Source organism: Triticum urartu, chromosome 3A (assembly GCF_056163025.1).
Source record: "Triticum urartu cultivar PI428250 chromosome 3A, HENAU_Tu73, whole genome shotgun sequence".
Taxonomy (NCBI): Eukaryota; Viridiplantae; Streptophyta; class Magnoliopsida; order Poales; family Poaceae; genus Triticum; species Triticum urartu.
In genome coordinates this window covers 8305676-8377764 of record NC_141875.1, presented here as the reverse complement: position 1 = coordinate 8377764, position 72089 = coordinate 8305676, and the positions used below count along the sequence as shown (strand labels likewise).

The 72089-nt window shown below is 47.3% G+C and overlaps 1 protein-coding gene, 1 long non-coding RNA gene, 1 other non-coding gene and 2 pseudogenes across 3 annotated transcripts; 2 read left to right on the top strand and 3 right to left on the bottom strand.

The window, feature by feature from the left end:
- Window positions 1–13901: 13901 nt before the first annotated feature.
- On the bottom strand, window positions 13902–22206 carry LOC147977694 (uncharacterized). Its single transcript, XR_015617928.1, has 3 exons — window positions 21839–22206; window positions 17837–17971; window positions 13902–14178 (listed from the first exon to the last, which is right to left on the bottom strand). It is a non-coding gene; the product is annotated as an uncharacterized LOC147977694 (long non-coding RNA).
- LOC147977695 (protein FAR1-RELATED SEQUENCE 5-like) lies at window positions 14981–17830 on the top strand (annotated as a pseudogene).
- A 3170-nt stretch (window positions 22207–25376) lies between the features above and the next one.
- On the bottom strand, window positions 25377–27512 carry LOC147977693 (uncharacterized; annotated as a pseudogene).
- A 30079-nt stretch (window positions 27513–57591) lies between these two features.
- LOC147977692 (uncharacterized) lies at window positions 57592–57921 on the top strand. The gene has a single exon (XM_087516420.1). The coding sequence runs from the start codon at window positions 57592–57594 to the stop codon at window positions 57919–57921; it is 330 nt and encodes a 109-aa protein (XP_087372546.1).
- Window positions 57922–58206: 285 nt separating this feature from the next.
- Window positions 58207–58309, bottom strand: LOC147977691 (U6 spliceosomal RNA). Its single transcript, XR_015600064.1, has one exon. It is a non-coding gene; the product is annotated as a U6 spliceosomal RNA (small nuclear RNA).
- Between the last annotated feature and the right edge of the window lie 13780 nt (window positions 58310–72089).

The window sequence follows — 72089 nt, the reverse complement described above, 5'->3', positions numbered from 1 at the left end:
GAGGAAGGAGCAATCCATCCGGGAATGTTTTCCCAGTTCTGGGCATTTGTTAGACAGATGACCGGAGGGGGACGGTTGCATGTTCGGATAGTTAGGAACGTGTGGCGGACGAACGGACTGCGTATTCGGAATCGTCTCGTCGTTCTGAGCAACTTTGCATTGTATTACTTATATTTCAATCATATTTGCATCATATACGGGTTATATGCCAAACTCAGGTTTAAGCCTTATCTTTTTCTCTGATTTTGATATGTAGAGTGGGGGAGAACCTACACCTCCATTAACCAAAGGGAAATCTGCATCAACCAACAATAGAAAACTTGTATAAGCATGGTCGCCTGAGGAAACTGAAGCGTTGTTGCCTAGGCTCGTAAAACATAAAAGGAAACAAGTGGAGGGTAAAAGCGAAAGGCAGTTTTGTCGTGACACTGCAGTAGAATTGAATATGGAGTTTAAAGTGGATGTTTTTACCGAAGTTAGGAGTCTTGGGAATTTATATGTTCAGTATGTCAACGGTTCAAATTCTGCAGGGAGCTCTTCACATTCATTCCCGGTATTTGCCCCACTCCTGCTTGTTCAGTGTTCAGGTTTTTTTTGGCACAAACTAGTATAGATGAGAGGCTATCATACGAATATAACAAAGTTTTAACACACACCCACAGCGGGGCAAAAGAACAGCTCAAAACACAGCAGAGGTGACACACTGACACCCTGCTGCGTCATAGCTAGGGAGCAACTTGCAGTAGCACGGGGAACTAGGAGCTTCTACAATGACATTACTGGGGGAGCTTGAGGTTCTTGAGGGTCTGGAGGGATACATCAACGTTCTTCTTACTTTCTTTTGGGTAGCTTCTTAATTGGTGAAGTTACATCACCGCGCTCAACAGCACCAATGAGCCTCGGGCTCCTCCTAGTCCCCACAGCAGCAACAGGCTTCTTGGTAGCATGGCTTTTTGACTTGGCAGCTTTAGAAATCCCTTCTTCATGCACAGCTGTGTTGGCAGCTTCAGGCACCGCAGCAGCAGCAGCCTTCTTTGTGTTGTCAGAAATGCTGCAGGAGTCACCAACATTGCTGCAGGAAGCACCAACTGGCTGCAATGCAATGGTCTCTTCTTCATCAGCCTTCTTTGTGCTGGTAGCTTCAGCAGCTTCAGAAATGCTGCAGGAGGCACCAACATTGCTGCAGGAAGCACCAACTGGCTGCAATGCAGATAATCTAGCTATGCATGCATCAAGTTGTTCTTGGTCAACTCCAAAAGATTCAGGATTCTGCACCGAAGAAAGGATCTGAACTGCGGACTGGATAACTTCTTGAGACTCAGGCACTCCAGAAGTTACCACGGCAGAAGTCGCCATAGCAGATCTTACATCTTGGGAGTCAACTGCGGACTGGATGCAAAATCTTGATGATTGCGCATAGCAGATCTCCTCTAGAGATTTCAACTGAAATGGGAAATTGAAGAGAAGATGTAAGATTTGAAGCCAAGTACGACATAGTATGCTTTCAAGATAAAGAGATGATCAATACCTTAAAGTTCTCGAAGGAGATCCTGCCATTGTCCTTAGCCTTACAAATAGTATCCATCAAAGTCGCCATATCAATACTCATTGAGCCGAGGACGATTCTTGTTTACACTATCCGTCAGTTTCAAATTATCGACAATAAATCCCTGACAACCGAATATACAGTTAAACAAGTTAACTGTGAAGCAGGCACATCAAATCCATATGAAGCAGGCAACTCAAGCATGATAAAAAAATCCAAAGATGACAGCTAGCTGGACAGGTAAAAAAAATCCAAATCCGAATATACAGCTAGTAAGTGATGAGAGCACCAGAATGCTTACCAGAATTATGATTGGGCAACCAGGCATAGTAAGTGATGCCTTGTTTTTTGCATTCTGCCTCTGCTTCTTCCAAATTTTGATAGAATCCCTGAGATGCTCATACACTATTTTACACATGTTATATTCCTTGAGGCTTGCCAAATCCCTTGCGTACATCACTGCATGTACGTTTATATTTTGTGAAGTGGTAGGCATTAGAAATCTTGAAAAGAGAATGCAGAAAAAACATTTGACCCTCAAATGTTTGTTCTCCTCTTTTTTCATAAACTTCAATATATTCGTAGTGTCCAATGACGTTTCACCCAATTCAGATCGCAATTGAGTAAAGTCCTCATGTTATTGCAAATTGTACTTGAGGGGGGCCTTAGGACCTTGGGGCAGCATCAAGAGATGATGGATCTCATCTGGTCTGATGTATACAATTACATCATTTTGTAGCTGCACCTTAATCCTATCCTCTTCCAGATCAACTAGCTTCATACACAGATAGGTTTCCTTGCGCTGGCTGATTGGTCCCAACTTTAGGTTTAGGAAAGCTGAGTACCCAAATTGCTCAACTTCACGTCGGTCTACTTCATCAAGACAATCCGCTGCTTCCATAACATCTTGGGCCTTAAAGCCAAAGTCAATACACACGCGCTCATCTCTTTCTCCTTGTGCGCCCTCACCACATGATTCAATACGAGAAGTAGAAGACATCTTTTGAATATTAGGAAGTGTGCAATGAACCTGCTGTCCTACAATAGAGAAAATGATAAGTTGTGTCAACTTGCAAGTCAACTATCATTAGTAGAATATGCTGAAACCAGCAGCCAATTAATTTTTAAATGTATAAAAAAATAACAATCAAGAGCAAATCGAATGATCTGCTTCAAAGCGTATCCTAGACTTGTCAAATTATGCACTGCGAGTGAATTTTTTGTGTCTAAGATACTGTCACTAATACACACCAACGTGACTTCAAAAAAGAAACAACCTAACTATAGATAGAAAGAGATAAAAAAACAAGATACAAATTAGAACAAATCCATATTCAGAGATAGAAATTAGGATAGATAGAAACTAACATTTACACATACTATTAGTTACGCTGGTGCAGAAGCATCTGAATATGACCACAGAATATGACCATGACTCCTAATCTGAATACACTAGCTAGGATCATGAACTTGACGACCTTAACATTTAGATTTCCCGTGAGATGCAGATTCATCACAAAAATAACTGAGTTCATGGTTCAGAATGAAATGAATCACCAAGTGCACACGTTTATAAATTAAACAAGTGCATGGAAACATGGATAATGCCTGGCATACATCACTAGCCAACTGAGTGCTTCATAATGTGAATGTGGACAATCTAATTGCAGATAAGTATACACAATTACTATGAGATATAGCAACCTAAAGAATTTATGCGATAACACTAGAGCTAAACCATATGGGCCCTGAAATGAGGCCAGATACAGAAGTAGAGGATCATACTACAGCGCACCCGGGATGTTACAGTGAATGAACTTAACACATACAAAGACATAGTAGAGACAATATAAACTAGATCTGAACGACTAACGGAGCGTCAGATATTTAAAAATATAATGAAGTGTTCATAGCAAAATCCAAAGCATAGCCAGATGCACAGTACACAAGGAACGAGGGGAAAAGGGAGGAAGAAAGAGGAGACAGGGAGGAAATGCGTACCTTCCAGCTTTTCTTGGACAGCAACAGATGACCGTGCCCTTGCTCTCCTCGGACGAGACCTGCAGCGCCATATATCAGTAATGCTACAGCAATTTCAGCACCATATATCAGTAATACTATTGGACTATTTCAGCACCAGATGCATAAACACTTGAAACTATATTGGACAATATCAGAACCCTATATCAGTAAAACTAACGCAAGAACAGGACAAAAACTACCAAACAAACTATACAAATTTGATTATATTTCAGCACCATATTTCATACACGTAATTTTGAAGAAGCAACCAAGTGAACAAGCACAACAAAATTTACCACATCATCTTGAACATACTAGTTAAGTGTACAAAGTGAACAAACAACTGAAATATTGGACAATCATACCACAAGAAAGTGAACAAGCACAATTTCTTTACCACAACAAATAGAACAAACAAACAAAGAAGTTGGCTCTGTAAGAATTTAGGAACTTGTGCATATATCTCTTGCATAGTGTACTTTCTTGTCTTAGTTTTATCACAAAATGTTACTACTCTATAATCTTATCTTTCAGAAGTGTTGGCCACTTTTTACAGAAGCATTCGGTGGTTAATCAATTGAACAAACCACTCACATTGACTGCAGTACCTCTTGCAGTTTATTACTGACGAAAATTGACAATACTGAACGAGTTTAATAACAGAGCAAAAGGATGCCACAGGATTTGTTAGAGGTAAACTAACATTTACATATACTATTAGGTACGCTAGTGCAGAAGCATCTGAATATGACCATCTTATATTTACTAATTGGACCTCCACGTTAATCTTAGAGATTAGTAAATATTGTCCATCAGATTAGCCTTTGATGTATCTCTAGCCATTAGATTAAGTGGCGAACTGTGCAGTGTGCAGTGGGGCAAATACCGGGAATGAATGTGAAGAGCTCCCTGCAGAATTTGAACCGTTGACATACTGAACATATAAATTCCCAAGACTCCTAACTTTGGTCCTAACATTGGCTTCAGTAAAAACATCCACTTTGAACTCCACATTCAATTCTACTGCAGTGTCACGACAAAACTGACTTTCGCTTTTACCCTCCACTTGTTTCCTTTTATGTTTTACGAGCCTACGCAACAACGCTTCAGTTTCCTCAGGCGACCACGCTTCTACAAGTTTTCTGTTGTTGGTTGATGCAGATTTCCCTTTGGTTAATGGAGATGTAGGTTCTCCTCCACTCTACATATCAAAATCAGAGAAAAAGATAAGGCTTAGACCTGGGTTTGGCATATAACCCGTATATGATGCAAATATGATTGAAATATAAGTAATACAATGCAAAGTTGCTCAGAACGACGAGACGATTCCGAATACGCAGTCCGTTCGTCCTCCACACGTTCCTAACTATCCGAACATGCAACCGTCCCCCTCCGGTCATCTGTCTGACAAATGCCCGGAACCGGGAAAACATTCCCGGATGGATTGCTCCTTCCTCGGTGACATGTAACCTTACGTTAGGACACACCCGACACTACACATTGCCATGCCATACTTTGTGTAGTCTTGTTGTGGCTTTGTCTTGCAATGTTCATTTTGTCATAGGGAGCACGGCAGTGCTCCCGAGGTCCGGCGGTAGTCGACGTCCTCGGCGTCGAGCCGCTCCTACTCCTCCCTCTTCTTCCTTGCGGTGTCCGTCTCATGCCACCTGTTGGGCTTCTGCTGCCTCGAGCATGGCCTGGGTGCGGGCGAAGATGACATTGCGATTCTCGCCTGCCTGCTTCTTCTCGGTGACAGCCTTCTCCTTCTTCTTGAAGTCAATAGCCGCAGGCTTCTTGAAGTAGGTTATTCTGGGTTGATAATGCGGGCAGAGAGGTTATGGAAAGCTAAAAAAAGCAAAGGACTCCTCTGGCCGGTGCTAGCAGGCGCGTGTGGTCAAGGCCGAATTGGAGATAACTTGCACACGGGGGCCGATGCCTCGTCCCTACGAGGCCACAACACCAAAGACGCCACCCAGCAATGGGTTCATGGAGACGTGCGCCTGCCAGCACCTAGCGATTGACGGTAGTATCTCATCCTTCCACCGTGCAGTCCTCCTCTCCGACCGGGACGTTGATGCCTCGTCCCCACGAGGCCACAACACCAAAGACGCTACCCAGCAAGCAAAGGTTGAAGTGTGTCCGAGAGTTGATCTACAAGAGAGGTTATGGAAAGCTAAACAAGCAAACGATTCCTCTGTCCAACAACAAAGTCATCGAGCAGGGCCTGGGTGCGGGCGAAGATGACATTGCGATTCTCGCCTGCCTGCTTCTTCTCGGTGACAGCCTTCTCCTTCTTCTCGAAGTCAATAGCCGCAGACTTCTTGAAGTAGGTTATTCTTGGTTGAGAATGCGGGCAGAGAGGTTATGGAAAGCTAAAAAAGCAAAGGATTCCTCTGGCCCGGTGCTAGCAGGCGCGTGTGGTCAAGGCCGAATTGGAGATAACATGCACACAGGGGCCGATGCCTCATCCCCACAAGGCCACAACACCAAAGACGCTACCCAGCAATGGGTTCATGGAGACGTGCGCCTGCCAGCACCTAGCGATTGACGGTAGCATCTCATCCTTCCACCGTGCACTCCTCCTCTCCGACCGGGACGTTGATGCCTCGTCCCCACGAGGCCACAACACCAAAGACGCTACCCAGCAAGCAAAGGTTGAAGAGTGTCCGAGAGTTGATCTACGGCTGTTGTTGGTCAGTCCGGTCCGTCGGCGACTCCCGCTGTCCCGGGTGCAGGTGTGGTTCCTGATGCTCCCTCTACTAAGGCACCTGGTGCTATTACTATGGAATTTAGCATAAAGTGACACTCTAAACTTCAAATTTTGGGAAACTTTTTACATATTTCTATCTGTTACATGTATTTCATCATGTATGCCAAAATTGGGGTCATATGGACATGGTCGAAAAAATCACTTTTTTTAAGGACAGACCGTTTGGTCTCACTCAAACCAGCTTTTCTAACAATGTGATTTTTTCGACCACCTCTAAATCACCTCAAATTTCCTACACATGATCTTGTAGACAAACATAGATAGATTGTGAAGTTTTTTCATTTTTTATTTTTATAATGTCCGGTTGAATTTCAGGTGAAAACCTCGGAATTTAGCATAAAGTGACACTTTAAACTTCAAATTTTGGGAAATTTTTTACATATTTCTATTTGTTACATGTATTTCATCATGTATGCCAAAATTGGGGTCATTTGGACATGGTCGAAAAAATCACTTTTTTTAAGTACAGACCGTTTGGTCTCACTCAAACCAGCTTTTCTAACAACGTGATTTTTTCGACCACCTCTAAATCACCTCAAATTTCCTACACATGATCTTGTAGACAAACATAGATAGATTGTGAAGTTTTTACATTTTTTGAATTTTTTTATTTTTGTATGCCAAAATTGGGGTCCTTTGGACATGGTCGAAAAAATCACTTTTTTTAAGGACACACCGGTTGGTCTCACTCAAACCAGCTTTTCTAACAACGTGATTTTTTCGACCACCTCTAAATCACCTCCAATTTCCTACACATGATCTTGTAGACAAACATAGATAGATTGTGAATTTTTTACATTTTTTGAATTTTTTTATTTTTATAATGCCCAGTTGAATTTCACGTGAAAACCTCGGTCCTCGCCCTCTGCCACTCCGACGGCATGCCGCCGTCCCTGGCGGTGTAGCCACCTCGGCTCAGCATGTATCGCATCTGCAAAGGGCCTATCCTGCATTTATGCCAAGGCAACATCGTCCTCCACGTCCGAGCTTGACTGCGGTAGTTTGTGGACGACGCGGCACTCCATGAGAACGGCTTTTAGAGAAAGCTTCTTGCCACAGGTAATTTAGACTAGCCCTTCTTGTATTTCTAGTTTCCAGTACATCTTAGTACCCTGAAGGCGGAGGGGGCAAACCGCGCGAACTGCATCCGGGAGGCACGGGTGACAACCAGCACCACCGTCTCCTCCACTGGCATGTTCAACAAGGAGGAGGAGCGCGATGACATACCATGCCGCCAGATCCTACCTCTCCACTGCCCTGCCGCCCTCCTCCAAATCGGATGAATTGGTCACTTTTCCATCGCCCCATTCAAGCCCTCTATCGCCGCGTCTGCCTGATTCTAGGCCATCCACCACCGTCCGATTCAAGCCCATGTGGCATCGGAAAGATCTGAAGATGTACTAGAAACTAGAAATACAAGAAGGGCTAGTTGAAATTACCTGGCAAAAACAACCGAGCTAGAGCGGAGCTGGAGCGGATCGAGGCGCGGCTGCAACAGCATGCCGACCCACGCCCGCGGCCGCTCATGTACCAAATCACAGCCGATCTGGTCTCTCTTTCTCCTGTTTTTCTTCACTGGGAAAAGGTGCTAGGCACACGCGGCGCAACGGTTGAGCATGTCGTCTTATACACCGCGCGGCGCAACAGTTGAGCATGTCGTCTTATACGCCGACGATGAGTAGGAGTATCCCGACGACATATGTCATGACTGCATCGATGAGCCTCCTCCGTGGTGTCGAAGGTGCCGAGCCACCTCTCGGCTTTCGCCCTGGAGATCCTCGCCCCAATCTTGCCACTAGTTTGCCGGCACACGCAGTTAACTTGGTTCGGGCGTCGACGTGGACGGTGCGACCGAGACGACGCCGTTATCGATAGCCTCGGGCTAGCTGAAGTTGGTTCTGGGCGGATGCTAGCTCTCGGTCGGCTCACTCTGTCAAACAAAATGAGCACCGCCACATGCCTTCTGTCGACGGCTAATGCCTTCTTGTCAAACTTCTCCTTCTCAATCTCGCATTCTGGCTGGATGCTAGATCTCGGTCGGCTCACCGCATGCCCCGCCGGCGACCTGCACCCGAGCTCGCCCCCGTCGTGGGGCGCGGTCTGCCTGTACGTGCACGTGTGGAGTGGCAGAGGGCGAGGAAGCCCGCCATGATGCGCCACCCATTAGATGAACCAACATCGATGGAGGATGGTGCTTGGCTTCTCCCAGTCAAAGACCACGTGAAATGGTGCTTGACCCCTCGCATGGGGACCCACAGGTCGGTTCCGGGGGACCCACAGGCGGCCTGGGCCACCCCAGGGCGCGGCCGAGGGCCCACCCGCGCATGGGGGTGGCGCAGGGGCCCTGTGAGGCCTCCAGTGCTGGGCCTCTGGCTTCCACGGACCAGCGTTAAGCGGTACTGACTGTCGATCAGATGCCAAGGAGGGCACGTTAAATGGCCATGCAACTGACTGTCGATCAAATGCCAAGGATGGCGCGTTAAATGGCCATGCAGACAGTATTCTGGCCAGGCGGAAATGGACATGCAAAGGTAGAACAGGGCGGTTCTTGGAGATGGGAGGGAAAGAGGGGATGAAGAAGATGGTTCTGGGGCAAGGCCTATCTCTCTCACACACTCTCTCCGAGACTGGGTTTCTTTATAAAGTGCGCTTGCAGGCTTGGGGTAGAGCTGCAGAGGCGGAGAACCAAATGGCAACTACGACAGGATGTGATAGAGCGGTAGCAGCAAGGCAGCAAGAGGAGGAAGTAGAACGAGTCAATGCCATGTGGAGCCATGCGGGAGGAGGCGAGTGATCAAAGGGATTCGGGGAGCTCTGGTGCCGTGGTACAAGATCAAGGAGATGGTGTCTCATTGGTCGTGCTACCCCCAACTGGTGGGGACAAAATTCCTGGGGGTGGGGACGAAATTCATCACGGTGGGGACAAAAATCCTCGAGATGACAACGAAATTCCTCGAGGTGGGTACGAAATTCTTGAAGGTGGGTATGCTGTAATGACTTCGACAAGATATTCGTGACGATCAGACAATTATTTAACTCCAACACCTCTAGCACCTGACAGCTCGAAATGCCTTTCCATGTTGACGAAGTATGCTCATTTTTACTCGCGAGCATTCTCGTGCTACCCCCCCAAAGCCACTAAGTTTGCTGACTAAGTTAGCATCAAGGAGAATGTTGATGGGCTTAAGATCTCCATGAACAATTGGGTCTGGTTTGTTCTCGTGTAGAAAGATCAGAGAACATATCTCAGCAATGATCTCACCTAGCTCTAGCTGCCATTTATACGATGACTTATTCTGCATCAAGCGCGACATCATGATGTAGCTCATCATGGGCATGTACTGTGGCAAGCACTCGCTCAACCCGAAAACTAGAGGTGCAAGTGGCAGCAGGATGTTGGAAGTAGCTGGGAGATGAAAGCGCGACGTCATGATGCAGCTCATCATGGACATGTACGGTGGCAAGCACTCGCTCGACCCGAAAGTCGTCGTGTTCTTAGGTTCGTTTAATAGATGAGAGATACCGAAGCCACTAAGTTTGCTGACTAAGTCAGCATCAAGGAGAATGTTGGTGGGCTTAAGATCTCCACGAACAATTGGGTTTGGTTTGTTCTCGTGCAGGAAGTCAACAGACTAGAATGCTGGCAAAAAGGGAAACACTGAATTAGGGAATTGTATAGTTTAGATGGCGAAAACTGGCAGGGCATCACCGTACTTGTTCTCTGGCGTAATTTTTCAACCTCTTTAGATATTTTAGATTTTAGATTAGATTTAGGCCCCGTTTGGCGCCATGGCGGTGCCCCTTTCACCGGCGACATATGTCATGACTGCATCGATGAGCCTCCTCCGCGGTGTCGAAGGTGCCGAGCCACCTCTCGGCTTTCGCCCTGGAGATCCTCGCCCCAAACTTGCCGCTAGATTGCCGGCACACGCCGCGGAACTTGGTCAGGGCGTCGACGTGGCCGGACGGTGCGACCGAGACGACGCCGTCATCGGCAGCCGCGGGCTGGCTAAAGTTGGTTCTGGCCGGATGCTAGCTCTCGGTCGGCTCACCCTGTCAAACAAAATGAGCACCACCAAGGAGGAGCACACATGCCTTCTGTTGATGGCCGCCTTCATCTTTGCTTCCAACACCCTGTTCGGTGGTGGTAGGAACAACAACATCAACAAATATATGAGAATGGGAAAACGGAACCTTGACCTTGCTCTAGCCTGACCCCCTCCAAGCGCATAAGTGGAGCGGGGGCTGTCGCAACTCGAGGGGCAGCTCAGGAAGCGAGCGGACCCGCAAGCGCAGCAGCGGCTCGCCGGGCTTGGCGAGGCGGCGGCGGTGCAGGTACTGCAGAAGATCGCGGCGTCCAAGCAGATCCAAGCCGAGCAAGGTGACGACCTAGCTGGGGCGTACGACACTTATGCGTCCCTGGCCCTCCAAAGCCCCACTGTCGCACTCATCGTGACCTTTATCGCTGGAGTTCGCAACACTCAGATCGATGCTATGCACCCGACGACAAAAAAGATCTTGCAACTTTTGCGTCTGAGGCAGATCTTCAATGGCGTGTTCCTGAAGGTCAATAAGGACCATTAACATGCTATGCACGGTTGAACCATATGTTGTATATGTGTACCCTAACTTGAAGAGTGTCCGACAGTTGATCTACAAGAGAGGTTATGGAAAGTTGAACAAGCGTACACCACAAATACAGACGTCCTAAAAAGGAAGGGCGGCAAGGGGATCCGTTGGACCAGCGTGGACTGATGCTGAAGTACATGCAACCATACACAAAGCACAACTCGTCGAGATGGCATCTCTGGGCCATCAAGAAGAAGGAGAAGGTCGTCGCCGAGAAGAAGCGGGCAGGCAAGAACCGCAAGGTCATTTTCGCCCGTGCCAAGCAGTACGCCGAGGAGTACGATGTCCAGGACAACCACACGCCCACGGCGTGGACACACCCCACGAATCTTCACTTACTTGGGGTCGTGCGGAGGAATTATGAGAACTTCCGGTGCCAGTGCCAAGGGCATCTGTGACACATTCAGCGAGCGGACCCGCAAGCGCAGCAGCGTTAGTCGACGGGCTGGGCGAGGCGGCGGCGGTGCGGGTGCTGTAGAAGATCGTGGCGTCCAAGCAGATCCAGGCCGAGCAAGATGACGACCTAGCTGGGGCATATGACACTTACAAGTCCTTGGCCCTCCAAAGCCCCACTCTCGCACTCATCGCGGCGTTGGCAGCACCTGGCGATAGTGGAGAGGAAGCTATTGTTGCTTGGAGCTTGTAAGGATTGCCGATGGCTCTTGTACCAGCGTGTTCGCGCCCCTCGCGTCGACGACTTCCTCGCGGGTCATCCTTGCACCGGCAGCCACCCTCAACCTCGTGGCGCACGGCGCAGCAGCGGCTCGCCGGGCTGGGTGAGGCGGCGGCGATGCAGGTACTGCAGAAGATCGCAGCGTCGAAGCATATCCAAGACAAGCAAGATGATGACATAGTTGGGGCAACACCAACGGCCATCTGCAGCGCGAGTGCGTGAGGAAGGGCAGCAGCCATGTGGCGCGCTTGCCGGCTCCCGGCGGGGGTGGAGTAGGGGCTGTCACAACTCGAGGTTCCCTATGATTATGAACCTGGTTCCTTCTTGGTCATGGTTCCCTATGATTATCAACTTGGTTCCCTTTTGGTCTATGTTCCCTCTTATTATGAACCTGGTTCCCTCTTGGTCGTGGTTCCCTATGGTTATGAACCTGGTTCCCTCTTGTAAGGATTGCCTATGGCTCTTGTACCAGCGTGTTCGCGTCCCTCCCGTCGACGACTTCCTCGCGGGTCATCCTTGCGCCGGTAGCCGCCCTGAACCTCGTGGCGCACGGCGCAGCAGCGTCTCGCCGGGCTGGGTGAGGCGGCGGCGGTGCAGGTACTGCAGAAGATCGCGGCGTCGAAGCATATCCAAGACAAGCAAGATGATGACATAGCTGGGGCGACACCAACGGCCATCTGCAGCGCGAGTGCGTGAGGAAGGGCAGCAACCATGTGGCGCTCTTGCCGGCTCCCGGCGGGGGTGGAGCGGGGGCTGTCGCAACTCGAGGGGCAGCTCGGGAAGCGAGCGGACCCGCAAGCGCAGCAGCGGCTCACCGAGCTTGGCGAGGCGGCGGCGGTGCAGGTAGTGCAGATGATCGCGGCGTCCAAGCAGATCCAAGCCGAGCAAGTTGACGACCTAGCTGGGGCGAATGGGCGTGCGAAAATTTCAGCAATGAAAGTGGACGTTACAAACGACATTCACGCGCCTCTTTCGTCCATTCCAAAGTCCGCGGCTAGAACCAACTTCAGCCAGCCCGCGGCTGCCGATGGCGGTGTCGTCTCGGTAGCACCGTCCGGCCACATCGACGCCCGGACCAAGTTCCGCGGCTTGTGCCAGCAATCTAGCAGCAAGTTCGGGGCGAGTGAGGTAGTGCCCAGGCCCTGGCCTAGTTTCACACCGCGTGCCCCGCCGGCGACGGTCTGCCTGTACGTTCACGCCCTGGAGGCCGAGATGCGCGTCCCGCTGCACGGTTTCTTCTCTGACGCTCTCGCCCACTTCGGCATCACTCCTACCCAGCTCGCACCGAATGGGTGGCGCATCATGGCGGGCTTCCTCGCCCTCTGCCACTCCGACGGCATGCCGCCGTCCCTGGCGGTGTAGCCACCTCGGCTCATCATGTATCGCATCTGCGAAGGGCCTATCCTGCATTTATGCTGGGCCAACATCGTCCTCCTCGTCCGAGCTGGACTGCGGTAGTTTGTGGACGACGTGACACTCCATGAGAACGGCTTTTAGAGAAAGCTTCTTGCCACAGGTAATTTAGACTAGCCCTTCTTGTATTTCTAGTTTCCGGTACATCTTAGTACCCTGAAGGCGGAGGGGGCAAACCACGCGAACTGCATCCGGGAGGCGTGGGTGACAACCGGCGCCTCCAGGGCCACACCAGCGTGTGCGTTGCCGGCGAGCTATAGCAGATCAGTGGTGTCCAGGAAGATGGTGGTGGAGGAGAACCCGGAGCAGCTTCCGGAAGAGGAGGAGGACGCCGAGGAGAGCTCCTCTGGCGAGGCGTGGTCAGGGTTGCCTACTGAAAGCGAGGGATCAGCGGACGTTACCCTGGCCAGTGGTGTGTGACTTTGAGTAATATGAAATGGCACATGCTATAATGGTGCTAGTGCTAGGATCATTTTGTTGGAAACATGCCTTTTCAGCTATCAAATATTGGAACTCATTTTGTCCTTCAAAACTAAATCTCTTTGGAGCAAACCATAAATCCATGTTAATTTGAATTTTACATCCTAAAAGGCTATCCATAAGGTAACACTCCATAACTCCCATCGCTAATTTTTCATCTAACGGCAGCGCCAGATTCCCTTCCCCGCGTGCCTTTTCTGCCAAAAATAAATAAATACCCGAGCTCCCGTATTCCCGTATATCCCTCGCCCTCAGTCCCTCACGTAATATCCACAACTGTTTCTGGAGGGAAAATGTCCGCCAAACTAACTATTGGCGCCAATATAGAAAACAGAGGCACTAGGCAAACCTTTACAAACACAAGATCCTAAATACCAGGCGGAAGAGATTTCAATCTGGAGCCTGATTGCATCCAGAAACCAAATTCAGGCAGATAGCAAAGTGTGCAAATATCAAGCGATCCAAGGTTTAAAGTAAGGAAATCATTGTCCTCTATGGCTTCTTCAAGCAGTGGTCATGCGAACCATGAACACGGCAATATGGATCTTCAGGACCAAAAGTAAGAAATCTGACTCGTATTCTTCTTTATCTCCTCTTTTCATTGTTCTTGTCCTTCTTGTTGAACTAGTTGCACCATTTCCTCTACTGAAGAACAAATAAAAAATGTTGATGATTGTATAAGATCTATGCAAATCTGACACAAAAGGAATAGCAGTTCTGCACAACTTACTTTGTCAGGTCAATCATGTTATTTCACTCATATATACAAGAATATGTTATTCTTTCGAGGCCTACTGTATGTAATAAAATCAGATGTCTGATTGTTGTTTTAGCCATAATCAATATTAGTTTCACAAAATCAACATTATGATCTTCTGCAATTGACTTAGATTCTGGTAGTTGAAAAATAATTTAGTGTACACGTAGTATTCAATTAGTGTGTTGTTTCACAAATCTAACTGCCGAACATATGAGTATTAACTAAAGCGAATACTGATTCATATAGGATGTGCATGAAACTGCTCCTAGCAATGCAACAGATTGCATTGATGAAAGGGTACCAAAGGTTGGCATGCAATTTGTATCTGAAGAGGAAGCTTACTCCTTTTATAACAAGTATGCAAAGGCTATTGGTTTTAGCAACCGAAGAGGGAGTCAACATAAAGTAAAGAATTCTTCCGTGATACAACAAAGAACATTTACATGCTCCCGTCAAGGTATGGGCTGCTTGTATTTTGTTTTGGTTATATAACTATTGGTATCACTAAGATACTTATTTCAACTGACAGGATTCCGTGCAGAAGATAAGAGAGAGGATTCTTTCAGTTACAGTAGGCCCGAAACATGATGTGGCTGTCAAGCCCATATGAAGATAAGTCTCAAAAACGGATTATATTATGTGTATGAATTTGAGGCTGCACATAATCATAATCTTACTACTGGAGGCATGGCCTTATACTTAAGATCCCAAAGAAAAGTGACGGAAGCACAAATAGCAAACACTGAGGTCGCAAAGTCTGTAGGCATTTCGAATAAAGCAACTATTGATCTTATGGCCAAAGAAGCATGTGGACTTCCAAATCTTGGGTTTGCACCTAAAGATATGAAAAATCGTTTGTACTCTAAGAGAACATTGCAAGCAAAGAAAGGAGACACAGGGGGAGTGTCAGAATACATGGAGAAGAAGGTAAAAGAAGATGCCAATTTTTTCTATTCAATTCAAGTTGATGAGGATGATCTGATAACTAATATTTTCTGGGCTGACTCGAAAATGATATTGGACTATGCAATGTTTGGTGATGTTATATGCTTTGACACCACATATAGGAAACTAGATGATGGGCGTCCCTTTGGTTTGATTGTTGGGGTGAATAATCACAAGAAAACTATGGACTTTGGTGCTACACTTCTCTATGATGAAACTGCTGAAAGTTTTGGTTGGCTTTTTAGAACATTTCTAACAGCCATGTCTGGGAAACATCCAAGGACTATTCTGACCGATGAAGACGCAGCAATGGCCAAGGCAATTAGTAAAGTCCTTCCTCACTCTCACCATAGACTTTGCGTGTGGCATATGAATCAAAATGCTTGCAAGCACCTTGCTGGGGTTGTTGAAGAATATAAGAAGTTCAATGCTGATTTTCAGCATTGTATCTATGATATTGAGGAAGAAGAAGATTTTATAAATGAATGGAATAGAATGCTAGACAGATATGGACTACGTGACAATACGTGGCTGCAAAGGTTGTTTGAGAAAAGGGAGCAATGGGCACTAGTGTATGGCAGAAATACATTCTCAGCCCACATGAGCACTACCCAAAGAAGTGAAAGCATGAATAACGAACTAAAGTGGTACATTAGTATTAAATATGACATGCTTACTTTTTTCGAGCATTTTGAGCACCTAGTTGCGGATAAGAGATTTGTAGAGGTCAAGTGTGACTTCAAGGCCTCACAAAGTACTCCCAAGCTGAAGGCAAAAGGAAGCTATGTGTTAAGGCAAGCCGCAAGTACATATACTCCCGCAATATTCAAGATGTTTCAGGAGCAAGTGCTTCAGACCCGAACTATGACACATTTCTTTGTGATTCAAGTGATAAAGAGAAGAAGGTTTATTCAGTAAAATTTCATGGAACGCAACGTGAGCATGTTGTCAGTTTTTATCCAAACGAAGAAAAAGTCAATTGCAGTTGCAAGAAGTTTGAATTTGCTGGAATCATCTGCTCTCATTGCTTAAAGATACTTGATATTAATAATATCAAGCATATCCCTAAGCAATATATATTGAAAAGATGGACAATTGATGCGAAAGTGCTAACAAGCAATCGCAATTTGCACGAGGATCTAAAAGCAAGAATGTCAAACTTTTACAAGGACTTGTGCAGAATGTTTATCCACATAGCTGCTCGCGCCGCAGAGTCCGATGAAACATATGATATGGCTGCTAAATGCGCAGAGCAGCTAGCACGAGATGTGGAGCAAAGCTTGAAAGTTAGAGTTGATCCAGACCCAAATCCGGATTTGGGTGACTCCTCTGTTTCACAAGGTATATATTTATATACTATACTAGTAGTTCCATAGAGTATTTTCACAGTAAGACTTGCATTTAATTTTACGGTTGCAGGTCTGAACATCGACTCTACTAGAGTTTCAAAGCATAACGAGGGGCTTCACATGCCAAGAGGTATGAAGGTAAAGGAGAAGACTGTACGAGGGTCAGCGAGACCCGTTGGTGGCTTGGAGAAAGCAAAAACAACGAAGAAAAAGAAGACAGATGATTCTTTACAACTACAACCGGAAATGCCTTTCGCAAATGAAATGCCTACAAATAACCCAATCTTAATGGTATAAGAAGTCTAAGCTTTTTGACTTTATCTACTTTTCAAACTTCTGCGACACTAAGCTTTGCTATTAATTTTCATAGTGTCAATTGGGAGAAAATATTGTACCAGGATCAGGAAGACCCGTTGGTGGCTCGGAGAAAGCAAAAACAAAGAAGAAAAAGAAGGCAGTCCATTCTTTACAACAACGACCTGAAATGCCTTTGACAAACCAAATGCCTGGGTATCTACAACAGTACAAACCAACCCAAATGGTATAAGAAGTGTACTTTTTAAACTATTTTTCATTTTCTATCACTTATGACCTAAGCTTTGCTATTTATCTGCATAGGTTCATCTGGGAGCTCCGCCAAATCATGTGTACCCCTATTTAGCACATTACAACCCAAGTCTGCAACAATCCATTGGTCTGTCGACCCCTACGATGATGCCAGGACAAAATCTATTACTCTTCCAACAACAGACTCCTACCAGTGGTACTTGTACCCCTATGATGATGACAGGACATAATCTACCATTCTTCCAACAACAGAATCCTACAATTGGTACCTCTAGCCCTACGATGATGCCGGAACAGAATCTATCATTCTTTCAACAGCAGACTCCTACGAGTGGTACCTCTACCCCTATGATGATGCCCGGACAGAATCTATCATTTTTCCAGCAACAAAATCCTACCAGTGGTACCTCTACCCTGACGATGATGCCAGGACAAAATCTACCATTCTCCCAACAACAAAAGCCAACTTAATCAATGTTATAGATTTTTGTTTCATGTACTTGTGTGCAATTCTATTAGAACCTATGAGTATACGACCATGGATTGAAGGAGACTATCTATATCAATCAGCAGGTAATTGAATAAGCAATTTGTGACCGTGATAAATATAGAAATAGTATTATCTGTCATGCATCATGTATAAACTGTACTATTACCAACATCATAGATTTGTTTGTCTAACCTGACAAACAGACCAGTAGTCGATGACTATGGTAATGGAGCGCCATTGTCACCTGGATGAGGATCAATCCAACCATATGACTTTGCATGCATCGATCTGAGTAGTTTGTTCACTTAGTTGAATTGTGGCCTCATCCTGTATGCAAATATCACCATCAGTAGCTATATTAATTTCAGTTTATTTTCAACCAGTACACGAAACCATCAGCATTTTGTGCGATGAAAGATATTTCGTTGCCTCTAATATTAAACATCTTTAAAGAAATATCAAATTGAGCACCTTCAGCACGCAGAAAACAGTCAGCTAACTAGGTATCCAGGACATGTAGAAACTAATTTCGGTCTATAATTTTGCAATCACATAATTTTAGCTTTTAACTAATCACTGTATGGAACAAATTAATTTGCAAGGCCCCAATGTGCATGTGCGCTCAATTGGTAGTAGCTAGCTGTTGACTTGGTTAGATGTGAACTGAATGGCAAGCAAACCAGAGGATACATCTGTATTCTGAACAAAACAGTAAAGAGGAGGATGAAAGGGAGCGACGGTGAGTTCCCGTACTGACCATGGCGCGCAGCAGGCGAGGTCGGCAGCTGCGTGAATGGTGTCGGGGCCCCGAAGACCCGCTGGATGGCGGCCGCCCTCCTCGCTCGCCGCGGCCTCTGCCCTGCCACCGCCGCCGTGGTCTTCAGTGGCGGCACAACAGCCACCACCACCACCTCCACTATCCCCGACCCGAGCTCCACCATGGCTGCTAGCAACTCCAAGACCTGGCCTTTGGCGCGAGGACGAATCTAGACGGGAGCCGGTCTTGCGACGGGAGAAGCCGCAATCTGGGACAGGCGCGGCGCCATAGCTGTGACAGAAGCTTCAGCCCAACTCAGGCTTGCCGCGCTCCTCCTTTCACACCGGCGGACCTCCTGGAGGCCGCGACGACGGTACGGGGCGGTAGCAGATCCACTCGATGCCTCCGCTCCAGACGATCGACTGTCGACAGGGAAGGCGAAAGAGGAGGAACGAATACGTATTGGGGCAAAGGGAAATACGAGAGCTTCGTGTGTGTTTTTTGCCAGAAAAAAGACACGCGAGGGAGAAAAACTGGCGCAGCCGTTAGATAAAGAATTAGCGAAGGGGAGTACGGATGGGAGCACGGGACGGGAGCAGGCAAGCCCCGTCCGGGAGGCGCTGTTTAATTGTTCGGAAGGGTCCGTTGATGGCCCGTAATAGCCTCCGACTGCAGGCTGATTTGTGTTGACAAGACAAGTCACATTTCTTTTCAAAGAAAGTATAGTTTTCCCCCTCAAATCCACACTCATCGATACATAACCCCCTGAACTGAAATACCATATAATTAACCCCCTCAAATTGTCAAAACCGGATAAATGAAGCCCCATAGTGGTTTTGGGTCACATTAAAACCGGTTTTGAGTGCTGACCAGAGTCAACGCATATAAGCCCGAGGATTTCTTTATTTTATTTTTGCCGAGCGGCCCCATAGCTTCGAGCGCTCCGCCACGGAGGGAGAGCATGGCGCCAGGGGAGCGGCGCGACCGTCGGCGAATTAGACGAGACGCGCGACAGTGTCAAGCGCGGCCACAACGGCTTCGGCGAGGAGCATGGCTTCGTGCCCGGTCGTGTCGTGCGGGTGTTGCAGGCTTGCAGCTGGTTCGTTCTTGCCGGAACGATCGATCTACCTGACGCCTATGTAGTTGTGCGTGTGTATCTGGCCGACTCCGCTTGAGCAAACTTGCAATGAAAATTGATCAGGTGCTTCTGCTAGTTCCTGTATACGTGCGCGTACAAGCGTTCTGGCCGGAAGGAATCGACTGTCCGCCGTGTTGGACATTGTTGTCAGCCTGGACCGCCTCAGCCTTATCCCTTGCGCCAGCAGCCTTGTCTGACGATGCACTATCCACTCCTTCTCGCAACTCTCTCCCTCGTTCCTCTCTCTCTCTCTCTGAGTTCGTGCTCTAGAGAAGGTCGCCGACATCGCCGTTTGTCTTCCTCGTGGCAAGAGACCACCCCGAGCCCAGCTGACATGTCCTGTCGATCCGCCTCGTCGCCCTCTTCGTCCCTCTAGAAGGAATCGCGCCAAGCCGCCACAAATCGACGTCATGGTCTTTGTCTTCTCCGCCGGCCGCCGCCATCGCTCGATCTCCACCTCCGGCGAAAGCCCGACGCCTCTTCTAGCCTCCTTGACTCCTGAGGCACGTCGCCACCAGCGCAAGCCTTCCTGAGGCTTTCTTCAGTGAAGTTGTCCTCTCACAGTCGCCGTCGGCACCTCGCTCGGCGATTTGCCACGGCCGCCGCTCGGCAATTTAAAAAAAAAATCCTCTGACTTAGTTGTGTTGACCTTGGTCAGCTCTCAAAACCGGTTTCAATGTGACCCAAAACCACTACGGGGCTTGATTTATCCGGTTTTGACAATTTGAGGGGGTAAATTATATGGTATTGGAATTTAGGGGGTTATGGATCCATCAACGTGGATTTAAGGGGGAAAACTATACTTTCTTCTTTCGTTTCAACTCTCTCCCCCACGCCATGTCTCGCATGCACATTCTACATGCACCTCTGCGCATGCACCGGCAAAACTCTCTCACAGTGTAACGAAGTATCTCCCACTTGCAGACAAAAATATTTTTTACCAAAAAATAACCACTCCCTCTCACACAGGTTCTCTTTCCCACTTGGGTAAAAAAAACGATCTTTCTCTCACTTCTCTGAAAAAGATGAGTTCTCTCTCACAGTCACATCCTATCTCTCACTTCAGATTTGAAAGAAACATTTTTCTTTCTGTAAATATCCCATGCAGCTTCTCTCTTGGATTTCGATATTTGTCTTTCTCTCGCGTCAACTGCAGTGGCCGGGTGAGGCTCGTTGCAGGAAAAATTCATGCTCCCATAATTACTGTTCACACAAACCTGCTAATGCAACTGGCGGCCAAGACAGGGCACAGATCTCAAAGTTTAGTATTCTAGATGGACGCTCAGATAAGCGGGAGTCCAGGCCCCGGGTCCTGGAACCAGTCAGGTAATCTGATTCGCTCTCTGTTTTCTCATCTCTCAACGGATTACATACTACACAATCAAATCTAGCATCATATCATATGTTTCTACTTAATAGCATCACATTATTATTGCCTATAAGCAAGTATAAGTAAATGCTCAAACATGTATACCATGGCTCATATCATCGGTGAGTTCATCTAGTGTTTTTACTAGTTGCAATTTTGTTTATGAGTTTAGGAGCCAAGTCCCATAATCTAGCAAAGCATGCTTTATTTTTAGGGGTTGCTCGGCGTGTTTGATTAGGCTAGCCTGATGGTCTTATTTTCATCCATGTGTTAATAAAGCTTCGTGAATTTGTCTAAAAGAAGTTCAACGGCCGGCTAGCAAGTTCAACGGGACTGCAGCGTGCGTGTATTGAGCTATTTAGAGCAACTCCAACGGATTCCCTATCCTAAAACTGGAAAACATATTTTCTATCCCGAAAGGTTTTATCTTTTAGGGACTACAATAGAACTAGCCCAAGCATCGACATATGAAATATACAAAACTACATACTAAACAGCTCTACTAGTCATCGCCCTTAAGGTATTTCAAGAAGTCCGAGTCGAACCAGAAGATGGGGATCACCACCACACCAGAGGGGCTAGCCAGAGGTCGTTGGTGGTAGGCCGACTCCACGACATCTCATCCTCGTGGTCCTCCTCGTCGGTGAGTTCGTTGAGATTTCTCGTAATAAGCCTACTGTTTAGCGTGATGTAAGTCAATTTGCAGGAGCTAAAAACGACAGCCATAGAAAGACGCTGCTAGAAAGCAAAGTTGGAAAAAAGAAGTCGAAAAGATCTAACAGGAAATCGGAACTGAATTAAAAAAAATATTACTCCTAGTCCTAGCATGGAAGGAAGGATCATCACTCACAACTAAGAAACTAATTACTACTCGCATTAGAGATGTACGTATGTGCAGAGAGAAATGGAGAGCGGGAAGCAGGAACTTACACGGACGAACGGACTTGTTCTTGGGGTTGGTTCTTGTGCGGGAAGGACCTCCTCGCACCTAACAAGCGAGCAACGACAAGAAGCACATGGGGGTCAGGACAGATCGGCCGGGCGAAACGGCGGTGGATAGAGGCGAATCGGCGAGGCTGGCCTGGTGCTGGATCTGGTTGCGCCCTGGAGCACTCGAGGACAGACAGAGGCGTGTTGGGTTGTGAGATCCGGCCGACCGCGAGAAGACGTACGGTGCCGTGCGGTGATGAGGAGCAATAAAGATCCAAGAGGAGTTGCTGCCGTCCGTCGCGAGAAGAGAAATAAGGGGGCAGTTTTGCACGACGCCCTTTCAAGTGCCGTGGTGAGGGCAGCGAAGGGGCAGTGGAAATAAAGTGACGCGAGGGCCAAGGAAAGACTCAGCCTCTTGGAGGCCCCGTGACGACTGGCCTTCTGTTTGTTTTGTTTTTTTTTTGAGCAAACGATTGACCTTTTTTTCTTTTCTTGAAATGGATTAAGGCTCAGCTAGATCGCCGGCCAGGTCAGGGTAGCTCACGTCCCACACAGCATGGAAATCGTGGCACGGTACTGAATAAACGACATTGACAGTTGGTACTTAGTCTCCAGGAACAGCTGACCCAAGCCTGAACCATCAAAGGCGTTGGATGTTATGGCCTTCATCACGTTCTGGCAGTCTGATGGTAGTACCATCCTTCCAATACCCATCTGTTCAGCAATACTAAGAGCATTTTTCACAGTCATGGCTTCCGCGTGCATCGCTTGCCTAGTAAGTATGAGTCAAGACAAGACCTAGCTAGCTAGCTAGCTGGGCTGGGGTGAGGAAGACGAGTGGGGACTGGGGTGGGTTTCTACTCCGCTATGCTTTTGAGTGGGCTTTGTTCCCCAGTAGTAGACTGGGTTGGGCAACATGTCACACTCCCAACATCGATCTAGTTCATCATCTCAAATTACAGGGGAATTCTTGGCGTTGGAGGAGAGGAATTAGGGATCTGGGAGTGGAGGAACAGGGGAGAAGCAGGGTAGTTGGGGGAAGAAAGTGCTTTAGCCTATTACCATCTCGCTGCCATCCTCGATGGCCCTCCGTTCCTTTATCAGTCACAGCTCCCAGCTTGCTGGGTCGAACCACTTGTTGGGCTTCGTTTTCCTTCTGGGCCTTGGCTCGCTCTGCTGGGCCTCGCGTGGGTTGATGTTGGGCTCCACGGGTGTGACATCCCCCTCCGCTTCAGTCGCGGCTTGCCCCCAAGCCGCAGCTCCAAGGAAACGAGTCCGAAGCTCGAAGAAGTCCTCCCACGACGCCAGCTCCTTGGGTTGCGACGACCACTTGATCAGGACTTGAGGAATCTTGCTCGCACCTCGTGTGACCATGCGCCTTGCCAACACCTCCTCGGGGAAATCTGGTGAAGAATGTGGCGCTGGCGGCTCTGGCAGCGCAGTCACCACCTCTGTGTCCTTAGGCAGCGCCGAGCGTAACAGGGACACGTGAAACACTGGGTGTACCCTGCTGGATGGAGGAAGTTGCAGTTTATAGGACACATTGCCCACCCGCGCCAAGACCTGAAACGGACCAAAAAATCTGAAAGAAAGTTTGTGGTTAGCTCGCGGCGCCACCGAGACCTGGACGTATGGTTGCAGCTTCACAAAGACCCAGTCTCCCACCGCAAAGGACCTCTCAGACCGTTTCTTATCAGCTTGGTCCTTCATCCGTTGTTTGGACCTTTCCAGATGCTGTTTAAGCAATGCGATCATCACCTTGCGTTCATGGAGCCAGGTCGCAAGGTCCGCTGGCGCTCCTGCCGATGCATCCACAATGCCAAAGTGACGAGGTGGGTGACCGTACAATACCTCGAAAGGAGAAGCTTTGAGAGCAGAATGAGCAGAAGTGTTGTACCAGAATTCAGCAAGGTGCAGCCACTGGAACCATTTGTGAGGGCATGAATGGACAAAACAGCGCAGGTAAGTTTCCATGCACTGATTCACACATTCCGTGGTTCTGTCAGTTTGCGGGTGGTAGGCAGAGGACATCCTGAGCTCTGTCCCTGCCTGCTTAAACAGCTCTCTCCACAACGTGCTGGTGAACACCCGATCCCGGTCAGAGACAATGGCATAGGGCAGCCCATGGTGTTTATAGATCTGCTGCATGAAGATACTCGCCACTTGGATTGCAGAGAATGGATGTGCCAGAGGGATGAAGTGTGCATACCTCGTTAACTTGTCCACCACCATCATAATACAGGAGTATCCACGTGACATAGGCAGCCCCTCCACGAAATCCATTGTCACCGTGTGCCAAGCGTGTGGAGGTGTAGGTAGGGGTTCAAGCAGCCCGGGACTCGTGCCTTCTCAGTTTTTGCTTGTTTACATACACTGCAGGACAAAACAAAGTTTGCTACCTCCCGTCGCATGTTTGGCTAGGCAAAGAGTCGCCGAAGCCGGGCATAAGTTGCTTGTTCCCCTGAATGGCCCCCAGTCACACTAGAGTGAGTTGCATGGAGGATCTGTTGTTTCATGGCTGCATTATTCCCCACCCAGACTCGTCCTTTGTACAAGATGACCCCATCGCGGACCGTATACATCAGCCCAGCCTTCTCATCCCCTTGACAGCTCTTTAGAATGTCCTGCGCGCTTTCATCGTGCTGATACCCTTGCACCACATCTTCTAACCAGGTTGGTAAGGCGACCGAAATAGCAACCACCCCGGCATCCATTCTGGACAGAGCATCTGCCGCCTTGTTCTCAATCCCCTTTTTATACACAATTCGGTATTGCAGCCCCATGAGCTTGGTGTACGCCTTGCGTTGCCAGGAGGTGACCAACCTCTGGTCTCCCAGGTGGGCAAGGCTACTGTGATCAGTGCGAATCACAAATCCCCCCCCCCCCTGCAGATATGACCGCCATCGCTCAACTGCCATCAAGATCGCCATAAACTCCTTTTCATAAGTGGACAGACCGTTGTTTTTTGGTCCTAATGCTTTGCTGAGGAAAGCGAGTGGGTGCCCGTTCTATGTGAGGACTGCCCCAACCCCAAATTCTGAGGCGTCCGTCTCGATTTCAAACGGTTTGTCGAACTGGGGCAAGGCGAGAACAGGGGCTGAGATCTGTGCTTTTTTAAGATGTTGGAATGCCTCCTCGGCTTCGTGGCTCCAGACAAAGATCGAATCCTTCTTCAGCAAGTTTGATAGTGGCCGGCTGACCAGCGCAAAGTCGCGGACGAATCGTCTGTAATATCCCGCCAGGCCTAAAAACCCTCTAACTTGCCTGACATTGCTGGGAACCGGCCAGTTTTTAACTGCTGAGATATTTTTCTCATCGATAGCCACCCCCTGGTCACTGATGACATGGCCTAGGTAGGTTAGTTCCCGCTGGGCAAATTTACACTTGGATCTTTTGACTTTCAACTGATGTTCCTTCAATAATTCAAACACCATTCGAAGAAGCTGGACATGGGCCCTTAATGTATGGCTGTCGACTAGGATATCATCCACAAAAACCAACACTCCTTTGCGAATCAGTGGTGACAGCACAAAATTCATCATTCCTTGTAATGTTCCCGGAGCATAGGCAAGCCCATACGACATGACTTTGAATTCATAATGCCCAAGGTGGGTTTTGAAGGCCGTTTTGAACACATCTTCCAGCGCCATCCTAATCTGATGGTAGCCAACCTTGAGATCCAAGCTTGTAAACCATACTGCTCCCGCTAACTCATCCAAGAGCTCCTCGACCATCGGCATTGGGAACCGGTTCTTGACCGTGATCGCATTGAGGTGTCGATAATCCACGCAGAATCGCCATGACATATCCTTTTTCTGAACCAAGAGTACAGGTGAGGCATACGGGCTGTAACTCTCCTGTATGATCCCTTGATGCAGCATCTCTTTTACTTGCCTCTCAATTTCGTCCTTTTGGAAAGGGTTGTATCGATACGGTCGGATGTTGACCGGCTGAGCCCCGGGAATCAGAGGGATTTTATGGTCAAATGGGCGTGCTGGAGGCAAGCCCGAGGGGTCTTGAAACAGTGACTCAAATTGCACCAATAACTCCGCAATCTCAGGTGGATTTTCCAGTTCATCCCCACCTTTCTTCTGCTCAAGAACTGTCTCCAATTGAACTAACTGGTGTATGTCATTGTGAACCATCAGGAAGTGCAATTGTTCCATTGATACTGGGTGGCACTCATCCATCTTGGGTTGCACTCCTCTCAGGGTAATGCGCTTGCCATGATGGGCAAAGGACATGTGTTTCTGCCCCCAATGCACGTCCATGGAACTGTGCTCTTCCAGCCAGTCCAGGCCAATGATCATATCATAACAACCCAATGGAAGGACTTTCAGATCAGTGCAAAACTTGTGCCCTTGAATAGACCAACTGCACCTGGTAATCTCCTAGTTGCACAACAGCTGCCCCCCATCTGCAATTTTCACCTTCAAAGCTTTGGGCGAGTGTTTGACCCCCTGCAGCTTTGCTGCCAACACTGAGCTGATAAAACTGTGCGAGTTGCCCGAATCAACTAACATGAGCACTTGCTGAGATTGTATCTTCCCTTGCAATCTGATAGTCTGAGGAGCGACCGATCCCTCCAGAGCTGCTTTGGAGATGGTGTGACACTCACTGGACGTATCAGACACAACCTCTTGGTTTTCTCTGGATGACATGCCCAACACCTCAAACATTTCTTGCACCACATGGAGTTGAACCGCTGCTGCACACTTGTGATCACGACTCCACTTCTCCCCACACATATAACACAACCCCCGTGCTCGGTGATAGGCACGAAGAGTAGTGAGGCGCTCTTCCACCGAGTTGGCCCCCCGTGCATTTTCTGCGCTCGCGGGGCGTGACCCATCGCCGCTAGCTGGCGGTGTTGGTGGAGGTCTGCCAGGAGGGGGTGGCAGCAGCATCGCCCCTCGAAGATGAGAGCGATTGACAACCCCATTGTCGGAACGCCGGCCTTCTTTCCGCTTCGATATCTCCAGTGCTTCTTCCTGCAGATAAGCCAGGGAAACAGCATTATCTAGATCTTTTGGATCGTGCACAAGAACAACAGCACGAATTTCGTCCTTGAGACCATCTATGAAACGAGAAGGAAACAATGCAGGGTCCCAAGTGGTGCTGTGGGCTAAAAGGGCATGCATGAGTTCGTTGAATTTGGTGGTGTACTCGGACACTGACTCACTTTGACGCAGATGAAATAACTGACGAAGCAACCCAGAGAACTCATTGCGCTCAAATTGGTCGCACACAATGGTGCAGAACTTCTCCCATTTCATCTTACTAAGATGAAACTCATTGTCCTCAAGCCACACCATCGCCGCACCAGTGAAGTGCATTACGGCCATATCGACCCACATCTCGGGATCCAAATGAAAGATCCTGAAGTAGGATTCACAGTTGCGCTTCCAACTGCGGGGCCGTTCACCCCAAAACGACGGAAAATCTATCTTAGGACGAGGGGTGATCTGCGACGGGTGATGAAAAGGACTCCTAGAACGGGATGGTCGAGGACTACCAGATCATGATGCGCCCCGCACAGGAGACTGCCCGGTGGCCGCACATGCCTATCAGTATGAAAGAGCTCTGTGGACTGGAATGTACCATTGCCCGGAGGCGGAACTGTTGGGGAACGTTGCAGAAAAGAAAATTTTCGTACGGTTTCACCAAGATCCATCTATGAGTTCATCTAGCAACGAATGATCGGATGCATCTACATACCTTTGTAGATCGCGAGCGGAAGCGTTCAAAGAACGGGGATGAGGGAGTCGTACTCGACGTGATCCAAATCACCGAAGATCCTAGCGCCGAACGGACGGCACCTCCGCGTTCAACACACGTACGGTCAGCGTGACGTCTCCTTCTTCTTGATCCAGCAAGGGGGAAGGAGAGGTTGAGGAAGATGGCTCCAGCAGCAGCACGACGGTGTGGTGGTGATGGAGCTGCAGTACTCCGGCAGGGCTTCGCCAAGCTCTATGGAGGAGGAGGAGGTGTTGGAGAGGGAGAGGGAGGCACCAAAGGCAAAAAGTGAGAGGTCCTCCATCCCCCCACTATATATAGGGGGGCCTAGGGGGGCGCCGGCTGTAGGAGATGCAATCTCCTAGGGGGGCGGCGGCCAGGGGTGGGGGGCTTTCCCCCCAAGCAAGGGGGCGCCCCCCCTTTAGGGTTTCCCCTACCCTAGGCGCATGGGCCCTAGGGGAAGTGGCGCCCCAGCCCACTTTGGGCTGGATCCCTTCCCACTTCAGCCCATGGGGCCCTCCGGGATAGGTGGCCCCACCCGGTGGACCCCGGGACCCTTCCGGTTGTCCCGGTACAATATCGGTGACCCCGAAACTTGTCCCAATGGCCGAAATAGCACTTCCTATCAAGGTTGTTAGAATCGCGATTCTGTTATATGATTCTACGACTTTACGATCCAAACTTACCCATCTGATTCTACGATTTTAGTTCATAAAATCTATGTTTCTACGATCCTGGTACTGAAGATTCTATGATTTACGATTCTACCATCAGAGCTCCGATCCGATTCAAAATCGCGATTCTGACAACCTTGCTTCCTATATGTAATTCTTTATACATATCCCTACAACCCTAGCGTCACCGAACCTTAAGTGTGTAGACCCTACGGGTTCGGGAGACATGTAGACATGACCGAGATTGCTCTCCGGTCAATAACCAACAGCGGGATCTGGATACCCATGTTGGCTCCCACATGCTCCTCGATGATCTCATCGGATGAACCACGATGTCGAGGATTCAAGCAACCCCGTATACAATTCCCTTTGTCAATCGGTATGTTACTTGCCCGAGATTCGATCGTCGGTATCCCAATACCTTGTTCAATCTCGTTATCGGCAAGTCACTTTACTCGTACCGTAATGCATGATCCAGTGACCAGACACTTGGTCACTATGAGCTCATAATGATGATGCATTACTGAGTGGGCCCAGTGATACCTCTCCGTCATACGGAGTGACAAATCCCAGTCTTGATCCGTGTCAACCCAACAGACACTTTCGGAGATACCCGTATTATACCTTTATAGTCACCCAGTTACGTTGTGACGTTTGGTACACCCAAAGCACTCCTACGGTATCCGGGAGTTACACGATCTCATGGTCTAAGGAAAGGATACTTGACATTGGAAAAACTCTAGCAAACGAACTATACGATCTTATGCTATGTTTAGGATTGGGTCTTGTCCATCACATCATTCTCCTAATGATGTGATCTCGTTATCAATGAAATCCAATGTCCATAGTCAGGAAACCATGACTATCTGTTGATCAACGAGCTAGTCAACTAGAGGCTTACTAGGGACATGTTGGTGTCTATTATTCACACATGTATTACGATTTCCGGATAACACAATTATAGCATGAATAAAGACAATTATCATGAACAAGGAAATATAATAATAATGCTTTTATTATTGCTTCTAGGGAATATTTCCAACAGTCTCCCACTTGCACTAGAGTCAATAATCTAGTTACATTGTGATGAATCGAACACCCATGGAATTCTGGTGTTGATCATGTTTTGCTCTAGGGAGAGGTTTAGTCAACGGATCTGCTACATTCAGGTCCGTATGTACTTTACAAATATCTATGTCTCCATCTTGAACATTTTCACGAATGGAGTTGAAGCGACGCTTGATGTGCCTGGTCTTCTTGTGAAACCTGGGCTCCTTGGCAAGTGCAATAGCTCCAGTGTTGTCACAAAAGAGTTTGATTGGCCCCGACGCATTGGGTATGACTCCTAGGTCGGTGATGAACTCCTTCACCCAAATTGCTTCATGCGCTGCCTCCGAGGCTGCCATGTACTCCGCTTCACATGTAGATCCCGCCACGACGCTCTGCTTGCAACTGCACCAGCTTACTGCCCCACCATTCAAAATATACACGTATCCGGTTTGTGACTTAGAGTCACCCAGATCTGTGTCAAAGCTAGCGTCGACGTAACCCTTTACGACGAGCTCTTCGTCACCTCCATAAACGAGAAACATTTCCTTAGTCCTCTTCAGGTACTTCAGGATATTCTTGACCGCTGTCCAGTGTTCCTTGCCGGGATTACTTTGGTACCTTCCAACCAAACTTACGGCAAGGTTTACATCAGGTCTGGTACACAGCATGGCATACATAATAGAACCTATGGCTGAGGCATAGGGGATGACACTCATCTCTTCTATATCTTCTGCCGTGGTCGGACATTGAGCTGAGCTCAATTTCACACCTTGTAACACAGGCAAGAACCGCTTCTTAGACTGATCCATATTGAATTTCTTCAATATCTTATCAAGGTATGTGCTTTGTGAAAGACCTATGAGGCATCTTGATCTATCTCTATAGATTTTGATGCCTAATATATATGCAGCTTCTCCAAGGTCCTTCATTGAAAAACTCTTATTCAAGTAGGCCTTAATGCTGTCCAAGAGTTCTATATCATTTCCCATCAAAAGTATGTCATCTACATATAATATGAGAAATGCTACAGAGTTCCCACTCACTTTCTTGTAAACGCAGGCTTCTCCATAAGTCTGCGTAAACCCAAACGCTTTGATCATCTCATCAAAGCGAATGTTCCAACTCCGAGATGCTTGCACCAGCCCATAAATCAAGCGTTGGAGCTTGCACACCTTGTCAACATTCTTAGGATCGACAAAACCTTCCGGCTACATCATATACAATTCTTCCTTAAGGAAACCATTAAGGAATGCCGTTTTGACGTCCATTTGCCATATCTCATAATCATAGAATGCGGCAATTGCTAACATGATTCGGACGGACTTTAGCTTCGCTACCGGTGAGAAAGTCTCATCGTAGTCAACCCCTTGAACTTGTCGATAACCCTTAGCGACAAGCCAAGCTTTATAGATGGTCACATTACCATCCGCGTCTGTCTTCTTCTTAAAGATCCATTTATTTTCTATGGCTCGCCGCTCAACAGGCAAGTCAGTCAAAGTCCATACTTCGTTTTCATACATGGATCCTATCTCGGATTTCATGGCTTCTAGCCATTTGTCGGAATCCGGGCCCGCCATCGCTTCGTCATAGTTCGAAGGTTCACCGTTGTCTAACAACATGATTTCCAAGACAGGGTTGCCGTACCACTCTGGTGCGGAACGTGTCCTTGTGGACCTACGAAGTTCAGTAGCAACTTGATCTGAAGTTTCATGATCATCATCATTAACTTCCTCTCTAGTCGGTGCAGGCACCTCAGGAACATTTCTTTGAGTTGCGCCATTTTCCGGTTCAAGAGGTAATACTTCATCAAGTTCTACTTTCCTCCCACTTACTTCTTTTGAGAGAAACTCTTTCTCTAGAAAGGATCCATTCTTGGCAACAAAGATCTTGCCTTCGGATCTGAGGTAGAAGGTATACCCAATAGTTTCTTTAGGGTATCCTATGAAGATGCATTTTTCCGACTTGGGTTCGAGCTTTTCAGGTTGAAGTTTCTTGACATAAGCATCGCATCCCCAAACTTTCAGAAACGACAGCTTAGGTTTCTTCCCAAACCATAATTCATACGGTGTCGTCTCAACGGATTTCGACGGAGCCCTATTTAAAGTGAATGCGGCAGTATCTAAAGCATAGCCCAAAAAGATAGCGGTAAATCGGTAAGAGACATCATAGATCGCACCATATCTAATAGAGTGCGATTACGACGTTCGGACACACCATTACGCTGAGGTGTTCCAGGCGGCGTGAGTTGTGAAACTATTCCATATTTTCTTAAGTGTGTGCCAAATTCGTGACTCAAGTATTCTCCTCCACAATTTGATCGTAGGAACTTGATTTTTCTGTCATGTTGATTCTCAACCTCACTCTAAAATTCCTTGAACTTTTCAAAGGTTTTAGACTTGTGTTTCATTAAGTAGACATACCCATATCTACTCAAGTCATCAGTGAGGGTGAGAACATAACGATAGCCACCGCGAGCCTCAACGCTCATTGGACCGCACACATCAGTATGTATGATTTCCAATAAGTTGGTTGCTCGCTCCATTGTTCCTGAGAACGGAGTCTTGGTCATTTTACCCATGAGGCATGGTTCGCACGTGTCAAATGATTCATAATCAAGAGACTCTAAAAGTCCATCTGCATGGAGCTTCTTCATGCGTTTGACACCTATGTGACCATGGCGGCAGTGCCACAAGTATGTGGGACTATCATTATCAACCTTACATCTTTTGGTATTCACACTATGAACATGTGTAGCATTACGCTCGAGATTCATTAAGAATAAACCATTCACCATCGGAGCATGACCATAAAACATATCTCTCATATAAATAGAACAACCATTATTCTCGGATTTAAATGAGTAGCCATCTCGAATTAAACGAGATCCCGATACAATGTTCATGCTCAAAGCTGGCACTAAATAACAATTATTGAGGTTTAAAACTAATCCCGTAGGTAAATGCAGAGGTAGCGTGCCGACGGCAATCACATCGACCCTGGAACCATTCCCAACGCGCATCGTCACCTCGTCCTTCGCCAGTGTCCGCTTATTCCGCAGCTCCTGCTTTGAGTTACAAATGTGAGCAACTGCACCGGTATCAAATACCCAGGAGCTACTACGAGTACTGGTAAGGTACACATCAATTACATGTATATCACATATACCTTTTGTTTTGCCGGCGTTCTTGTCCGCTAAGTATTTGGGGCAGTTCCGCTTCCAGTGACCACTTCCCTTGCAATAAAAGGACTCAGTCTCGGGCTTGGGTCCATTCTTTGGCTTCTTCCCGGTAGCTTGCTTACCGGGCGCGGCAACTCCCTTGCCGTCCTTCTTGAAGTTCTTCTTACCCTTGCCTTTCTTGAACTTAGTGGTTTTATTCACCATCAACACTTGATGTTCCTTTTTGACTTCTACCTCTGCTGATTTCAGCATTGCAAATAATTCAGGAATGGTCTTTTCCATCCCCTACATATTGAAGTTCATCACAAAGCTCTTGTAGCTTGGTGGAAGCGACTGAAGGATTCTGTCAATGACTGCGTCATCCAGGAGATTAACTCCCAGCTGAGTCAAGCGGTTATGTAACCCAGACATTGTGAGTATGTGCTCACTGACAGAACTATTTTCCTCCATCTTACAGCTGAAAAACTTGTCGGAGACTTCATATCTCTCAACCCGGGCATGAGCTTGGAAAACCATTTTCAGCTCTTCGAACATCTCATATGCTCCGTGTCTCTCAAAACGTTTTTGGAGCCCCGGTTCTAAGCTGTAAAGCATGCCGCACTGAACGAGGGAGTAATCAACAGCACGTGTCTGCCAAGCGTTCATAACGTCTTGGTTATGTGGGACGGGTGCGTCACCTAGCGGTGCATGTAGGACATAATCTTTCTTGGCAGCTATGAGGATGATCCTCAGGTTCCGGACCCAGTCCGTATAGTTGCTGCCATCGTCTTTCAGCTTAGTTTCTCAAGGAACGCGTTGAAGTTGAGGACAACGTTGGCCATTTGATCTACAAGACATATTGTAAAGATTTTAGACTAAGTTCATGATAATTAAGTTCATCTAATCAAATTATTCAATGAACTCCCACTCAGATAGACATCCCTCCAGTCATCTAAGTATAACATGATTCGAGTTAACTAGGCCGTGTCCGATCATCACGTGAGACGAACTAGTCAACGTCGGTGAACATCTTCATGTTGATCGTATCTTCTATACGACTCATACTCGACCTTTTGGTCTTCTGTGTTCCGAGGCCATGTCTGTACATGCTAGGCTCATCAAGTCAACCTAAGTGTTTGCATGTGTAAATCTGTCTTACGCCCGTTGTATGTGAACGTCTGAATCTATCACACCCGATCATCACGTGGTGCTTCGAAACAACGAACTGTCGCAACGGTGCACAGTTAGGGGGAACACTTTCTTGAAATTATTATGAGGGATCATCTTATTTACTACCGTCGTTCTAAGTAAACAATATGTACAAAACATGATAAACATCACATGCAATCAAATAATAATAGTGACATGATATGGCCAATATCACATAGCTCCTTTGATCTTCATCTTGGGGCTCCATGATCATCCTGTCACCGGCATGACACCATGATCTCCATCATCATGACCTCCATCATCGTGTCTCCATGAAGTTGCTCGCCAACTATTACTTCTACTACTATGGCTAACACGTTTAGCAATAAAGTAAAGTAATTTACATGGCGTTCCTCAATGACACGCAGGTCATACAAAAAATAAAGACAACTCCTATGGCTCCTGCCGGTTGTCATACTCATCGACATGCAAGTCGTGATTCCTATTACAAGAACATGATCTCATACATCACATATATATATCATTCATCATTCATCACATCTTTGGCCATATCACATCACAGAACACTTGCTGCAAAAACAAGTTAGACGTCCTCTAATTGTTGTTGCAAGTTTTACGTGGCTGCAATAGGGTTCTAGCAAGAACGTTTTCTTACCTACGTGAAAGCCACAACGTGATTTGTCAACTTCTATTTACCCTTCATAAGGACCCTTTTCATCGAATCCGCTCCAACTAAAGTGGGAGAGACAGACACCCGCCAACCACCTTATGCAACTAGTGCATGTTAGTCGGTGGAACCGGTCTCACGTAAGCGTACGTGTAAGGTTGGTCCGGGCCGCTTCATCCCACAATACCGCTGAAGCAAGATAAGACTAGTAGCGGCAAGAAAGTTGACAACATCTACGCCCACAACAAATTGTGTTATACTCGTGCAAAGAGAACTACGCATAAACCTGGCTCATGTTGCCACTGTTGGGGAACGTTGCAGAAAACAAAATTTTCCTACGGTTTCACCAAGATCCATCTATGAGTTCATCTAGCAACGAGTGATAGGATGCATCTACATACCTTTGTAGATCGCGAGCGGAAGCGTTCAAAGAACGGGGATGAGGGAGTCGTACTCGACGTGATCCAAATCACCGGAGATCCTAGCGCCGAACGGACGGCACCTCCGCGTTCGACACACGTACGGTCAGCGTGGCGTCTCCTTCTTCTTGATCCAGCAAGGGGGAAGGAGAGGTTGAGGAAGATGGCTCTAGCAGCAGCACGACGGCGTGGTGGTGATGGAGCTGCAGTACTCCGGCAGGGCTTCGCCAAGCTCTATGGAGGAGAAGGAGGTGTTGGAGAGGGAGAGGGAGGCACCAAAGGCAAAAAGTGAGAGGTCCTCCATCCCCCCCCACTATATATAGGGGGGCCTGGGGGGGGCTCCGGCCCTAGGAGATGCAATCTCCTAGGGGGCGGCGGCCAAGGGGTGGGGGGCTTGCCCCCCAAGCAAGGGGGCGCCCCCCCCCTTTAGGGTTTCCCCTACCCTAGGCGCCTGGGCCCTAGGGGAAGTGGCGCCCCAGCCCACTTTGGGCTGGATCCCTTCCCACTTCAGCCCATGGGGCCCTCCGGGATAGGTGGCCCCACCCGGTGGACCCCGGGACCCTTCCGGTGGTCCCGGTACAATACCGGTGACCCCGAAACTTGTCCCGATGGCCGAAATAGCACTTCCTATATATAATTCTTTACCTCCGGACCATTTCGGAACTCCTCGTGACGTCCGGGATCTCATCCGGGACTCCGAACAACATTCGGGTTACTGCATATACATATCCCTACAACCCTAGCGTCACCGAACCTTAAGTGTGTAGACCCTACGGGTTCGGGAGACATGTAGACATGACCGAGATTGCTCTCCGGTCAATAACCAACAGTGGGATCTGGATACCCATGTTGGCTCGCACATGCTCCTCGATGATCTCATCGGATGAACCATGATGTCGAGGATTCAAGCAACCCCGTATACAATTCCCTTTGTCAATCGGTATGTTACTTGCCCGAGATTCGATCATAGGTATCCCAATACCTTGTTCAATCTCGTTACCGGCAAGTCACTTTACTCGTACCGTAATGCATGATCCCGTGACCAGACACTTGGTCACTATGAGCTCATAATGATGATGCATTACCGAGTGGGCCCAGTGATACCTCTCCGTCATACGGAGTGACAAATCCCAGTCTTGATCTGTGTCAACCCAACAGACACTTTCGGAGATACCCGTAGTATACCTTTATAGTCACCCAGTTACGTTGTGACGTTTGGTACACCCAAAGCACTCCTACGGTATCCGGGAGTTACATGATCTCATGGTCTAAGGAAAGGATACTTGACATTGGAAAAGCTCTAGCAAACGAACTATACGATCTTATGCTATGTTTAGGATTGGGTCTTGTCCATCACATCATTCTCCTAATGATGTGATCTCGTTATCAATGACATCCAATGTCCATAGCAAGGAAACCATGACTATCTGTTGATCAACGAGCTAGTCAACTAGAGGCTTACTAGGGACATGTTGGTGTCTATTATTCACACATGTATTACGATTTCCGGATAACACAATTATAGCATGAATAAAGACAATTATCATGAACAAGGAAATATAATAATAATGCTTTTATTATTGCCTCTAGGGCATATTTCCAACAGGAACAAGGGTGGTCACCACCCCATTCCCAAACCCCCGGTGAGATGTGTCGATGCGGTGGCCATCGGGCCCGTTGGTGTTGATGAGGCTGCCGCCGCTGTTGGATGGGGCGCCACTGGGTTGTGGAAGGAGAGGGGGAAACTGCGTGGGCTTGAGTTTCAGCACCGGATTCTTCACCACCAGATCGAGTTCCTGGCGCACCCCTCCCAACTCTTGTTGCAGATCATCCACGGATTTCTCCAAAGACGGCCTCCATGCCGCCAGATCAGCGACGGCGGGCCGAATTTCCTCGAAGAGGGCGGTGGATGCCGCCACCGCCTTCATGATAGCGGCGTTCTGCTCTTGGATGGACTTGAGCGAGGCTGCCAGATCTTCGACGCGCTACTCCATCTCGAGGGCGTGGCGTTGTTGACGCGTGGAGAAGGTGGGCTTCTGTAGATAATCCGGCAAATCTGATACCATATGTCACACTCCCAACATCGATCTAGTTCATCATCTCAAATTACAGGGGAATTCTTGGGGTTGGAGGAGAGGAATTGGGGATCTGGGAGTGGAGGAACAGGGGAGAAGCAGAGTAGTTGGGGGAAGAAAGTGCTTTGGCCTATTACCATCTCGCTGCCATCCTTGATGGCCCTCCGTTCCTTTATCAGTCACAGCTCCCAGCTTGCTGGGTCAAACCACTTGTTGGGCTTCGTTTTCCTTCTGGGCCTTGGCTCGCTCTGCTAGACCTCGCGTGGGTTGACGTTGGGCTCCACGGGTGTGACACAACAGGTGCTTGCTAACTCTCGGGGAAAAAATAACCTAAAAAAAGGACTCTCCAAAACAAAAGTGAGTGAACAATGGGCCATACGTACATACAATTGGATTTTAAGTTTCGTCAGAGCTCAGCTCGGACTATGCAGCTTAGTTCAGCAAGCATTGTTTTTTTCCAGAAGGCAGAATAAATAAAGGGTACCTCCAACCGATTCAGGCAGTTGAGTAAAAGGCTAATGGACTGGAGTGAGCGGTATATGTCCATGGCGAGTAAAGAAATACTCATCAAGGCTATTGCACAAGCAATCCCTACATATGTGATGAGCGTATTTAAGTTATCAATGTCGGTTTGTGATGACTTGGCCTGTCTGATAAGGCAATATTGGTGGGTGTGGAAGATGGCAAAAAGAAAATGGCTTGGCTTGCGATACTCCCTGAATCTATGGGTGGTATGGGATTTAGGGACAAGAGAGCCTTTTGTTACATCCATGGATCAGGTAGGCTAGATGATTCGCGGTACTTCTTACCTTCTCCTTGTGGCTCGAGGAAGTCCCGGTGCCGGCCATGGCGACGGTGGCCGGTTGTGATGGAAGAGAGTGGGTGAAGTGGTGGCGGCGCTTTCCATCAGCACTGCACTAACCCTAGATCGGTAGGGAATGTAGGTGGGGTGTACAGCGTTGCGACAAACCTCGTGTTGCGAGCCGCCGGCCCCCACCTCTTTATATATAGTGCAGGTGACAGGGGCCCGTCACCCATAGTTGGTTGAGCGCCCCCGATCAGGGCGCGGATCTAAGGGCCCGGTGGGCCCACAAGGTGGAGATCATCCTAACATTGTCCCCCTTGATCTCAACTTTTACTTTTGACCTTATACTTTTATTTTACTCGTTTCATAACAGATCAATACATAGAACATGTTTCATCGTCACAGCTCAATTGCCAATAGAATCAGACAGCCACAACGTACCTCTCTGTTTTGAAACAAATTCTTTAACCTTGGGCCCTTTATTGTCCGGAAATGTTAGACTATAACATAAAACCCATGTCGATTGTGTGTTTTTCGAACACACTAGGCGGTAAGCCTTTAATAAGCAGATCTGCAAACACTTGTCTGTTGCTTTTATGCTTCAAGCGTTTCTACATAATTCCGAACTTTCTCCTTTACAACGCTTAACTCTGTGTCAGTGTGTTTGGCATCAACACTTGACTCGTTGTCATAGGAGCGAAAACTTAAAATGTTATCGTTGTTGTCAACCATTATCAACTCCGGGTACAGGTCCCCTTAACCATTTTGCCTGTCCCTCAGCCTCATATCAAGCTATAACATATCTTTGCATCACATTGATGATAATTGTGTCATTCTTTGGAGCTTTTCCACACCAAAACTCCAAGTGTGAAAGTTAGCGACAATTGTGGATTTCTCTATACATTTCACAATCCTGCCTTTGTACTCACAATATTTTGAGAGCACTTATTTCTTTCAACATGAGGCCGATATCTTTGACTCCATTCCAGTGGTCTATACATGGACTGGACATTGCCAAAACAACCCGAACACGTGAACTACGTTAGGGTAAAATCATACTTTTGCATTCATTAAACTTCCAACAGCTGAAGCATATGGTACCATATCCGTTTTCAATCTTTTCTCATCAACTTTTGGAACACCATAGTTTCCAGTTCCATTACCCTTGACTATAAGAATAGGCGTAGGTTTTTCTCGCATGCATACTTTAGAGACCTTTCTTAGCATGTCCATGCGACATTCCTAATACCCCATTTTATTCTTTTCTTGGTGAATCTCGATAATTATAACGAGAGACTATCGAGAACATTCTTTTGAACTTTGAGGACAAGAACTTTTTTTCTCCTCCTGCAATAGATTGACATGACCACCGACAAGTAGGACGTCATCCACATGCACAAGATTAGAATGAATTTCCTATTCTATAACTTTGCATGAATACAATTGTCCTCTCATTTTCTTTAACCCAAAATAACATCTCATTCTTTTAACTTTAAATGCCACTGTCTAGAGACTTGCTGTAGTCCATAAAAACTTCTTGAAGGGGTATCCCTTGTGTTCTTTACTTTCATCTGATGTAACTCAGATCATGATGTCTGGGATTTGTCATACGATGTTTGGGATTCACCAATTTTATTTCATCTCATATAGTCTCTTATCATTTAGACAAAACAGACACTTCTCAAAGCTCGATTGAGCACTTTAAATGAGGTGGGATCAACCTCCATTTGAATTTCACTAACATAGACTTTATAGTAATCAGAAGTATCCGATTTTCTCATTCCTTGAGACCATCTGTGTCTCAGGTACTGGCACTTCTTTCATATGGGGCTGTTGTTGCTCTGTCATTGCCAAGAGGCAAATTAATACTATAGTCTTTCATTTCCAAGAGGCAATAGGTTTTACAAGGACTTGTATCACAAGATCCATGTTTACTCATTCATCCTTTATGGAGCTGACAACAGGTGTTGTATAGATCATACAACATGCTCCCCCAGATTATTCCATCTTCACTAAAAAATGGTGTATCTTTAAACTTTATTATTTGGGTTTATTCTGTTAATACTTTCTTCTTTATGGCACTTTAAGCGCCGTCTTAGTATTCCTTACTCTGCTTTCGGAACTGTAAAAGATTCAGGAATACAACTATTTCTTTTCTTTAGGGGTATTATTATCACCGTCGTACTCCCCCAGACGATCACATTCTTCATTAATGGATATCTCATATTTCTTTCTCCCCCTTGAAATATGGGAAGAAATTTTTCTGCCACAATTTCGAAAAACCATTCACAACTCTTGTGAAGTGAGGAAACTTCGATTATCTACTTCATTTATCTGATTACTTCATACGTAATGAAGTTATCTGTTAATGGTATGGGAGTACCTTTTCCTTATTCCATTTCAGAAACTCAACAGAGTTCTTTATCATTAGTACTTTTGCAAGACACACTTGCATATCATTCTTATCTTTAGGTTCGTCTGTAACTTTTATTCTCTTTGGATTTATTGAGTGCTTAATGACCGTTACACATAAGGTGTACGGTAGATACTAGGAAAGCATAATAGCTACTCCATACTTTTCTCCCAGAGTGGGACACATTAATCGCACATGAGTCATCATATCTTTCTTCTGTCATACAGGATAAGTCTTTTGCCTAAATTTCTCCCGCCATACAGGATTTTTGACATAATACTATGTCAACTTTACGCAATTACGTAGGTATTTTCCCAGACTTTTCCCGCCATGCGGGTAAGTCATAATCATCTTTTCCCGGTATGCGGGTAATTCCCTGCAAGGGATATAAATGCCAGAATTGGCTCTTTTGACTGCATATTCAATCATCAAATTCAGAAATATATCCAAATGCTCTTTGACACACATGTTTGATCCAACGTTGGTTAAATTAAACACGCATGTTGCTTGTTTCATTTCAAATCATGTTGACTGAAAAATCTTCTTGATAGAGAGTACATGAAAGACATTCGTCAACCAAGACTCTCAATGATCTATCTCTTTTCTTTTGAAGCCATTCTTTAGAGAGAATATACTCCCTCACGTTATGACATTTCTTAGTCATCTTTCGGGTCACAAGTACCAGCCATTCGCTTTCACAAATGGAAGCATGGAAAACTTTTAGTCCGAGAAAACTTGGCCAATAATCAACAATAATGAGCATAAAAATAACCCCATGTTAGTCTGGTTAAAAAATTTATCAGAGATTTAAGCTTTGAACATAAGACTCATAGGATTATAGTACTGTTATCATCAACGTTGGTCAGAAAATAACAATACCATATTTTAACTTTTACTCTCTAAGCAATTTTAACCGGTTGCTTCAAAACATGAATAAAAAATCATGAACTTTTTCTTTTCTGAAACATTACTTTTTTACTTTTCTAGACAGAATTTTGTTTTGATAATTTTGCAAAGAAAAACTGTATGAAATTTGCCTTGAAACTGGTCAAAAAAACAAAAACAAATCATGCTACAGAAAATAAACTGCAGCCCAGCCCAGTGACCTGGTCCGCCGACTGCTATCAGTTCAAAGAACCGCTAGTAGCGCACGCCGCTCGTGGCCCACGGCCTGCTGAGCGCGCGCCGGGCGGCTGTGGCCGGGTCCACTGGACCAAAAAAGGCCCGTCTAACGTTCTTTCGGCCCAGTGGCCCAGCTGCGCCCTAGGGTTTGCATCCCAACCGTCGATCAGGATCGAACGGTCCACCTTACTTATCGCTCGACCAAAACTGGGGAGAGTGAGCCCCCGACCAAAAACCCTAGCCACTCTCTGTGTTCGATCTCTCTCCTTCTTCGCTCTCTCTCCAGTGGCGGCGGAGCGCGTCGGCCACCACTGCGCCACGTGCCCCCTCTTCTTCCCTTTTCCCCTCCATTCTTCCTCCACCCACGCCTCCTTCAATAGAGAGAGACGCGGCGGAGCCTTCCTCTGCTCCCCTGTTCGTAGCAGCAGGATGGGGTTCCGGCGGCCGTCAGCGACGACATCGTGCCACCGCGTCGGGCGAGCTCTTTCCATTCCCTCTTTTCCTTTCTGTAACAGAGAGGGAGTGAGACGCGTGGTCGCGCCCTTCTGTGCTCCCCCTGCCCGCGGCGATGGCAGAGCAGTCCTGCAGTGGTGCCGTTGCCACCCCCCTCGCCGGTTGCACGTTCCCCGTGTGGTGAGCGTGCCGCCGTCGAGCGGTTTGGCCGCGGTGCCCATTTGCCCCGATGGGGTCTGTTCTTTTGGCAGTGGCGAAGGCGTGGTGCCCCCACTGCCCGTGTTCTTCTTTCGAATGGCTCGGCATGCCGATGCCCATCCGGATTGAGAGGAACGGCGCGGCCATGACGGTGGCGCTACTTTCTCTGTTGAGGAATTTTTCTTTGCCCTGTCTAGGGTTCTTGGGGGGGGGGGGAGGGATCTTTCTTTCTATGTATCTTCTTTGTACCGAAGAACTTAGCCTTGCATGGTCTGATACCATTGTTACATCCATGGATCGGGTAGGCTAGATGATTCGCGGTACTTCTTACCTTCTCCTTGTGGCTCGAGGAGGTCCCGGTGCCGGCCATGGCGACGGTGGCCGGTTGTGATGGCAGAGAGTGGGTGAAGTGGTGGCGGCGCTTCCCATCAGCAGTGCACTAACCCTAGATCGGTGGGGGATGTAGGTGGGGTGTACGGCGTTGTGATGAACCTCGTGTTGCGAGCCGCCGGCCCCCACCTCTTTATATATAGTGTAGGTGACAGGGCCAGTCACCCATAGTGGGTTGAGCGCCCCCGACCAGGGCGTGGATCTAAGGGCCCGGTGGGCCGTTGGGCCCACACGGTGGAGATCATCCTAACACCTTTAACCAAGCACTCTTGGCCAAGCAATCTTGGAGGTTGATTGAGCACCCAGAAAGTTTAGTCTCAAGACTGTTATGTGCAAAATATTATCCTACAAGTAATTTGGTGGATACGGTGTTCACTGGTAATGCGTCAGCTATCTGGCGGGGTATTGAGCATGGGTTGGATCTAGTCAAGCACGGAATGATTTGACGAGTGGGCAATGGTAATATTACCAGAACATGGAGGGACCTTGGATCCCTAGAGGTCCATCATGGAGGCCAATCTCACCGAAGGGTCGTTGCAGGTTGAACAGACTATCGTACTTTCTCGGAAGCAATGGGAATTGGAACGTAGAGTTGCTAAATACATATTTCCTGCCGGCGGATGTGCAGGTCATTCGTGGTATCTGTACCTCACCGAGCCAAGGAAATGATTTTATTGCATGGTTTCCTGGTAAATTCGGTCAATTCTCAGTAAAAAGCGCATATCAACTGGCGATACAGGAGCATGTACAACGTCATAATGCTGGTGCCAGTAGCTCAAGGCCTGATGGAAAACGTCCCTACTGGAACTTGGTGTGGCAAGCTAGAGTTCCACACAGGATGCGTACTTTTGCATGGAAAATAGTTGTTGATGCTTTGCCCACAAATGCATGTAAACCAAGACATCACACCAGTAGGGATGTCAACTGGGTCCATTTAATCCCGTTTAAAGTCCGCTAATGGTATGATAGTTCAAAAGAGTTTTATTTTTTGAGGAAAATGAATTAGCGAGCTAGCAAAAACTAACTAGATGGGACTTGCGGATGCCATTTATTCGCCACTTACATCCCTTCACATCAGTGAGTTTGGTGGTTGTCGGCCATGTGGTGCAACCGATGATGATTCCTTCCATGCATCGATCACATGCCCATACTCTGTGTCACTATGGGTTTGATGCGACAGGTATGGCCTGTACCGCTGAATTAAATGTTGATCAACACAGGATCCGACTGGTTATTTAACCTGTTGTCGGAGCAGCGAGAGGATGTGAGGACCATGATCATTAAGCTCCTGTGGAGAATTTGGAGCTTGCGTAATGATCAGCTGCACAAGAAGGTGGTTCGGCCTCCAGAAATATCAAAGACCTTCTTGTGTAGCTATTTATCTTCTTTTGACCAAGCCCAAAAACATAGCATCGAGGATATCATTAAAGGTAAAATGCCACTGAGCGTTGTGCATGCAGCCCCGGCTCATGCGTAAAACATCATGCCCCTTGGCCTAGGCCTCCTCCTAGCTGGGTGGCGTTATCAGTTGATGGGTCGTTTGTGAAAGAATCTAGGAGGGCAGGTTCAGGTATGGTTCTTAGATATTCAGATGGGGTGGTCATCTTTTCGGCTTATTGTTACCTATTTCACTGCAACGATGCCCTAGAGCCAGAAATTGGTGCGGTGCTAGAAGGACTATCAATGAGTATGCAACAGTCAGACCTTCCAATTATGATTCAGTCTGACAGATCGTGTGTTGTTGCGGCTTTATCAGATGATTCATTGGATCGCTCCACCTATGGACATCTTATGTTAGAGATCAAGAAACTTCTGGAGTTGCATGGGTTTATTCCACAGAAAATCGAGTGTCATCAAAATAGAGTTGCTCATAGACTTGCTAATATTGGTCGTTCTGTGGTAGCCCCGCTTGTTGGTTGCGCCGTGTGCCAGAGAGTGTAGCTGAAGATGTATTAGCAGACTGTAATTCTATTACCGAGGAATAAAACACACACTTTCCCCACACAAAAAAAGTTCAGCAAGCATTGTTGTCTTTCCTTTTCTTCTTTCTTCAACCACGGAGAACAAAATTTTGTTCCAGACAATTAATTATTTTATTTACATAAAAGCAGCAATTTAGCAGTGATGCTGGAACGAGTACGCTGCTGCTGTCTGGAAACCCTATCTATTTGCATGCATCTCTGCATATTTGTCTTGGTGTAAATAAACACATCTAGGTTAGTTGAATCTTCACAATTTTCTCACCAAATGTTTGGCCGTAATTTCCTCGCCATAGGTTAATTATGGGGAAGTTAATAGAAAAAAAACATATCACTGAAAATTTTCAGCTTGAGCCGATGGTTTTCAAGCATTTTGTATGAACCGCAATGTTGGGGCTGAGTGTGATCTCCTTGTCACAGATGTTCGAAGACGTCAAGGTGGGCAGCTCGCACTAGTGAACGAGGAATCGGTGAAGGAATTTGGAATCCGTGACAAGTTCTCTCTAGCACTTGCAAATAACAGAGGTGCGCGGAGGGACGATTATGGCGGGAGGCGGATGGCAATCTCTCATAGGACATTGCCATCATCTAGCAGGGAGACAGATACCTCCGTAGAGATGTTGCATCTATTCCGGGGACCTCCTCGCTTGTATGGATATGACAATGGAGTCGTGGGCGCCACCAAGACCAAGAGGAAGAGGAGCGACAGTTGGGTGGGTTTCTATCACCTACTGGTCGTGGGGCATACTACTACCTCATGACCCATTTGTTTTTTATTTTTGAAAGTTTGTCAGGATCCTCCAGGATCTCACACCTTGTCTAAAAACCCATACTTTTCTTCTTTCACTGTTCTCAGCTGCTGCTGATGGTATAATATAAAATAATATGGATCACTCATGGCTTTGTAGGAATGAATTGGTGTCTCTCTGCTATAGTGGTGCTAGTTCTAGGATCATTTGGTAAAAAAGAACATGTTTTCAGCTATCAAAAATTAGGAACCCATTTTGTCTTCAAAAAGCAATGATGATGTGAACCAACTTATAAATCTAAGTTGTTGACCTATAAGAACCGTAGATCTTTCTCTAAAAAGATATCCACGTGGTAAACACTCCACAACAAAAATTAACAGCTCGGCCCACAACTGCTGCTCTTGAGACACCACGACGTGATGTTGGCGGCGCAAGATCTTTTCTTGATGCACCCTAGATCAAATATGTGAGTGGGCACATATAAGTGATGCATTACTCAGATGCACTACTTAGTTTTTAACATGACTTTGTTGGCGCGATTGATTCACAAGATTACATCGATTAAAACTAAGCCAACAAGAGTGATGAGTGCTAATTGAACTCTCGATCCTTCCCAAGCCAGCGTTGCAAATAAGCTTGCCGCCCAGTTGGCGGCCAACTTTGGCGCACTGTGCTCTACATTGTGTTTTCCCTGCCTATACTACACCAAAGTGTTCTCATGATAGCTCATTTATATAGCATCCTGGCTTTGGATGGACGTATTTACATGTGCCTTTAATATAAAGATGGACATTGGTGGCCACCATCAAAGTTAGTGAGCTTTTGAGTAAAGTGGTTTCATCCTTCTCAGCCAACTTGTGTATCATGCAATCGACTTGAATTCATTAAGGTTTTCAGATATATAGGAATAATGCATAAACCCGCATTATAGGGTGACGTGTCGACATATGCATGTCATTTCCTAGCCTCTCGAACAATCATGCACACTTGTAGTTACATTATAGACCTTCCTCCCTTGTTTCTTCCACGTCTAAAGAATGACACTTTTGCTAATTCTTAGTTGTATGGAATTTTCATAAATAACAGTCACTTTAAATTGCACATTACTAACACGATTGAATTGCACCTTTAAACACGTGCAATATTATGGTTGATCATGGCGGTGCCGCCAAGATCCTATCTAGTGGGCCAGAGGATGGTTGGGTGGAACGCACGAGAGGGGTGGGAAACTGGTGTTTCTGTCTGTGTGTCAGCGGCTTCGTGCTTTGTTCGGTCGTAGCATTTGGACTGGGTTGGGTTGGGCCCTGCCCCTGACCGGCCCCTCGTCTTCCTCATGTGAGTGGACAATGACTAGGGAATAAGAAAATATTTTACCTAAAAAAGGAACAATAAAAGGTTATATAAAAAAGAAAAAAATACTGAGTGAACAATGGTGGAAAAAACTTAATTGTATTTTTAGTTGCTGGTTGGTGGGTAAGGACAATTCTAGTGTACTCGATTGCTTTGAATAGCGATCGAGGTGACAGCCAATTCGACAAACAAGGCAGAAATGCTTATTGAAATGAGAAAACACAATAAGAATTCCATTTAGAATGCGAAAAAGATAAAGAGTTGCAACATTTACCCGCAATCGGGATGACATGGGTATGTACATGTAGGAAGAATCATTAGTTTTTCCATGATTTAATTTTCATGTAGAAAAACATATAGAAGACTCTTCATTACTTCTACAAAGTATGTTTGGAACAACTAATTCCTGATTCTTACACGAATTCTCTGTGGACATAGGAAGGACATATATATGTGGTAGCTTCCTGTTGGCTTCATGTATATTGGACCTCACAATAGGGTGTTATATTGATTACTGGATTCCATTGTTATGTTATAGTTCTACAATTATTTTTTCGGAATGCATTGCTCTACAATTTTTTTTTCGCTTCTGAAAAGGGACAGCCAGTAGTAACTTGATTTGCCCTCTTAGGCAGCTAACTAACAAACTTGCCCTTTCAGGGAGCAGAAAGGGGAAATTGTCCTGGGATTAAGTAAAAGAGGTCATCGAGATCACGCTCGATGTGCAACGTGATGCAGTGTCGGTCCATGGCGTCAGGCCAGTGGCCGTAGAGGCTGCGGTGGCCGCCGCGATGAAGAGATACGACAGAAGCAAGAGCACCGCTGCGATGGCGCTCAAGGGCCTGCAGTTTGTGACGGCGAAAGTAGGCTCTGGCGGCTGGGCTGCTGTGGAAAAGCGCTTCAACCACCTGCAGGTTGATGGCGTCCTGCTCCGTTCCAGATTTGGGAAATGCATTGGTAACTTGAGCAGTTTGTTTCAGTGCTATGATGGTGCTAGTGCTAGGATCATTTTGTTGAAAACATGCTTTTCAGCTATGAAATACTAGGAACTCATTTGTGAGAGGAGGAAGTAGACAGGAGAAGAGTGTGGAGAGTACCGGGGGTGTTCATCATGTGCGATGCCGCGCCGGAGTCCATGTACCACTCGGGAGCGCTCCCAGAGGACGACGGCCCTGCGGTGGCGCTGTGGAGCGCGGCCTGAAGGGAAGTCATGTCCAGGGGCTGCTGTGGCGCTCCGGGAGGGGTGGCGTAGGCGGGTGGCGGCCCGTAGCCATATGGTGGTGCGTAGCCGTAGCCGTACGCACCAGGAGAAGTTGGGGCCGGAGCAGCGTACATCGCCTGTTGGGGCGGAGTCCCTGCTCGAATTTAGTCTATTTTGGACAGCCCAATAACTATTTCAGAAATTCCTAATAAATCCTAGAAGCCCACTTAGCTCATTTGTGCAAGGCAAGGGATACTACTAAAGTTTAGTCCCACATTGCTAGTTGAGTGAGAGTTGGACCTCCTTATAAGGGAGGTTCTTTCCCCACTTGTACGAGCATGGGAACAAGAGGGATATCCACGCGCGTTCCTCCTCCGCCGCCCGCCTCGCCACGCCACGCCTCGTCACGACGCGCCGCGGGTTGCGGGAATGAGCCGAGCCGATATCTAAGTGGAGTTCGAATGCGAACGGTGCAGCCCTTCTCGTTTCGCCTTCCATCGCTGCCCTCTCGCCTCCTTCTCTTGCACCTATAAAAGGAAGGTCGCTCCTCCCAGAGAGGTCTTCCTCATCCCGGCTTGCGGCGTGCACCGCGAGTCGGGACAGTAGGCCTCCGAAACCGCACCTCTTTGAGTCCTGTACGGGAGAAGGGTGATAAGGTTTTTGGGGAGCGCTCCGCGCGACTACTGACTTCTTCATCACGGACTCCGACGACTTCTTCCCCGACGTCGACGACCTCATCGACGACATGGCTGGAGAGGACGTCGACCCCAAGTCCAGTGCTTCTGCTGCTGCTATCCCGTACATGTATATGCTCTTTCTGTTAGACGTCCTGCCACAGTTCTTTGCTCTAGTTTCTGCCCTACATGTGTTAGGTTCTACTTCATATATGCTACTTGCTATACTGTCTGCTCTACATGTGTTTAGTTACAGTTCATATGTGAAGTTGTTGTTTACCTTCTCTTTGTCAAATCGCATGACTTGCTTTATCACTATTATATTAGTCATGTTTTATGTAGTATTTCTGTTAATAAAATCATTTCGTAAATTGCTCATATTTCCAACAATCCAAAAACCTTATTATAGGCAATTTACCCCGAGTGGTTTTGCTGCTTCCATGTGACCTCCTATGTTTGAGGGTATCCACTATAAGAGGTGGCGCATGAGAGCAGTCTTATGGTTTCAAACAATGAGTTGCTATGACGCCACTCTCGGCAAACCTAAAGGAGAGCTTGATGCTCAACAAGCACAAGCTTTTCAGAAAATGGATACTCTGTTTAAGGCTGCTCTCTTGAGTGTTCTTGGTGAGAACATAGTTGACGCTTATGCGTCAATTGATAATGGAAAAGATATGTGGGATGCACTCGAGGCCAAGTTTGGGGTCTCAGATGCTGGCACTGAGCTGTACATCATGAAACAATTCTATGATTACAGGATGACTGAAGAGCGCTCCGTGGTTGAGCAAGCTCATGAGATACAGTCATTTGCTAGAGAACTTGAGCACTTCAGTTGTATGCTACCGGACAAGTTTGTTGCCGGAGGTATCATCACTAAGCTTCCTCCTTCATGGAGGAACTTTGCTACCTTGCTGAAGCATAAGAGGCAGGAGTTTTCCGTCTCGGATCTCATTGGCACTCTTGATGTGGAAGAAAAGGCGAGAGCAAAGGACACACGTGCTCGAGGTATTGAGGGAGGATCTAGTGCCAATGTGGTACAGAAGCAGAACTTCCAGCCCCACAAGTTCAAGAATAAGGGCAAGTTTGATGGTAAAGCAAAGTTTGATGGGAAGAACAAGGCTGTGCAACACACGAACTTCAAGAAGAAGAATGGCAAGAAGAAAGGTGCTTGTCATGTGTGTGGGGATCCTGATCATTGGGCTCCTAGTTGCCCTACGCTTTGACAAGCGTCATCCTGGGAAAGGCGGCAAGACCGCTAATGTTGTCATTGGAGACACTACATGAAGGATGCTGGGTATGGTATATTTCCCACTATTCTTTCAGTATGTCATTCTCCTGACTGGTTGATTGACACGGGTGCTAATGTGCATGTATGCGGTGATATTTCCATGTTTTCGTCTTATCAGACCGTAGGGACTTCAATCGTGCTGATGGGCAACGGCTCAAGTGCTTCTGTTCGTGGTGTTGGCACGGTCGATCTGAAGTTTACTTCGGGGAAGATCGTGCGGCTGAAGAATGTGCATTATATCCCCTCCGTCAATAAAAATCTTGTTAGCGGATCTCTTATGTGTAGAGATGGCTACAAGCTTGTCTTTGAGTCGAATAAATTTGTAATATCCAAGTATGGAACCTTTGTTGGTAAAGGCTATGAGTTAGGAGGCCTATTTCGTTTATCCTTATCAGACGTTTGCAATAAAGTTGTTAATCATATTTGCAACAATAGTGAATCCAATGTGTGGCATTCACGACTTTGTCATGTTAACTTTGGTTGCATGTCGCGACTAGCGAAGTTGAATTTGATTCCTAGTTTCACCACTGTCAATGGATCTAAGTCTCAAGTGTGTGTGAAAGCTAAGCAACCTCGTAAGTCTCACACGACTGCGGAAACGAGAAATCTTGCACCACTAGACCTCATACATTCAGATCTATGTGAAATGAATGGTGTTTTGACAAAAGGTGGAAAGAAATATTTCATGACGTTAATTGATGACTCCACTAGATACTGCCGTGTGTATCTTCTGAAATCTAAGGATGAGGCTTTGAACTTTTTCAAGATCTATAAAGCTGAAGTGGAAAACCAACTTGATCGAAAAATCAAGAGGCTTAGGTCTGACCGTGGTGGAGAGTATTTTTCCAATGAATTTGATGCTTCTTGTGCGGGACATGGTATAATCCATGAGAGGACGCCTCTCTATTCACCTCAGTCAAATGGGGTGGCCGAAAGAAAGAACCGTACACTAACTGATTTGGTTAACGCCATGTTAGACACTTCGGGTCTCTCCAAGGCATGGTGGGGGGAGGTGATATTGACTGCATGTCATGTCCTAAACCGAGTTCCCACAAAGAATAAAGAGATAACTCCATTCGAGGAATGGGAGAAGAAAAGGTTAAAACTCTCTTATCTACGAACATGGGGTTGTTTGGCGAAACTCAATGTTCCAATTCCAAAGAAGCAGAAACTTGGACCAAAGACTATGGATTGCGTTTTCCTGGGATATGCTTTTCATAGCATTGGCTATAGATTCTTGGTTGTAAAATCTGAGGTACCTGACATACATGTCGGTACGATCATGGAGTCGAATGATGCGACTTTCTTTGAAGATATCTTTCCCATGAAGGATATGACTACATCATCTAATCAGGAGATGCCTAGTTCATCGAATCAGGAACCAGTTACAATTATCAAACCTGCCATTTCGATGGAACACTTTGAAAGTCCTGTGGAGGAGAACAATGAAGTTCCTACTAGGAGCAAGAGACAGAGGATTGCAAAGTCCTTTGGTGATGATTTTCTTGTTTATCTCATAGATGACACTCCCAGTTCTATTTCAGAGGCCTATGCATCTGAAGATGCTGACTACTGGAAGGAAGCGATTCGTAGCGAGATGGATTCCATCTTGGCAAATGAAACCTGGGAGATAACTGATCGTCCTTATGGGTGCAAACCTATAGGATGCAAATGGGTATTCAAGAAGAAGCTTAGGCCTGATGGTACTATTGAAAAGTACAAGGCTCGGCTCATGGCTAAGGGTTATACCCAAAAGGAAGGTGAAGACTTCTTTGATACTTACTCACCTGTGGATCGAGTGACCACTATTCGAGTTCTACTTTCACTAGCTGCCTCGCATGGTCTTCTCGTTCATCAAATGGTTGTTAAGACTGCTTTCCTAAATGGAGAGTTGGACGAGGAAATTTATATGGAACAACCAGACGGGTTTGTACTAGATGGTTAGGAAGGGAAAGTGTGCAAGTTGCTGAAGTCTTTGTATGGACTTAAGCAAGCACCCAAACAGTGGCATGAGAAGTTTGAAAGAACTTTAACAGCTACAGGCTTTGTTGTGAACGAAGCTGACAAATGTGTGTACTATCGCCATGGTGGGGGTGAGGGAGTTATCCTGTGCTTGTATGTTGATGACATACTGATTTTCGGAACAAATCTGAATGTTATTAAGGAGGTCAAGGATTTCCTATCTCGTTGTTTTGAGATGAAGGATTTAGGAGTGGCTGATGTCATTCTGAACATCAAGTTGTTGAGAGACGATGATGGTGGGATTACATTGCTTCAATCTCACTATGTGGAAAAGATCTTGAGTCGCTTTGGCTATAGTGACTGCAAGCCCTCTCCAACACCATACGATGCGAGTATGTTACTTCGAAAGAATCGAAGAATTGCTAGAGATCAATTGAAATATTCTCAGATAATTGGCTCGCTTATGTACTTAGCAAGTGCTACAAGACCTGACATCTCTTTTGCTGTTAGCAAACTGAGTCGGTTTGTCTCGAAACCAGGAGATGTGCATTGGAAAGCTCTAGAGAGAGTTTTGCGTTATTTGAAAGGCACTGCAAATTATGGAATTCACTACACCGGGCATCCAAAAGTGCTTGAAGGGTATAGTGACTCAAACTGGATCTCAGATGCTGATGAGATAAAGGCCACAAGCGGTTATGTATTCACTCATGGAGGTGGCACTATTTCTTGGAAGTCTTGCAAGCAGACCATCTTAACGAGGTCAACAATGGAAGAAGAACTCACAGCACTAGATACAGCTACGGTTAAAGCAGATTGGCTTCGCCGGCTCTTGAATGACTTACCAGTTGTTGAGAAACCTGTACCGGGTGTCCTTATGAACTGCGGCAATCAAACTGTGATCACGAAAGTGAGCAGCTCAAAGGGTAACATGAAGTCATCAAGACACGTTCAGAGAAAGTTAAAGTCTGTAAGGAAAATGAAAAACTCCGGAGTTATTGTGTTGGATTATATCCAAACGTCTAAAAATCTGGCAGATCCTTTTACTAAGGGCCTATCACGTAATGTGATAGATAATGCATCGAGGGAGATGGGTATGAGACCCACAATATGAGTTGTTCACAGTGGTAACCTATTCTTTGTGATCGGAGATCCCGTGAATTAGATGTGGAAGAGAAGCTGTTGGTCAACTGAGAGGAGAGTATCCTTACTATTCACAATACCACTCCATGAAGATGCAATACTCTCCTAATCTGCATGGCAGGTTGATGTATATCTTAATGTGTTCTAAGTGGCTTATTTAAGCAGAGATGTCATCCTGCAGAACATCTTTTGAAGAACACACCTATATGAGTCTGATTGTCAAACGTCGCAATCTATGAGAGTATGACGCATAAGCTCCACCCGCGGGGAAGACCCACGGTAGCCACGTATCGGTCAAGGCTTTATGTGAAGCTAGATTCACAGAAAACTTGCAGTTCAAGGCCCAGTCCACTGTTCAAGTTGCTTACTAGTGTAGCATAGAGTTCTAGATGGAAGTTCAAATTAACAGTCTCCACTGCAGTACCGGTATATAAAACAGTGTTTTGGAACCAAAGGCAAATTTCTGTGTGCCTCTAGGATCTGGTGGGGGATTGCTGGAATTTAGTCTATTTTGGGCAGCCCAATAACTGTTTCAGAAATTCCTAATAAATCCTAGAGGCCCACTTAGCCCATTTGTGCAAGGCAAGGGATACTACTAAAGTTTAGTCCCACATTGCTAGTTGAGTGGGAGTTGGACCTCCTTATAAGGGAGGTTCTTTCCCCACTTGTACGAGCATGGGAACAAGAGGGATATCCACGCGCGCTCCTCCTCCGCCGCCCGCCTCGCCACGCCTCGCCTCGTCACGACGCGCCACGCCGCGCCGCGGGTTGCGGGTTGCGGGAATGAGCCGAGCCGATATCTAAATTTTTGCCACGCACTACGGGTATACGAAAGGTCACACTGCGAAAGTGGAGTTCGAATGCGAACGGTGCAGCCCTTCGGCTGCTGGCTGTTCGCTTCGCCTCCGTCTCTTCGTTTCGCCTCCCGTCGCTGCCCTCTCGCCTCCTTCTCTTGCGCCTATAAAAGGAAGCTCGCTCCTCCCAGAGAGACACACCAGAACTTCTTCTTCCTCTCGCCACCAGTTCCATTCTCTGAGCTGCTGCTGTCTTCCTCATCCCGGCTTGCGGCGTGCACCACGAGTCGGGACAGTAGGCCTCCGAAACCGCACCTCTTTGAGTCCTGTACGGGAGAAGGGTGATAAGGTTTTTGGGGAGCGCTCCGCGCAACTACTGACTTCTTCATCACGGACTCCGATGACTTCTTCCCCGACGTCGACGACCTCATCGACGACATGGCTGGAGAGGATGTCGACCCCAAGTCCAGTGCTTCTGCTGCTGCTGTCCCGTACGTGTTTATACTCTTTCTGTTAGACGTCCTGCCACAGTTCTTTGCTCTAGTTTCTGCCCTACATGTGTTAGGTTCTACTTCATATATGCTACTTGCTATACTGTCTGCTCTACATGTGTTTAGTTACAGTTCATATGTGAAGTTGTTGTTTACCTTCTCTTTGTCAAATAGCATGACTTGCTTTATCACTGTTATATTAGTCATGCTTTATCTAGTATTTCTGTTAATAAAATAATTTCATAAATTGCTCATATTTCCAACAGTCCCAGGGCGAGGCCCATGAACACCAGAGCCCCGAGCGCGCCAAGGCATCGGCCATGCCTGGACGAGGCCGGTCCACGAGTTGGTGCTAGGCGCAGGAGCAGGCAGGCCAGGGACACAGGGAGGAGCGGACGGCGGTGGTGCACTGCCGTTGCCGCGGCCACGACGACGCCCACGCCCACCGCGCGCACGTCGACCGCCGGTGGCATCAGGCACGGCAGGGGGGGCGACAGGTGGTGAGGGAGGGGGGCGTGGTGCCACGCCCGGCGAAGAGCGCGTGCGCGCCCTGGAGACGCGCTGTCTGCTCGGCCCGGTGCTCCTCGAGAAGAAGGAAGGAGCGCGTCTGGAGGAGCGACGGCAGCGGCGACTGCGCCGTGATGTGCGGGATGGCGCCGTGGTACTGGCGGTTGAGGCCGCGTAGGAGGTGGAAGACTTGCCGCGGCTCCGACACCGGCTGGCCGAGGTCCCGGAGCTGATCAGCGTACGCCTTCAACTTGGTGCAGTACTGCATGATCGTCAGATCGCCTTGCACCACGGCATGGTACTCGACGTCGATGTAGATGGCCCGGCCAAGTTGGTTGTCCCAGAAGATGCCGTCGATAGCCGTCCAGACGGTGAGGGCGGTGTCCTCCTGCGCCATCACGGCGTCCAGCAGATCAGGCGCGACGGTGGTGTTGAGCCAATGGACAACGGCGTGGTCCGCCATCGCCCAGTCAGGGTTGTCGAAGCGCGGGACGGCGGCGGCGTCCACATGATCGCGGAGACTGAACATCCCGATCACGGTGTCGAAGTGGCGCCGCCACTGCGCGTAGTTGCCGGCGAGCAAGTCAAGAGTGACAGGAACGTGGCGGCGAATGTCGATGGTCTAGAGAACAGACAAAGCGATAGTGACCACGGGCGGCGGGGCAGCAGGCCGGGAAGCAACAGAGCCAGCCGCGGTAGCAGCATCGGTGGAGGCGGGGGCGGCCGGAAGGAGAGCAGGAGGTGGTGGAGGCGGCGCAACGATGGCAGGAGCGCAGGAGTCGTCAGAGGCCGTAGTCTGGGGGGAGTCGGGGTCGCCCATAGCGGCGGAAGCGGGATCGACGGCCGGAGCAAAGGGATTGATCCGGGCGGCGGTAACTGATACCATGAAGGAGAGAGGTTTGCTATGGGATTCAACACACGCTTGCATTAGCTCTGCGGCTCAAGTTATATACAGTTACAGAGATGATCGTGTGCCACTACCAGCAGGGACGTGGGCTGGCTACATGCCCACTAACTCACGCGCGTGCACTTACCACAGGTCGTGCTACATACGCTGTACATACACAGGATAATACATACACTCTAACAGTCAGGGTAGCTTACGTCCCACACAACATGGAGATCGTGGCACTCCCCAGCACCCTTCGCAGCTAGCACATGTGCTACCTTGGGCAGAAAATAACACGCCGCTCCCCCGCTCCCCGCTAGGGTTTCCCCCGCCGCTGGCGCGCCCTAGCCCCTTCCCGCCGCCGCCGGCCACCCGGCACGGGCGCCCCGTCCCGCCGCCCCTCCCCCCTCTCCCCTCCTCCCCCTCCCGCCGCCTCTGCCGTCTCCCCGGGAGGCATCCGAGGCGGCGCGCACCCCCTTCCCCTTCCCTCTGTCCTTCCCCCCGCCACTGCCGGCAGTCGCTCCTGCATCTAGCCGGGTGGTGTCGGCGGCGGCGGATCGTCGCTTACCCGCGCGAGCTCCTCCTTCCCGGGGTGGGGGGAGGCGGCGGTGGTGCTCGGCCGGTGGAGGTCCGGCGTCCTGGTGGCGGAGGCCGGCGGTGGTCGCTGTGGTGGTGCCACCTCTTGGCGGCAGAGCGGTCCGGTGGTGCTTGGCGGCCGGTGGCGCGTCCCCGGCCTAGATCTAGGCCCGTAGGTCCCCGTCTGGGTCCTTGCGGGTCGGCTCCGGCACGACTGTGACACCCTCTGTATGGGGAGGCAGGGGAGCGGCTTGGACTGGGGCAGCGATGCCGACAGCATGCCAGCTGCTGCGCGGAGGCGGGAGCTATCCGGGCCTTTGAGGGTCCGGTCGGGCCTTTGGGGCCACGGGCCCGATAGGCTCCTGCTGTGGCGTCCGAGCGGCTACCGTCGTGGACGGTGGAGGTGGGGCCCTCCTGTATGCCGACAGTGTTGCTGCCCTAGTCCCGGCTCCACTTCATCGTTGTGCAGACCATCTTCGTGGTGCCGTGGTGAGACAACGTGGGAAGTTTCGTGTCCGTGTTGGCACTGGGTGGTGGTCGATTTGATGGTGAGCTCCGGAGTGCCTGACGTGGAGGCTGGGATCGGGAGAAATCCATGTTGGCTTGGCCGACACCGACGCAGTGGCGCCTGAGGATGCCGCTGAACCTTCCTGGAAGGCGTCGGGGCTACCCTTCCTCTCTCCTCGCCGCGTACCGGGGGAAACCCTTGGCAGCAGCGTCGTCATCGTCATGTCCCTTCTTGGAGGTGTTGATTGGTACCGTCGCTTCGGAGTCTCGGAGCTTGATGGGCGATCTCCGGTGGACGCAGCGATTGCGAGGCTTCGTCGTTTTTTCGATCTGCCGTTATCGGCATTTGTTTCATTTCTTTTTCTCTTTCATTTCTTTTAGGCGAGATTGTGTTGTTTCCGCCCCAGCTCCTATCATTAGTTGTATCAGATGGTTGCTTTATAATGCAAAGCGGGGGAAACACTTTTTCTTAATAACACGGTACTGAATAAACGACATTGACAGTTGGTACTTAATCACCAGGAACAGCTGACCCAAGCCTGAACCATCAAGGGCGTTGGATGTTATGGCCTTCATCACGTTCAGGCAGTCTGATGGTAGTACGATCCTTCCGATACCCATCTGTTCAGCAATACTAAAAGCCTTTTTCACAGTCATGACTTCCGCGTGCATTGCTTGCCTAGTACTCCCTCGGTCCCAAAATAAGTGGCTTAAGAGCATCTACAACCGGACCTCTCAAACTCGCCTCATATACCCGGTCACTGTCCGGTCACAATTTTTGACCCAAACGGCCCTCAAATGCCCAGGCTGACCGGCACCTCCCATATCCAACACAAATATGGGGCAGATATGGGGCGCCCGGGCACGCCCGCCATGTCGGCCTGACGTTGTGGCCCCACACGGAAACGTCCGGAAACCTGATGGTCCGACGGATGCCGCGCCTGTCGCCGTAGTGTGAACACCGTGTGGCGCCGCTCCGGCTCGCCGCCCAAGACGAAATCCGGCTATTTAAGCCGGCCGGTGTCCCGCAACCCTAACCGACCCCCTCCCTCCTCTCCGCGCCGCCAGTCCGAGCCCATCCAGCCCCTCCCTCTCCCGCTCCGCTGCTCTGCCCACTCTCCAGCACAATGCCATGGTCCGGAGCAAGATCACCTACTATGCCATATGCTGACGCCGGAGCGTCGCTATGAGATCCAGCAGCAAATCTGGGCGAGGGAAGCCGTGCCCGCTGCCCGCATCTCTGCCAGGCTGCCTATGGACTCGCCGGAGCCGGAGGAGGAGTAGCCGGGGGAAGAGGAGGAGGAGGAGATGGCTCTGATGGAGGTGGAGGAGGCGGAGGAGCCGGACCAGCAGGTGCCGCCCTTCAACATGGAGCAGGCGGAGGCGGAGTTCGCCGTCACCCAATCCGATGAGATGGCCGAGCAACAGGCCATCCTGGAGTCCATCCAGGATGACGCCTATGTGGAGCCCAACCGGGCGTTCCTCCGGCGGCGGCAGGCGAAGTACGACCCGCTCTTCGCCGAGCTCGACGCGGAAATTGAGGTGGAGGAGGACGGAGCGGAGCAGCCGAAGGAGCCGGAGCAGCAGCTGCTGCCCATGCTGCTGCAGCCGAGCACGGAGATCGTCATGATCTCCGACGAGGAGTAGCTAGGATCGACGTAGTACATAGGTTCTATTTCCTTTTGCATCTCTTTGTATGGATATAAGAATCGAGTATGAGATGTCCGGATGCAACAAGTGAAATTTGAGGTGTGTCTGGTCACTACCCGCGGACGTTTCACGGGCCAGATTTGCCATATGTGACTGTAGGTGCTCTAACTTTGTACTAAACTTGAGACACCTATTTTGAGATGGAGGAAGTATGAGTCAGGACAAGACCTGGCTAGCTAGCTGGGCTGGGGTGAGGAAGACGAGTACATCACCATCATCTATGTTTTTTTTAACCATTTCTCGATTTGTGCGTGTCATCCTTGCGCAGGGGCCATACTAATCTTCTTTGTATCGTTCCAATTTTATCGGATGTCCCCGAAGGGACCCGCTATGCTTTTGGGTGGGCTTTGTTCGCAGTAGTAGACTGGGTTGGGCCACAGCTGCATGCTAACTCTCGGGAAAAAAATCCCCTAGAAAAAAGGACTCTCCAAAACAGAAGTGAGTGAACAATGAGACATACGTACATACAATTGGATTTGCAGTTTCGTCAGAGCCCAGCTCAGACTATGCAGTTCAGTTCAGCAAGCATTGTTACCTTTCCTTTTCTTCTTTCTTCAACCACGGAGAACAAAATTTTGTTCCAGACAATTAATTATTTTATTTACATAGAAGCAGCGATTAAGAAGTGATGCTGGAACGAGTACGCTGCTGCTGTCTGGAAACCCTATCTATTTGCATGCATCTCTACATATTTGTCTTGGTATAAATAAACACATCTAGGTTAATTAAATCTTCACATTTTTCTCACCAAATGTTTGGCCGTAATTTCCTCGCCATATGTAATTATAAGGAAGTTAATAGGAAAAAACATCCGACTGAAATTTTTCAGCTTGAGCCGATGGTTTTCAAGCATTTTGTATGAACCGCAATGTTGGCGCTGACTGTGATCTCCTTCTCACAGACGTTCGAAGACGTCAAGGTGGGCAGCTCGCACTAGTGAACGTGGAACCGGTGAAGGAATTTGGGATCCGTGACAAGTTCTCTCTCGCGCTTGCAAATGACACAGGTGCGCGGATGGATGACTGTGGCGGGTGGCGGATGGCAATCTCTCATAGGACATCGCGATCATCTAGCAGGGAGACAGACACCTCCGTAGAGATGTCGCATCTATTCGGGGACCTCCTCGCTTGCATGGATATGACAATGGAGTCGTGAGTGCCACCAAGACCAAGAGGAAGAGGAGCGACAATTGGGTGGGTTTCTATCACCTACTGGTGGTGGGGCATACTACTACCTCATGACCCATTTGTTTTTTATTTTTGAAAGTTTGTCAGGATCCTCGAGGATCTCACCCCTTGTCTAAAAACCATACTTTTCTTCTTTCACTGTTCTTAGCTGCCGATGGTATAATATAAAACAATATGGATCACTCATGGCTTTGTAGGAATGAATTGGTGTGTCTCTCTGCTATAGTGGTGCTAGTTCTAGGATCATTTGGTAAAAAAGAACATGTTTTTCAGCTATCAAAAATTAGGAACTCATTTTTTCTTCAAAAAGAAATGATGATGTGAACCAAATTATAAATTTAAGTTGTTAACCTATAAGAACCGTAGATCTTTCCCAAAAAGATATCCACACGGTAAACACTCCACAACAAAAATTAACTCCTCATGAAGGATAACTGCTCGGCCCACAACTGCTGCTCTTGAGACACCACGACGTGATGTTGGCGGCACAAGATCTTTTGTTGATGCACCCTAGATCGAATATGCGAGTGGGCGCATATAAGTGATGCACTACTTAGTTTTTAACATGGCTTTGTTGGCGCGATTGATTCACAAGATTACATCGATTAAAAGTAAGCCAACAAGAGTGATGAGTGGTAATTGAACTCTCGATCCTTCCCAAGCCAGAGTGGCAAATAAGCTTGCCGCCCAGTTGGCGGCCAACTTTCGCGCACTGTGCTCTACATTGTGTTTTCCCTGCCTATACTACACCAAAGTGTTCTCATGATAGCTCATTTATATAGCATCCTGGCTTTGGATGGACGTATCTACATGTGCCTTTAATATGATGGACATTGGTGGCCATCATCAAAGTTAGTGAGCTTTTGAGTAAAGTGGTTTCATCCTTTTCAGCCAACTTGTGTAGCATGCAATCGACTTGAAGTCATTAAGGTTTTCAGATAAATAGGACTAATGCATAAACCCGCATTATAGGGTGACATGTCGACATATGCATGTCATTTCCTAGCCTCTCGAACAACCATGAACACTTGTAGTTACATTATAGACCTTCCTCCCTTGTTTCTTCCACATTTAAAGAATAACACTTTTGCTAATTCTTAGTTGTATGGAATTTTCATAAATAACAGTCACTTTAAATTGCACATTACTAAGACGATTGAATTGCACCTTTAAACATGTGCAATATTATGGCGGATCATGGCGGCACCGCCAAGACCCTATCTAGCGGGCCAGAGGATGGTTGGGTGGAACGCACGAGACGAGTGGGAAACTGGTGGTTCTGGCTGTGTGTCAGCTGCTGCATGCTTTGTTCAGTCGTAGCATTTGGACTGGGTTGGGTTGGGCCCTGCCCCTGACGGGCCCTCGTCCTGCTCGAGTGAGTGAACAATGACTAGGGAAAATGAAAATATTTTACCTCAAAAAAAAGGAAGAACAAAAGGTTATATAAAAAGAAAAAAAGAAAATAAGGAGTGAACAATGGTTGAAAAAACTTAATTGTATTTTCAGTTGCTGGTTGGTCGGTAAGGACAATTCTAGTCTACTCGATTGCTTTGAATAGCGATCGAGGTGACAGCCAATTCAACAATGAAGGCAAAAATGCTTCCTTGTGAAGCTCCAAAGGTGCATAAATAAGCTCCCAAGTGATGCTTGGGTGTACTGTGCTATTTAGGTGTCGATGATCTGGATTTGGGAGCATGCATGCATGCTTGTTGGTAGGATCGGAAGACATCAAGAATCCAGCTATGTCTGATTGTTCTTGACATGCTAACTATGTTGCCATGTAACTCAACAAACACATTGCGAATTTAGACAAATCCATAGCGGCCAGTTGGCGAAACTCCATGTTTTCACTGTTCCAAATCGTTCGTGCAGCTTGATTTTCCTCTTCTCTCACGGACAGGGTAGGAATGGTGGCTACACTAGTACGTCATGTTCTTGACAGCAATTCAGCTCGTGTCACAAAGATGTTATAGCTCCTTGGCATGTGCTTTGCAGTGCAAAAAAATATTTCTAGTTGCAAACTTTGTTACTTGGGCCACTATGAAAACGCCCAAACCGTGAACACTCCTAAATGGATACTAGTAAAAGAGCCCGTGGGTTGCAAAGGAAGAAAAAAAATGCCACAATAACCTAACTCAATAATCACGACTCAAGATTCCAATGGGTCCACGTCATTTATTTCAACACATGACATCCTATCTGTGTTTTCACTTATCCTCCTTCCCACCCTCGCTGACGATGGCCTCAATGCTCTTACCACTTAGTACATAAATATGCTGAAGTGGCGAAGTGGCATCTTACCAATTGCGGGCACACTCTAGCGCTTGCCACTCATACTTGCGCAATCCGGCATAGCAAAAATGATGTACTCTGCTTGGCCGAGGCGACCATCCCATGGATCGCTATCCCGGCCGTCCATCCTGGTCGTCCATTTTCTCTTACTCCCATCCATCTGCTTACCTAGCCTCCATCTCCTCTCTATCTCTCTCTTCCAAACTCCCTCTTTCTCCCGAACTCCCGTCAGATGCGGCGGCATGGAGATGCGGAGACGACGGTCCGTGTAGCCGAGTGGATGGAGGCAGAAGGGACGGGGCGATGGATCCAGCGTGGCTGCAGCAGAACGAGAGAAGAAGGGTGCGACGGCGGCTGAGGCAAGGGTGTTTACCCTGTTTCCAAAAAAATAAATCGTCAAACTAGATAAAAGCGTGTGAGAAATGGACATGGAGTATTTTCTCCTGAGATCAAATGCTCTCTAATAAATAGTTTAAACATAATAATAAATCTATATTTTTTTGCTAAACTTTGACAATTTTTGTTGTGCTTGCGAAAAAATACCAGGAATGGACATTCGTGGAATTCATTGCAAAAGAAAAACAAATCGATGCTCCAAAATTTCTATTTTTGAAAGCATTTTGGAGTGTTGATTTATTTTTTCTTGCTACAAAAGCATTCAGATTTTTCTTGATTTCTTACTGTTCATCCCGAACTCATTTGAGCTCGGGAGCATAGGAGGATTTTCGGTGAGAAACAACCTATGTACAAACAAACACTCGGTCGAACAAGTATGTGTGTGGATTGGGGAGTGGCAATCGGTGGGTATATGTGAGCATCTACAGCCGGACTCCTCAAATTGATGGGGCGGGCGCGGGGACCATTGACCAGATAGGAGAGAGAAGCAAGAAGTATCAAAAGTTGACCCAACCAGACTCTTGTGACTTAGCCCTAGAATTTGATTGTACTTAGCTGCATTAGAAGCATTCATGCATCATGTTTGAATTCAAGAAACTGGAATTGAGGGAATTTTGAAAGCCTAAAAATTCAATTAAAAGAAGGGCAAAGAACCCTAGAAAATTGCATTCAATGTTTCCAAACTTGTTCCTATTATTGGTTGGATATTTTTTGGCAAAGGCTCTGCACCAAACCAAAAATAATGAACATTTTTGAAGAATATTTGGGCAGTTGAATTTAAATCATATTGTATTTGAATTTGGATTTGTATTCTTAACATATATAATATAAGTTCAAATATTTTTGAGATATTTTATGTGCATATGGCTTGGTCCTAAGTATTTGCATAAAAGTATTCAGAGAAGTTTGACATTGTTTTAGTTCATATGAATTTGCAAAACAGTGGCAAATAATAAATAAAACAGAAACCAGAATGAAAATAAAGAAACAAACTTACCTGGACTTACCTGTAGCCCACCTGGCAGCCCAGTAGCTAGGCCCAACCCACCCCATCCACCCTGTCATCTTCCTCATCTCGCAGGAGGACGAAGGCTCATGCCGGCGGCGCCTAGACCTAGCTTTTTTCTTTTCTTTCCCCAGCCAAGACCTAGCTACCGAGCGAGGGGAGACTGGAAGGAACACACGGGCTACTCTGCTTTGTTCACAATGGATACATGCGGTTGTGTTTTTTTCCTAACAAAACAGAAATATAGTGGATTCTTCCTTTTTTTGAACTTGAGTTTCCTCATACTCGGACTAGACTACGGAGCTAGTTATATTTTCCTCCCAAAAAAAAACGTTCTATTTCTAGACTACTAAACTTTAGCAGCAAAGAAGTGATTTTTAGTTTTTTTTTACAGATGAAAGTCATTTTTTGGTTTTGCTGAAAGAACTTCCATTACTCAACCATAAGGATTAGGGAGGGGCGATGACGGCGGCGCGCCTTTGGCTCGCTTCAGTGCTTGTAGTCGTTGCTATGTGATCTACGGATCTGGATGTAATTTTTATTATTTCTGGTGTTCATTGTACTGCCATGATTGAAGATGAATAGATGGGAATTTTTCTCGTAAAAAAAAAGGGATTAGAATCAGCACGGCAGCTCTCCTCAACGATATCTTCAGGACTAGAGCTTAACCAAATAGCTATACGACCACTATTTCTAGCATAACTAGATGATACCCCGCGCGTTGCTGCGGGACTTTGTGGTTTCTATGGGTAGATTCGAAGAAAAATATATATTGTATGAATGATTATTAATACATATTGAAATGTTGAACAAATATATTTTTGCACAAAGATAAAGAGAATTATCAGTAACGTGCACCGATTCCTCTCCCAAGTAACTATGTTGAATTTGTAGAACATTGAAGTATTTCTAGTACAGTCGCTCCAAATGAGACAAAATTTGTGTGGCAAAATCTTGACAACTGGAAAAATAAAGTATGGGCATATGATAGTGCAGGTAAAGCGCACCTAATAAGTCAGCAGAGATATATGTTCCAAACATCCAGAGAGGCATCATGAATAGCATAAATCGATAAAGTTCTTTTAGTTGCTAAGGAAGCAGTACTGTACAAAAAAACTAAATTTTATTTATATATACTGCTATGATAACTTTTTTCGAAGACTTATATATGTAGGTTTTACTTTGTCTAGAAGTTTCCTACTCTAATGATTTTATCTTTTTCATTTGTAGCAAAGCAACAATTAGAATTTTTGTTGTACTTCCATCTTGATTTAAAAATTAAAATTAACTACCACCGGAGGTGATCCATGAAATGAGCTGAATGATGTAGTTTTACCAAACTATTTATCAAAAAGGTACTACTTCTCAGGTCGATGGTCAAATACCAAGAGATCCAACATTTCTAATAGCTAAAATATTGAAGATAAAAAACAACGCTAACCAAATAGAGAAAAGATAACAGTGGTGGCAAAGAGGGAGCTTCTGGAACCTTCATGTAAGCGGATGGCGACGGCGTGTGATGCGACGATGGTATCCCCCATAACCCACCAGCTGCTTCACACCCCACCATTTATCTTTTTACCACTACCTACATACATCCCGTGACTGAGAGGTCAGGTTCAGCCAGCCGAATATGCCAATATATGCAGGTGAGGCACAAGAGAGACATACCATTTTTAACTTTGAATACTCTTAGCTTGATTGACTGGTGGCTGCATGCTCTGGACTATATTCCTGATTGCCGAGTGCATACTTTCTTGTCCATGGTCATGATTATTTTGTGGCGCATATGGATGGAGCAAACTGACCGTATTTTCAATCTCCAAGCTTCGCCGTTCCTGCATAAGTGTGATTTCATTGTTCTGGATCTGGGCACCTTGCGGACGGTTAGATAGAGAGCGTCCGGTGGCTGGGTAATCACGGATAAGAAATGTTTAACCAGTCCAGGCCTTTGCTGCTTTGCAGCTTTCATTCACTAATCATCAATCCTACTTATACTCCTACTGTAATTCATCCTTCTTTATTTCCTTCTGTCGACCTTGCACAGTGGATCTGCAACAAAACTTTCCGCCTCATTTTGAGGTGTGCTCCCGTTTTTAATGAATGAAAATAGTGAGCTACGTCAAAAATAATAATTAGAGAAGAGCACAAGAACCTGACCAATGCCTTATTCAGAAGAAAAGAAGAGCTTGTCCAGAGAAGAAACGGGACACCGTCGTGGGCCTCCTCCAGATCGTCATCTTCAGATCAAGGCGGAAGAAGCAGGCTGGTCGTTGGGGCCAGGGACACATGCGTCGCTGGCCGTTGGGCGAGGGAGGAGGGTGGGAGACGGCGGCGGGAGGTTGAATCACGGGCATAGATCAATACGTCACAGGGAATGTCGAGAAGGAGAGGGGAGGGAGTTGATCACCAGTGGTATGGGCATGAGCGGTATGGCAGACGCCCACCCGTATGGAGGATGATTGGTACAAAGTCAATTCAGGTGGAGCACCGAATTTAAAGAGGAATCCATCAGTTTCTTCTGCAGAGATCACGGGGAGAGGAAGTGAAGCGCCCGTCACTAATGACCAGCAGCTGAAGGGTTTAAGTGATGGCATCAGAGAAGATAAAACAGCATGGGCCATTTGGAGCATTGGGCTGCAAAGGCGTCCACAAAGTGGGCTGGTTTGGTGTCAGCAAACGAAAAATTTGAGGATCTTTAGCTTCCAGCTTCAGATGCCTAGCGAGCAACAGTGAAAAACTGCGGAAGTGCTCACCTCTTTGAATCGGGCTCCTCGCCTCACCATCCACGCCGAGGAGCAGAGGAACGGTGTGCAGAGGGTCCGTTCTGGGTGGCCGGTGACCATGGCGGACGACGCTGGCCGGTGACCATGGTGGACAACCCGCGTCATGCTCGGAGCTGAGGAAAGTGTGCTGTGAGGGGAGCTGCTAATGGCGCGGTGAGCAGAAGCGGCGGCTTGAAGGTGGGACCGGGAGTCAGTCTAGCGGTGGAGGAGGCATACAGGGGTGGTGGCTCGCATGGTGGGCAGGTGGATGCGTGGGTGCCGGGGGCGCAACGGTAGGAGAGAGAGGAGGAAACACGGCGGATGGCCGGCGCCTTGCCTGTGGCACGGCTGGTCGGCACGGTCGATGGCCGTGGGCGCAGTGGGAGGAGGTGACCGGAGGAGGGAGGGGAGGAAGCGCGGCGGAGAGCCGGCGCTCTGCTTGTGGCACGGCGGACGCATGGCAGGGCGCTGCGACAAAGGAGGAGTAGACGGGAGGGAGGAGAGGAGGAATTGCGCCAGACGGGAGGCGCTCCGGTGGTGAGGCGAGGTCACCGTGGGCGCAGCGAGGAGACCGGAGGGAGGAGGGTAGCCCGGCGCTGTAGATTCGATGAGGAGGCCTGCCGTGCGGGATGGGGAAAAGATGAAAAAACTGTTTTTTTTTCAACGCCATGACCGTAGGGTGAATAAGGCTGACTGGCTGATTTTTCATTGGCTGGTTTTGAAAACTGATTGATGACGTCGCATAATGCTGATGTGGACATGATGCATGTTGAGAGAATAGGTAGAAGTGGGGAGTAACTTCTTAAGAATGTTAGATATGCTAAGAAATGACTAATAGTATTTTAGTTACTACTAACTAATATGAGTAATACAAAGTTTGACGGGACTTCACACAATCTAGATTTCCTCTATGGTAGATATGTGCGGAAAGATCAAGAGTCGTTGCCTTCTGCACTGTATTCACAATCTCCAAACAATCAACTTCTACGTTAGTGTTGAGTCTATTACCAATTTTCTGATTAATTTGACCCACGAATAAATCGTGAGCATGTCATTGACATAATTAATAACATACCGATTACAATCCAAATAAGCATGTACTATGCATATAGTAGAAACATCTACGCACATATATAGCTAGTACTGCTAAGACAGAAATAAACAGTAGCGAGATAAACGTGTTATACCCTCTAGTAGGACATGCAGAGCCCACAGCGGCGGCGATAGTACTCTCCTCGGCAGCCTTCTTCTCGGCTCGAAGTTCCTTGGCGGTGAGACGGTCGGCTTCATTGATGGTGGACATGCTGATGACGAAGACAACGAGTGCGTAGATGATGTAGTGGATGTAGACGAACGTCGGTGAGCAGTCGCGTAGGAGACGCTCCTCAAAAGCATAGTCACCCCTCTCTCATACAGGATCTGGAGAGGCGTGGTTTCCGAGGCCTGTTCTCCTGTCAACTGTGTACGCGGTGGACGGGATGGAATGACTGGTGACAACAACAACAAAAAGAACGATAGGGTTCTGATGCGCATGGAGGCAGAGCAGATGCAATCCGTTCTTCGTGGCAGTTAGGGTTAGCCAACGCCTGAGTTATATAGGCACGTCTAGGTCAAGAGACATGGGCTGGACCCACGTCCGAGTCGGCAACAACCCACGATCCAACGTCTCTGACCGTGGCTCGTGTGTTAAGAACGATACTCTAGAGATGCTCTAAAGTGGTGTGGTACCCGCTATTGAATCTTTCAAAGCGCTTCAGTTTGAGGCAATGGTTTTCAAGCGTTTGTATGAACCGCAATGACATTTACTTAGTTCAGACCAAATAGCATTTTGCGCAGTCTCTAATTGGATATCCTCCAGTGCACTAGTTGTTTGGGGCTGGCGCACGGTAATTTCCTACTATTAATCCCAATGGGATAAAAGAGAGCGTCCATGGAGCATGACCACATTAGATTAACGGCATCAGCATGCTTCTCATACCAAAGCCGCGAATCCTACACAAACGAACATAGAACTTTGCATGATGTATATATATACTTGGCATGAAACATACTTCCTCCATTCCCTTATACAAGGTCACAAACTTAGATTACAGGTACCAAGACAAAAATTAATGGCTTCTTTGCAAGTTAATTTTTCTTTTCGTTAACCGGCATCATTAATACACCAGAAGCATGCAACGAATGAATGGGAAGAAAGTAGCTGAGTGTCATTATGACTACATGCATGTAAGTATTAAAAAATTGCTAGTACGAGAAAACATTATTAATTTTTGCCTTGATTACTGTTGGTGGCCTTGTATCAATGCAAAATGTATTTTTGATACTGGCCTTGTATAAGGAAATGGAGGGAGTATAACTCTACACGATACTGGAGTGAACAAGTGTGTTTAATTTGGGGGGACTGTGTATGTGCTGCTTCTACCTCGTGTCCTAGATATTTTTCTTGTTCCACCATTCTCTAGTCTTGATGGTATATCGAGTAATATGAAATCACACATGCTATTTTGGTACTAGTGCTAGGATCATTTTGTTGAAATCATGCTTTTCAGCTATCAAATACTGGGAACTAATTTTGTCCTTAAAAATATATCTCACTGGAACAAACTATGAATCGGAGTTAATTTGAATTTTACATACTAAAAGGCTATCCATAAGGTAGCATTCCATGACTAGAATTAACTCGGCATGAAGGACAATTGCTTAATTTTCTGGCCATGCATGCGCTATTGCAGCTAGTTGACACTTTCGTCTCGCTTGGACACCACCACACGATGTTGGCAGTGAAGCACATTCTGTTGATGCATGATATGCCTAATATGTGAGTGGGCACATATAAGTGATACCCTACTAAGTTTCTTGACCTAAGTTTGGTGGCGCCATGGCACAAGATTAGACTGATAACGACTAGCCAATCCACAAGCAGCGGTGCTAATCGATTTCTCGATCCTTCCCAAGCCTAGTGGCACATATGCATGCCCTCAGTTGGCAGCCAGTTCGGCACATAGTGGCATGCACGGTATTCTCTCTATCTAAAATCACACTCAAGTGTTCTCATGAGAGCTTATTTATATACCATCCCAACTTAGTATGGACCACATTTATATGTGCCTTATATATGAACATGGACATTTGTGGCTGCCATCAAAGTGGTTTTGTCCTTCTCAACACTAGTGCAGAACCGGGCTTTAGCACCGGTTCGTAAGGGTCTTTAGTGCCGGTTCTACAACCGGCACTAAAGAGTGGAGACTAAAGCCCCCCCCCCCCCCCCCCCCCCCGCTTTACTACCGGTTCGGCACGAACCGGCGCTAAAGTGCCACCACGTCGCACAAGCCAGGCCCGGGTGCTGGTAGACCATTAGTACCGGTTGGTAGCACCAACCGGTATTAAATGTTTGGGGAGGGGGGGGGGGTTTGGTTTTAATTTTTATTTTTCCATTAATTTTGTGTTTTTCATTTAATTCTTTTTTGTTTGCTGGTATTTTACGATACTACATATTGTATACGTTATGCATATATATAAATAGATTTTCTCGTAGAACCGATCATATATATATATATATATATAATCGAATGTCTCACAACCACCATTAATTATTCACACATACACATGTATATATATATATACACATACAATTTCTCCTACATGTTGCCTTGGTGCCTTCGGAGCACGATGACAAGTGGTTCATGTGGACGGTAGCGGGTAATAGTATTCTCCTTTGGGATCTATGACCTGGTCGAGCAAAAATCCCGCTATTTCCTCTTGAAGTGCTCGTATGCGCTCCGTTGGTAGGAGCTGCTCCCGCACCTCTCTGAACTGTTAAGAAGGAGATCAATATGCATGTGTATTAGTTGTGTGACTAGATATCGATAATGGTGTAAAGATTTGTGAATAGTTTCTGACAAACGTACCCAGTCTTGTCTATCAGATCTGCGCCTTTCGGACGCCATCATGCGAATGTTCTCGCAAACGTAGAATACACACAGATCAGTCCCCGGCGCCTGCTTCAGGGCCTTTACGAGAATTGAATTTAATCAGGTAATCACTAATCAAGCATGATAATTAATTAATGGTATTGAAACAAGAATTAAAGAGATGGTAGCTAGCTAGCAAGTACTACTTAATTACTTACATTGGGTCGATACCAAAACAGCTTTTCTCGCCATTTTCCTGGAGTCACCTTGATGAACTTTGCCCAGGACCTGCCCGCCGGCAAAGAAAATTAATAAAGGGGTTATTAAATAGTTCATATCAGGAAATGACGAACTAAATAGGCCGAGATATAGTTAATAATGATTGAAATTACCTGTTGACTATCCCCTTCACGATGTTGTAGTCACTTTCTTTTTTAAGTAGTGAGTCCAGTACTTTAACTTTTCCTTCTTTAACTTTAATGTCTAACAAGATCCAATGGTACGTTTGCATGTATAAATTAAGCGGGCATGTGCATAACACTAATCAACTAACCCTAAACCCTATACACTTATTAACATCTAGCTAGTAAGCAAAAACAAAATTTGTAGTACAAGACACTGTGACTCAATTGAAGTTGTAAGGAAGTAGTATATATTCATTGGTATTGAGGCGCTTCAAGAACTCTAGCATTTTATTCTCTACATCTTGTCAATACCATTCCAATTTCCATGTGTATTTAATTAACGGTATTTGGGTCAATGAACGCAATGACATAGCGTCCAGCTTTTTTCATTTCATAGATCTTCATCCTGCATAATACCACAGAAAAGAATATAGTGAGGATAATTACAGGTAATGATTGATCAATGAGCACTAAAACTAGCTTGAGACTTAAATTACAGAAAGAAATCACTTACAGACAATAGCAACTGACGAGAGATTTGTCGAGTGCATCTTGATTGAATAATTGAAATAGTTCTGAATACTCAACGGACACAACTAGCTTACGGAAGTAATGATCTTTCTCGACTTTCACCATGAGGGACTCTCGATTGGAAATCTTGGTAATGTTCATGTACAATTGATGCAATTCATACATTCTCGTTGGGAGGTTCTTGACCTTGTATGGCTTGACCAAAGGTTGGCCCCGGACATATTTCCGTTTTATTTCCTCCTCTCTAAGTGGAGACATGGGCTCGATATCGAGGAGTTATCCAACGGTGATCTTGAGCATTTCAGCCTGCATTATATGATCCTCGGTTATTACCACATTGCCCAGCTGGGGAACGTAAACGGTTTGCCCACAATAATATTGGGCGCGCGTACTCTCATGTGTTGTTGGCACAACAAGCGGGGGGATCGACTGCGCCGCCTATTCTCCCGGCTGGGGAACGGTTTTCCCGCATTTTTTGACAGCTGCTTATTGGCTCGAGCTCGAGCTCGCTTCTTTCTGTAGTCGTACTCGATGTGCCTTCCTGATTTGGCGCTCATAGTCTGAGTCAACAGGCTTGGGAGCTGGTGGTCTAGCCATACGAATGAAGTGGTCAATCTTTTCCTCAGGCACTTTCTCCCTCGATGGCGGTGCCGGTTTCGGTCCCAAATGGGCGTCCACTTGGGCCTTCACTATGGCATCGTTTTGCTCCTCGGTCATGTCGTAAGGCCTCTGAGGAAGAGGAGCGAGGCATGGACCATATTTATATCGCTTATCTTCGCCTGTACTTCCTGTACTACGTTGACTCGTACGACTACGCACCATAGCTGTGGCGTGTCTCTTCTGCGATTGCTGAGGCGGCGGAGACGACTGACGTGGCTGAGTTGGAGCAGGAGGAGTGGCCTGACGCTGTGCCGGACTTGAAGCAGGAGGTGTGGCCTGACACGGTATCGGACTTGAAACAGGAGGAGTGGCCTGATGCTGTGCCGGACTTGAAGCAGGAGTCTGCTCACACGTTCGTGGACTTGGAGGAGCAGGAGTCTGTTGACACGGTGGCCGACTTCGAGGAGGAGTCGGCTCACGCGTTCCTGGACTTGGAGGAGCGGGAGTCTGCTGACTCGGTGGCGGACTTCAAGGAGGAGTCGGCAGACGCGGTGTCGGTGGATTTCGAAAGACGATGCAATCATTTCTTCATAGGATGATGCGATGTATGGCCTCTCCCAGTGTGTGCTCGTCGTCGCCTCCAGAAATGTCAAGCTGTAGCCCCGAATATGGTCCACCACCTCATCAACCAAGACACGAGCATAGCCCGCTGGAATCGGGGTGCAATGGAAGGTTGCTTCGGGGGTAATTGTATATCGAATACATCACTGGCTAGGTAGCTACTAAAGATCGAATGCTACAGAAGAATCTAGCCCACTCACCGTTCCTGGGGCGCGAGCGGTGGACACCCAAAGAGAAGGAACCATCACAGGATCATATCTCTGGTCATCTGCCCAAAGAACCTGCCAGGTATTGGAGAACCTGACGTCCATAGCAGCCATGTAGCGATGGACATGCTCATCCTCCTCCCTGACACGGCGACGCACCACCTCCGGCGGGGTCGGCTCCCTCTG

Coding starts and splice junctions, on each gene's coding strand:
- LOC147977692 (XM_087516420.1), top strand. CDS start 57,592: ATGGAGGTGGAGGAGGCGGAGGAGCCGGACCAGCAGGTGCCGCCCTTC.